Raw genomic sequence first — 71,881 nt, forward strand, 5'->3', positions numbered from 1 at the left:
GTCAAGGAGTTCTCTGGACCACCGCCATCAAGGGAGAGAGAAACTACGCAGCAAACTTGCTAATTTATACTGAATGTGACGTTCATGGCATGAAATAATCCTGTTGTCCAGCCTGGGTCAAGTGCCCAGGCCTTGCTCCTCCTCATCCCTGCACCTGGCAAGGCTCGAAAACACTGAGACCTTGAAACCCACATAGCCTAGCTGGCTGTAAAGTAAATATTTTCACGAATTCAGACACCAGAGTCTTCCAAAAGTGGAGTTTTCCCCAGCATTAGAAAAATTAGTCCTGTGTCGCTCAACCCAGGACACTTGCCAAATCCTCATGGAAGCTTTGTACTCTAACTTTGAAGATAAGCTCCAAATTACCTGAAACAAACAGAAAAAATACCTTTTACTTGTTATGGAAGAGGAAGGTTTCACAAAGCTTTTTTGCAAGGAGCTTTCACGACCCACAAAACTAATTTTCTTCAAGGTGTTGTGTGCATGTCTAGGGAGAACTGATCGCTTTATTTTAACATACTTTACCACTGTTGTACTGGTAGGTTGCTCACCATTATGATTTACCAGAATCCTCTTTTGAAGAGAATGGATTGAGTTTCGCTCTAATATGAGTCTTGGCAGAACTTATTTACCTTTTCTTCATTCAGATAGACTTGAGTACCACAAAGGAGGATGAGAGTTTTGGAGAAGACTTCAAAAAGGTCTTGTTAGTGCTGAAGCTTTTCTGGTACTTTTAATAAATCCGTGGTTTGCTATACTGGTCTTGACCAAAATTTCCCATCTTCCTACTTCCTGTTTGACAGAAGTTGCCTGCTTCTCTCATGCAGATTGTCATCTTCCAAGGTGTGGTTTATAAAGGGAGAGAATCTTCCATTTATGTAATACACTTCATCTAGAAAAACACTGAGTTACGAAACTGTGTTCTACCCTGAGTTGTGTAGAAAGGACAGAAATCTGGAAAAAGGAGACTACAGTCCTGGCCTCTGTCTCATTTGTCATCTTGTTTTGATGGTGGAGCTGTTGCTGTACATAATTCCACAGCTTCATTTTGATGTGTTATGGTACAAGCCTGACTTTGAGAAGTTTTTGTGTGCCATCTATCCATATCCGTGGGTGATACAAATAAAAAATATCACAGACTGTGATATTTTGCAGGCAGGACGGAGGAACAACCACAAAACCATAGATGAAAGGCAAAGAACAAATTTAATCTTGAAACCTCATGGATCAGGAAATCTCTGAAGCAGCACCCAGGCAGAGGCATGCAAGCAGGCACCGCAGAGCAAGAGAGAGTTCTTATTAGGAAGAGAGGCCTCGTTAGCAAGAGAGTGAGAGGGCAAGAGCACACAGACTCCCTGCTCTTGCCAGTATTTCAAGGGGTCGAGCAGGCATAGTTTTCCCACTGTGCTTTGATCTTCTTCAACAACAAGGCAGGATTCTCAAGTGGCTAGATAAGGTGTCCTTGAGTCCATCACAGGCCGGCTTTATCTAAGTGCAGATGTTCTACTAGCAAGCACGTAAGACTGAACAACAATTAGTGTGATATATGTGTTTCCCAGCACCCCAGGTGCGAGTCACTTGAGTGTGTTTACAGTCCTCCTCGCCGATCTTCCATTACTTTCCCACATTCCATCCCCTCACTCAAGAGACTGCTTCTGCTGGGGTTGATAAAGCTGGAGATGTTCATTTAGGCTTGCGGGGTGTAGTACAGAGTAATTTACAGAGGCATGCAATAAACATATACAGAAAAAGGAATAAACATATCTCTACAATAATGCTTTGAATCAGGTGTCCTGTTCCTCCTGTCAGGAAATTAAACCACTCAGCCAGCCAGGCACCACCAGTAGGTTGTTTGATTTGATGCATTCAGTCCTGGAGAATGCTGAATGTTGTGCTCTATGCTGGCTGTTTCATCAGTTACATTGAAGCAACACATTCTTTCAAAGTCAAAGCAGTGTTTCTGGTGACGAGGGAGGAAATAGCCCACTGTCAGTCGATATTGTAATATTCATTGGCATACAGCCGTTACCTACTCAGAAAAGATAGCAATGGGAGACATTAATATCAGTCACCTAGCATAGTATAATTCTATTAATACAGCTGCTGGGGTTGATGTGCCACTGAAACAAGCTGTCAAAAGACCTGCAGTTGAGAGTCTTCCCTTCATATAAAAGGCAGACGAGTTAGTTACAGTAGAGGCTAACCAACTCCAAGTATTTACATGCTGATTTTGCAGAGATGTATTCAGGGCATGTGCTTGCAGTACTAGACTACAAAGCATGATGAGCCAACCTGTGATAGGGGAGGAAAACAGCAGTGTCATCTCCTTCCAGTGATACATATGTGCTGCTCCAGCTCCTTCAGCTAATATTACTCTGGGTTTGATAACCTGATGTGGGGTAATTGCCCACACAGATTGGAGAGCTATAGCTTCCGCTTTTTCAGATTGAACTTCAATTCGATGTTGGGTTTGCAACACCAATAACACCATTCCAGTGCTATCTCCTCTAGATAAGGCACAGGTATTCATCAAAGACACCTGAAATACAAGAACTCGAGAATCTGATATTAACAAAGGATGTAAAGTAAGAGGAGAAGTTGGGTTATGATGTATAGGGGAACCTTGTAATGCCTTGGACCAAAATCCTACAGGTTCTTTCTGATTTTTCATCCCAGTCATCTGCCACAACCCCGAGACTATATCACCTGGAATTGTTACTAATTCAAACGGATATCCTCGCTTAGGAGTGTATAATTGTGCATGCTCAATCAAAGCATTTTTGCAGTCATCAAAGGCTTCTTGTTGTTGCTTGGTCCCCTGCCAAACAACTTTCTTCCTAGTTAATTTCTGCAGAAGGCACATTAATATCACCAAATGTGGGATAAAAGCTCTCCAATACCCTAAAAGTCCCCAAAAGGACTGTAACTGTTTTACTGTGATTGGTACAGGAAGTCTCTGGACTGCTATACCTGATTTGGTATTTCTCTAATCTGTCCATGCCAAACTATTCCCCAAAATTGTACAGTAGCACTAGGGCCCTGTATTTTCTTTGGATTAATTGCCCGGCCTCGGTCCTGCAAATGCGCTTTCAGCAATTTGGCAGCTGCTTCACTTTCTCGTTGTGACTCTGCCATAATCAATAGATCATCAATAGAATGGTAAACAGTAACAGCACCCGACCATACCGCTAAATCAGCTGCTATCATTAGGTGGCAAATGGAGGGACTGTGTTTGTATCCCTGAGGCGATACTTGTAAAGTATATTGCTTTTGTTGCCGGCGGAGGGGGGCCCGGAGTTGGTGGCGGGGCTGGGGGCGGTTGGCTTTTTGGCATAAATGCTAACTTTTGCCATCGGGGAAACATTTCTGATGTTGTGATCCCATCTCTTTCTGATTGTGGGATACCAGCTTGTACAAAATCATTCCGCTTTTGTTTCCTTGTCACCCGTGCTGTAACTCCTTTCTGTTTTGCTGGCTTTCCTTTATTCACCACCCACACGGATGGTCCTGAAATCACAGACTGAGTTTCCCTCAAGGTATTTCCTAGGGCACCTACATTACCCACAGCATTTGTCACTGCTGGTATAATCAAGGGATTTAGTGAGGCAGGCACTCCTCTCAAAAACTGCATTTTGATACTTCTCGTCACTGCTACCCTGTCTGGATTGCATCCTGTAACCAACACATGAGCCATGGGGGTCCAGTGCTTAAGGGAGTCACTGTAGTGGCCTCCCCAGTCCCCAACTTTTTTAGCAGCCATGGCACGGGCGTTCCTAGTCCTGCCGACTATGCCAAATGTGTGAGCCGATGCAGGCAGGACGCAGGAACAACCACAAAACCACAGCTGAAAGGCAAAGAACAAGTTTAATCTTGACACCTTGTGAATTGGGAAATCTCCGGAGCAACACCTGGTCAGAAGCATGCAAGCTCAACTTGGCCACTAACATTAAGGACAACAAAAATTTTTTATAAATACATCAACAAAAAGAGAGCCAGGGAGAATCTCCATCCCTTACTGGATGCCGGGGGGAAAGTCGCAACCAAGGACGAGGAGAAGGCTGAGATACTTAATGCCGCCTTTGCCTCCATCTTCAATAGTCACACCAGCTATCCCCAGGGGGTTCAGCCTCCTGAGCTGGAAGATAAGGATGGAGAGCAGAACAACCCACCCATAATCCAGGAGGAAGTAGTCAGTGATCTGCTTCTGCACCTAGACACACATAAGTCTATGGGGCTCTCTCAGCCCCCTACAGCCATGGGGGAGAATTGGAAGAAAAAGGCAAAACTCTTGGGTTTAGACAAAGGCAATTTAACAGAATAGTAAAGGGAACAGGAAAACAACAACACTGATAGAGGAAGTACTAACAGGATTACTGTACCACCACTCACCAACCGGACCCAGAATGCCCCAGTCCGCTCCCCAGGGTCGACTTCTTGCCCCCTCCCCTGGCCAGCTCCCCCGGTATAGCCTGGGCATGGAGTCACATGGTATGGAATACCTGTATCCCTGCCAGATCCTGGGGAAAATTAACCCCATCTCCGCCAGAATCGGGACAGTGGGTAACATCGCTTCCCCAAAACTTTCAAGCATTTAAAAATATTTTAATAAAAAACTTTTTTTTCATCTTTCCTGATGTTTAGACCTATTAAGCTGTTATCTTTTACCCAAGAAAGTGAGACAAGCAATAGAAGGGGGAGTAGAGACAGAGTTACTAGATCACTGGAATACCAGTGCTAATAACTGTATATCGTCCTATAAATCTGTTCCTACTCCTAAAATAAGGCTGGCAACTGCCCTGTTCCCCTCCATGTGCAGTTTTTTAAAGTAGGTGATATACTAATATATTGCTAGGAGGCATGTCTGAACCACATTTTCTTCTTCTCAACCAGAAGAGAAATAAGTCACTCACATCATTGTTTTAGTTTTCAAAAACTATAAAATTGCATTCTGTTAGGGGGAGCTAGAGGTCCCAGAGCTCAGCACCTCAGCAGGCCAAGCAAAATTAAGGGAGTCATTTTGCCTGTTTCTCTAATTGGCTTGTTAGCAGTGTCTGAACTGCCCCTGGTTGACTGTAAGCAATCCCTGCCCATCACGCTGCTGAAGCATTGATATTCTACAACTCTACATGGGAAATTTGTTGTTTCTCCTTATGCACTTTGTCTACAAAGATTTATTTTTCTGTAATAAAACCATAAAAAAAGCCCTCAAGCAGTCTAGTGCCTTCCTGTTGTGGACTGTCTTAGGTTGCCAGACAATTTAGAAACTTTCTCAGTGGGAACTGCGGTGGTGGTTCCTGGCTATTCTAGAAGTCTTCCTTGTTGTTTCTACCATATCGCTTTTTGAGTCAAAAGTATGCATGCAGGCGTGCGCATTCACAAGGGTCCTTCTTTCCATCCTCTTTGTAATGTCCTCCTTCAGCATTAGGTGAGCCTGCCATTCCTGGTCCCCAGGAGCACAGGATCTGCCCATCTTGAACCTGCCTTACGGCCCTGACCATGGGAGAGGTGGGGAAGTGGATCCAGCAGAACCGGTGCACAAGGAAAGGTATATTTCTTCAAGGTGCATAATGGGGGAGAGGCTGGAGGACTTTTGTGAGGTGGATAGTGTTTCTGACACAGTGTTCACCTCCTGTGAGGCCTTATAATATGCTGATTCAAAAATTGGCTACGCAACATCATCCTCAAGAGAATTGCCAAATCCTGTTCTCTGCCACAGGGGACAGGTCTATACCAGCCCTGTGCCTTTCAGGGCAGGAAATCCAAGCAAGGTGATCTCCTGGGAGCCCCTCCCCGATCAGGTTTATAAAAGTTGCAACAAGAATGTCTCAGTATCATACATAAATTAATGTCTTCCGCATTTACTGGCAGCTAGGGCAGACCAGCATGACGTTAGGGAGAGAGAAAGGTGGCTGCTGATCTCTGCTACGTGGAAGCCCTGAGAAGTGACATAAATCCCTTCTCTACCCAGAAGTTGGATAAAACTCATTTGGTTTTTTAGAGAAGTCTCTCTAGAGTGATATGCTTTGATTGCTGTCCATTTCTTTAGTATATTTGCTTGGGAGGCATTGTTTCAACAGTGTTTTAAGTGAATTGCCATGCGTCACTGTTTTAGTTCTGGATCCAGCACTGATCAGGTCTTGGCAGCAAAGCTACCCTGCTTCTAATAGTCTTCTCTTTCCTTGATGGACTGTGCTTTTTTGGGAGACTATTTGGGGATATTATGGACAATAAACAAAAGAAATAGACCTCACACCATATTGGGCACTTGGGTTATTTTGTTTAATGAGATGATGAGTGTAACCAGGTGACTGGAGTGAAAACAGCTGCTCCCCGGAGCCTTCTCTTCTCCAGGCTGAACCCCAGCTCTCTCAGCCTGTCCTCATAGCAGAGGTGCTCCAGCCCTCTGATTATCCTCGTGGCCCTCTGCTGGACCCGTTCCAACAGGTCCATGTCCTTCTTGTGCTGAGGACTCCAGAGCTGGATGCAGCACTCCAGGTGGGGTCTCACTAGAGCAGAGCAGAGGGGCAGAATCACCTCCCCCGACCTGCTGGCCACGCTTCTTTTGATGCAGCCCAGGATACAGTTGGCTTTCTGGGCTGCAAGTGCGCATTGCCTGCTCATGTTGAGCTTCTCGTCCACCAGCACCTCCAAGTCCTCCTCAGGGCTGCTCTCTAGCCATTCTCCACCCAACCTGTATTTGTGCTTGGGATTGCCATGACCCAGGTACAGGACCTTGCACTTGACCTGGTTGAACTTAATGAGGTTCGCACAGGCCCACCTCTCAAGACTGTCAAGGTCCCTCTGGATGGCATCCCTTCCCTCCAGTGTGTCGACCATGCCACACAGCTTGGTGTTGTCGGCAAACTTGCTGAGGGTGCACTCAATCCCACTGTCCACGTCACCAACAAAGATGTTAAACAGCACTGGTCCCAGTACTGACCCCTGAGAAACGCCACTCGTCACCGGTTTCCACGTGGACATTGAGCCATTGACTGCAACCCTTTGACTGCGGCCATCTAGCCAGTTCCTTATCCACCGAGTGGTCCATCCATCAAATCCATGCTTTTCCAATTTAGAGACCAGGATGTCGTGCGGGACAGTGTCAAACACTTTGCATAAGTCCAGGTAGATGGAGCCCTACACTGGAGCTCTGCCACTATTATCCTGGCTCTCGTTGCCTTCAAGCGAGTTTGTCAAATTGGGCTATGGACACTGCTTGCTTCAGGAGATGGATGTCAAATACAGGGTTTTCCTCAGGAAGTGGAATTTCATTTTAGAGACAGTTGACATCAGGGCTTTAGCACCTGCACTGTCATGTGTCCGAACAGGGTGCTTGTTGACTTGATAACAGTAACAGCACTAGTCATCAGGAGGAGAGACAAGTGACAAGTCCTCAAGCATTCATTCAGGAACACCCACATGTTGACACACTGATAAAATCCTGTGTTGGAGTGGGAACCAAGAGGATGCACCCTGAGCAAGTACATGGGGTGGAAGAGGACAAGCTGCCCAATAATCTGTGAATGGGTGAGGTGGTTTCTGGTAGGAAGGGCAGCAGCAGGGAAAAAAGTTTTGAGGAGGTGGCTGTAGCTAGCCAGGATTTTTAATAGCCAGTTTCACAGGACTGGGCTAACAGCTGCAGCACAGGCTTAATCAGCGTTGCATTTCTCATACCTGCACAGCTCTGAGATGGTGTTTCATCACCTGTAAGTGTGATTCTGTGTTTGAAAAAGCCTAATTTTTGCTCCTGTGAAGCCTGACTTGGTTAAGTGTCCAGGCCTGCTGGGTATACCCATCTTTTCTCCCCCTCTGTGTTTTAGAAGAGGTTGGGTTGATGTGTGGAGGAAAAATAAGTATCTCTTGAGCTTTCCTGACACTTATTGCAGATACCCCGATGCCCCTGGGCTCCATGGTGATTAATAGTGTTTCAAAGCTATGTTGGCTTGGAGGTTCCTCTATGTACACTCTGCCTAATGCAGCAACTCTCGCTGACCTGGAAGATGACACAGACGAGGAAGGTAAGGTCCTGTTAACAGGCTACAAAATGTGCTCTGTCTCATCCCTTTTGCTCTGTTAGGGTAATGTTAGGATATAGCACGTGGATATAGCAACAGAAAAGGTCACTCCAAGTAGATGGGGTTTTCTTTGTCTCCTGGGCTGGATCTACTGTATGTCCTATTAGTCCCCTACAGCCTTGAGAGGTAGACCTGTATGCTGTGAATCCATGGGGATTGTTAATGCTGCCAGTCCCTAGTATTATTTGCATACTCTTTTAACAGCCTGGCAGCCCTCCTGTTCTGCCTTTTCCTTATTTAAATTTTTAACTGAGGCTTCCTCCAGTGGTTCAGCTTCTAAAGTCTTTGTGTGCTGATGGTGTTACATGAACAAAAGATAACAGTTTTTGTCTTGGTAGTGAAAAGACAGCTGGATATGCTCTTTGGAATTGGAAAAATAACTCTGGTAAATACATGTAAGTGTGAGGTGTCACTGGAAAACGTGGGGCAAAAAAGGGATGGTGGGTAGAACAGAAGTAATGGGCTTCAGCTGCAGCAAGGAAGATTCAGGATTCACATGAGGAAAACTTCTAAGTGATAACAATGGATTTGGGTTGACTACCTGGAGATTGTGGCATCTCCAACACTGGAAGATTTTAAGAAAAGATTAGACAAACACCTCTCAGGAGTGACATCTGTAAAGCTGATCCTGCTTTATGCCAGGGAAGGATTAGAGGGCAGCTTGATGTCTTTTTTCAGCCATCTGATTTTGACTCTGTGGTTTGTTTTCCTACTGGAGATTAAATTGTTTTCTCTCTTTTTTTTTTTTAACACAGGGAACTTAACCCTTTCCAAGAAGTATAAATATAATAGTTTGGTTTAGTTCTTCCTCAGCTGTTTTATATCAAATATATTGACTTTTTGCAGCTGAGTCACAGTCAGTTTTCCAAATGTGTTTCATGAAGATTTTTTTCTGTTTTCAGGTAATGGAGACAACCCAGAGAAGCCACACTTTGATTCTCATAGTCTTATCTTTGAATTAGACCCATGCAATGGGACTGGGAAAGTTTGTCTTGTTTATAAGCGTGCTAAACCAGGTAAGACTGAAAAGAGCAAAGTTCGCCATCTCTTGTTGTGAATTGTATCTGGAGGCCACATACGTAGAATCATCTTACATTTCTGATCTTCTTTGCAATTTGTGGATGAACATTTGCTGGGACATCCTATCTCCACTGAAGTCAGGGGCTAAACCTTACAGAGACTTAACTGGAGGTAACATTTTCCCTCCTTTTAATGTTTGAGTCTGAGTTATAACTTATGATTTCTGCATACATAGCATACTTGCATACTAAAACAGGAAAGCATTCACATATGACCTACAGACAATCATGTTGAAATAATGCAGAGAGCTAGAGCTCAGCCACTAACATATCTCTGGTTACTTGCATGTCTCAGAACAATTCCCTTATATTTTGATGAGAAAGGGTGTAACTCTGCTTAGAAGCAAAGGGTAGATGGTAGAAAAGGTCCTTAGCTGATTGAGACAGACTTAGACTGGTTCTTCCACCTTGTGCATGGATGCAGAGCCTCCAGGTGCTAACTAGGTCAAAATTTGGCAGGAAGGGTTGAACAGGAGAGCGAAAGATGTGAGCTGAGCTGTTCCTTCTGACAGACACACAGAAAGCTGTTATCAGTCAGGGATTAAACACCTGAGTCACTTGAAAAGTAGTTGTCATCTGACACAGGGCACAAGTTGCTAGGTGTATGTGTATACATGTATGTTCGCTGTGTGGGGGTGTGCAATTGTGATATACCTGTTCTTAAGAAAACTCTTTGGTTGTTATCTTGTGTCTTTAATTGGGTGTGATTACAACTCCCAAGGCAGAAACTTCTTACTTGTCCTCTTGTCTTTCAGTGTTTCAGCACATACAGTGGATAACCTGGGCAAGGGGAGGGAGCATTGTTTACAGGTGTTGATGTCAGCACAGGGAGCAGTGTGTTTAATTGGCAACGTTCAGCATCTCAATTTCCCAAGTAAAATCACTTCTTTTTATGCTGGTAATCTGATGGTGATTTCTTCAAAGGATGTTGCCACCAGAGAAATATTTGATCATTGTGGAAAGATTTTGCAAAACATGTTTTTGTTGGCAGCACACTCCCTGACTTTCAGACTCTGGACTCTATTCGGTAATCCAGGTGACTGACAATTCAGTTAGTTGCTTTTTACTTTGTGAGGCAGATAAATGTTTGCCATAATTATATTTTGAACTTACTTACACTACAAAGTTGCTGACGTCCAAGCATGTTCCATCAGTCCCAGGTTGGGAAGGAATAGCATGGCATCCATTTCACAGTGGGGAAAGTGAGTATAATGGCTATTGCACAAGTATTTTTAGTAAGGCTGGGAGCAGAACCAAGTCCTTTTCAGTCCCCATGCTCTAACCATTAAACCACATTGCCTCTGGATAATCATCTATGTTAGTTAGGGATGATGTGTTTTAGAAGCTGCAGCCTTTCTGATATGTTGTGTCTCCCACCTGACAATGGCCAGGGGTTGATCTTATCACTGCAAAGCAACAGTGTAATTTGTGTTTGGTTTGTTCTAGTTGTCTCCCCAGACACAGAGATATGGTTCCTGGACAGAGCTCTGTATTGGCATTGTCTCACCAAAACCTTCACAGCCTACTACCGCCTGCTCATTACCCATCTGGGTCTCCCACAGTGGCAGTATGCCTTCACCAGCTATGGGGTAAGCCCCCAGGCCAAGGTAAGACAGCAGGATCCAGCTTGTCAGTATTTTGCATAAATATAGACAGGAAAAACATCTTCCCACCTTTTGACAAGCAGTCTGTAGGCTCAGGTAGGTCTCCCTAGTGAGCCATGGGGCAGCCATGAGCCTTTCCCCTATAGCGTGTTAACAGTCATTTATTTATGTTAGTGAATTCACTAACATTGTGTTAATGCTGCTTTTCTCACCTGAGTTGGGCTTTACATTTGACCTCTGAAAGCAGCTGGTGAAACCCCAATTATTTCTTTGCTTTCTTGACTCTGAAGCCAACCTCCACTTCCATGACTGCTGGCAAGTGAGGAGATGTAAAGCTGTTCATCCCCACAGCTATGTAAGATTTGTCTAGATCAGTTTTCTGGACATAGCACCAAACAAGAGCCTACTGCTTTCAGGGTGGAGAGGGAAGTCCAGGTACACATTAGACAGAAGCCCAGAGGAAGACTATGAACTTGAGCCTTGCCAAGAATATTAATTCCTTTGCATCCTCCTCAGTCACGAAGGGATGCCCCAAAGGGGCAATTTAAATGCCAGCAGTCCTAGAAGTAGTTATAGGAGAACTCCAGGTACAGCCTCGTGGCCATTCCAGCCCCACTGGTTTCAGTGGGTTTTGTATTACTATAATCCCTACAGTTTTATTTCCTGACTTCATCAGTGGAAAACCGATAGGGAAAACACTAAGAGATGAGAAATTGCAGGGTATAACATTGTGGTGGCATCTGGGAACCAAAAAAAAATATCATTGTGGTTACTTCTAGACATAAAATCAGGCTGAAGAGAAACAAACACAAAATCCTTTGTGTAAAGAGTTTAAAAAAAACTGCATCATTGTATATGTGAAAAGAGGGAGGGAGGCTATATTTTGAGAAGTTCAACTAGTTTGGTTCCAATTTATAAGCACTTTTAAATTCCAAGGTTTTTTAATCTTTTTTGCTTCTCTGAATCTAAATAAATGTGATTTAGTTTCATCCCCTCCCTTTGCTTTTCCTCCTGTGGTTTAAATCCGAGGACCATACGGCACGGCCTCACCTCGAGTACTGTGTTCAGTTCTGGGCCCCTCTGTACAAGAGGGACATTGAGGTGCTGGAGCATGTCCAGAGGAGAGCTACCAGGCTGGTGAGGGGTCTGGAGACCAAGTCATATGAGGAGAGGCTGAGGGAGCTGGGCATGTTTAGCTTGGAGAAGAGGAGGCTGAGGGGAGACCTCATTGCCCTCTACAACTCCCTGAAAGGAGGTTGGAGAGAGGTGGGTGTTGGCCTCTCCTCCCAGGTGAATAACAACAGGACCAGAGGAAATGGTCTGAAGTTGCAGCAGGGGAGGTTTAGATTAGATATTAGGGAGAATTACTTTACTGAAAGAGTGGTCAGGCACTGGAACAGCCTGCCCAGGGAGGTGGTTGAGTCACCATCCCTAGAGGTATTTAAGAAGCATCTAGATTTGTCACTTCAGGGCATGCTCTAGTGGCAGAGATTGTAGGGGGGTTTTTTTGGTGGTTTTTTTTTTGGTGGTTTTTTTTTTTGTGTGTGTGTGTATGGTTGGCCTCGATGATCTCAAAGGTCCTTTCCAACCATGAAGATTCTATGATTCTATGATTCTAAGCAGGGGATGCAGGCACTGCAGAAATAGAGTCCTTATTAGCAAGAGAGTGAGAGAGCAAGAGCTCAGACTTGCTGTTCTCACCTGTATTTCAAGGGTTCAAGCAGGCATAGTTTTTCACTGTGCTTTGATCTTCTTCAACAGCAGGGCAGGAGTCTCGGGCATGTCCGATAAGGTGCCCCTGAGTCCATCACAGGCTGGCTTTATCTAAGTGCAGATGTTCTACTTGTTGAGCACATAAGACTGAACAACAATTAGTGTGATAAATATGTTTCCCAGCACCCCAGGTGCGAGTCACTTGAACGTGTTTACAGTCCTCCTCAACAATCTTCCGTTACTTTCTCACAGCCCTCCCCATAATGCCCTTACCAGAGAAACCCACAGCCCCACTGGGGGAGCAGCAATACCTCTTGCCTAGTCCTAATCACAGACTCCAGCAGGGCCCCCACGTAGCAGATGGAGGATTTGAGAATGTCTGTGTGGCTATGTGGAGACCACAACAGAGCATCAGAGCTATGACACATCAACTCATCCATCCTGATGCTGTGTGCTATGCCCGCAGACAAGGGTCAGTCCAAGGTCAAGGAATCCCTCCATACAGGAAGGTCATGGTGAGGAGAAGATCAAGATCTCTACGTATTCCTCCCATGCCCAAGTTATCCACCAAAAGCAGCACAGCAACTCGCGCAGCTTCACAGGATTCAAAGGCAAAGCTGCCAATGCGCAGGCTTTCCTCACAAGACCCCTCCTTGAGTCGGGAGAAAGAGGCCCAGGCAACTCCTTTGTTCTGTACGAGAGGGTCTCTTTTTTGGCAGAAAGTCTAAACTACTACAGGAAGGCTTTCCAATGCTGTAGGGAGACCCAACTTTGTGAACTACTACAGGATCTCAAGAGGATTTCATGAAACATCCTGCAAGGTCCAGACAGCTTCTCTTCCAGCTCTGCCAACAATGAGTGTCCCAACATCCCATCTGCATGTAAGGGCAGGACCACACTGCCTCCTTGCCTTTAGGATTACTGCCAGCAGAAGCTACAGAACAACATGCTTGCCCTCCCAACTTTCTCTCAGAAAGCAGCTCGCAGCATCAGGACCACAACTGAAATGTCTTCCAGATTTCACAAAGCCAAAACGATCCACAACGTCCCCCAAAGCGAGAAGCTGACAACAGGGTTACCAGGGACATGGCACAAGCCAGAAGAGTGCCAGTGACCCCACATGGCTGCAGGTCCCCCAGCCTCAGCTGCTGCTCAAGTGTGACTTACAGCTTCAGTAGGTGCCTGACAATCTGCTCAGAAATGAGGTGTTTCTGGCAGATGGTGCTGGCCTCCCACATCACCACCTCGCAGAAGCTGCCACCCTGGAACCACCACAGCTCTGATTTCTACCCCCAGAAGGTCCAGAAGTCCAGGGCCTGCGAGGGGGTATTGGCCAAGCCAGGCCAGGCCAGAGACACAGGTCACTGCTGGGGCCAGCCAAACTGCTCTCACAACCATCAGCCAGACCCACAGCCATCTGCAACCACAGCACAGCACCAGCTCTGCTCCATCCCACTCGGCACAAGCAGGGCTCCCCTCACCTCGGGGCAATCAGCCTGCGGTCCATTCTCCAGCATGCTGGCAGGAAACTCAGGGACAAACAGGAGCCCAAACATCAGGGGCCCAACATCCTTGTGTTTTGGGAGCTCAGCATCAATTGCCCACTGCGGAAAAATGAGGAACATGAAGCACAAGGATAGATGAGGTTGCTGGAGCAGTGGCTGCTGGGATATCAGGCTGCTAGATGAACCTCCTGCTATGTGCTCTTGTGTGCCCAGAGGAGCATGGACAGGGAAAGCCTCATTTAATAGGTCTCCTCGATGAGAAAACCAGTTGTCTTCACCCTGTCACATTACTGGGCCAGGAATTCTGCTCAGACCAAGCCTCTCAGCTGCACCCCACACCCCAGTGCAGGGCCTCAGGTCCTGTATTCCCCACAAAGGAGACAGGCCTGTCTCCTCCACCAGTGAGCAAAGATCTCCTCCTCGTGCCCAGCAGGGCCACGAGGGACACATGAGACCCCACATGCTGCGAAGGATGCAGTGTCATTGCTGAGCTGTGTAACCTTGGGGATCTGGGGCAAGGAGCAAGCCACAAGCACTGCTCTCCTGGCCAGCCCACAGGCCAGCAGCGAGACGACAAAGGGAAGGGCCACAGCCACATAGTTTCCACCCCAATCCATCAGCTCATTCAGCAGCTGCTTTTTCTTGCAGGCACCCTGCAGCTTGGAGACATGCTTCAGGCTACAGGAGGAGAGAAGCTGGTCACCCACCTCTGCCACCAAATCCTTTCTGAGAGAGAGAGAGATGCTAGACAATGGATAAAGTGGGGAGCAGAGGGTCCTGGCCCAGGACCTTCCAAGAAGAAGCACTGCACTTTGGCATCTCAGGATGCACCACAGGGGATGCTGGTCCTTGGGACAGTCACCATTCCCAAAAGCCAAAGCATTGCTCCCCTCCTCCTGGGAGGCTATCTAGACAGTAAAAGCAAAATGGCCAAATGCAAGAGGCACCAGTGTCTATCTGAGAACTAGCAGGGCCACCTCCCACCAGGCAGGTCCAAATCCAACCCAGTCCAAAGCCAGAAGCAGCCCACTCCTCTCTGAACAGGCTCCCTCAGCATCACCCCACAAGCACAGCAAGACTCACTGGAAGACATGGTCAAAGGCTCTGTCAAGTGGCTTCATGGTCATGAGCAGCACCTGAAAGCTGTCCACTGTCCAGTCATCAAAAATTTCCATGGAACACTTGGCTTCAAACTGGACCTGAGCAAGGAGACAAGACAGAGCAAGAGCATGAATGGGACGGGAGAAGGAAAGCAAATCCCTCCAGCAGTGGTCACCAATCAATGCTCCCCCATTGCTCCCACAGCCACCTGTCGTGGTTTAGCCTCAGACGGCAACAAAGAACCAAGTGCCGCTCGCTCGGGCCTTCCCAATACAGGAAGAATCAGAAGAAAAAGGCAAGACTCTTGGGTTGAGACAAAGGCAGTTTAACAGAACAGCAAAGGGAACAAGCAAACAACAACAATAACACGGATAGAGGCATATACAAACATGATTACGGAACCGCCGCTCCCCCGCCGCTCACCCACCGGACCCTGGATGCCCCAGCCCGCTCCAAGCAGCGACTTCCTGCCCCCTCCCCCGGCAGCTCAGGGTGGGCATGGCTCACATGGCATGCAATACCAGGAAAAATTAACCCTATCCCCGCTGGAACCAGGACATTATCCACCCCTTATTCCATACCATCTATGCCATGCCCAGATCTTACAGGTTCCAATGAATTGCCACCACTCTCCCCTGTCATATATATACACATATATATTCATGCGGATATAATGCCCTTAGTTTATGGGCCATCCCTCCAAAGTGTCCGTTGAGTTCTTGTAATCCATGGCTTTGGGCTCCATCTGTTAGAACAGTCTCTCAGGGCAGGTGAGATGCTGGGTGGTGCTGGTCTGTTGCATGCTGTATTTTTCGGAGCTTGTGACTGGTGCACCCGGTGTGGCTCATGCACACAGTCCGTGGGCTGAAGATGTAGATCTTGAGGAAGTTGCTGGGCGCCAGCTGCTGAGGTCAGTTCTTATCCCATCATCCCTGTGCCTTACTCATAGTACAACTGATAGCAATTATAGCAATGAGGACATACAGTGACAGGGTTACTTAGTAATTAACAACACACAATTTGATTCATTGGCTATTCTCACCCAAAATCAGATCCCCATGAGGTACACATCGGAGTTCCCCATCCTTCCACATCACCCACCAAGTGCACCCAGGTCCTTGGGCAAAAGCAATCCCACGGATGGGTTTGCCTTTGCCTGAGGCAGGACTAACCCAGACTGTCTTCCCTGACATATCCTTCATGTGCACTATGGGGACTTTATCCCCTTCTACAGTACATGGAAGTTTTGATTGACAGGGCCAGCCCGATTGTTAGATCCCCTGGTGTTAACTAGCCAGGTAGCTTTCGCTAGATGTGTATCCCAATGTTTTAAAGTCCCACCACCCATTGCTCTCAGTGTAGTTTTTAACAATCCATTGTATCGTTCTATCTTCCCAGAGGCTGGTGCGTGACAGGGGATGTGATACACCCACTCAATACCATGCTCTTTGGCCCAGGTGTCTATGAGGCTGTTTCGGAAATGAGTCCCGTTGTCCGACTCAATTCTCTCTGGGGTACCATGTCGCCACAGGACTTGCTTTTCAAGGCCCAGGATAGTGTTCCGGGCAGTGGCATGGGGCACAGGGTATGTTTCCAGCCATCCAGTGGTTGCTTCCACCATTGTGAGCACATAGCGCTTGCCTGGACGGGTTTGTGGCAGTGTGATATAATCAATCTGCCAGGCCTCCCCATAGTTATATTTCAGCCATCGTCCTCCATACCAAAGAGGCTTCAAACGCTTGGCTTGCTTGATTGCAGCGCATGTCTCACATTCATGGATGACCTGTGCAATAGTGTCCATGGTCAAGTCCACCCCTCGGTCACGAGCCCATCTATATGTTGCATCTCTTCCTTGATGGCCTGAGGAGTCATGGGCCCATCAAGCTATGAATAGTTCACCCTTATGTTGCCAGTCCAGATCCACCTGAGCCACTTCAATCCTAGCGGCCCGATCCACCTGCTGGTTCTTCTGATGTTCCTCCGTGGCCCGATTCTTCCCTACATGGGCATCTACATGGCGTACTTTCACAACCAGATTCTCTATCCGGGCAGCAATATCTTGCCATAGTTCAGCAGCCCAGATGGGTTTGCCTCTGCGCTGCCAGCTGCCCAGCTTCCACTGCTGTAACCACCCCCACAGAGCATTTCCCACCATCCATGAGTCAGTGTAGAGATAAAGGACTGGCCATTTTTCTCGCTCAGCAATGTCCAAAGCCAGCTGGATGGCTTTCACCTCTGCAAACTGGCTCGATTCACCCTGTCCTTCACTGCCTTCTGCAACTTGTCGTGTAGGACTCCACACAGCAGCCTTCCACTTTCGATGCTTTCCCACAATCCGGCAGGACCCATCAGTGAACAGGGCATATTTCTTCTCATTTCCTGGCAGTTTATAGTATGGTGGGGCCTCTTCTGCATGCATCACCTCCTCCTCTGGGGACATTCCAAAATCCTTGCCTTCTGGCCAGTCCATGATCACTTCCAGAATTCCTGGGCGACTGGGGTTTCCCATTCGAGTTCGCTGCGTGATCAATGCAATCCACTTACTCCATGTAGCATCGGTTGCATGATGTGTGGTGGGGACCCTTTCTTTGAGCATCCAACCCAGCACCGGCAGTCGAGGTGCTAAGAGGAGCTGTGCTTCTGTACCAACTACTTCCGAAGCAGCTCAAACCCCTTCATATGCTGCCAATATCTCTTTTTCTGTTGGAGTGTAGTGGGCTTCGGATCCTCTGTATCCCCGACTCCAAAACCCTAGGGGTCGACCTCGAGTCTCCCCTGGTGCTTTCTGCCAGAGGCTCCAGGTAGGGCTGTTCTCCCCGGCTGCGGTGTACAGCACATTTTTAACATCTTGTCCTGCCCGGACTGGCCCCAGGGCCACTGCATGGACTATTTCCTGTTTGATTTGTTCAAAAGCTTGTCGTTGCTCAGGACCCCATTTAAAATCATTCTTCTTCTGGGTTACTTGATACAGAGGGCTTACAATTATACTGTAATCTGGGATATGCATCCTCCAAAACCCCACAATGCCTAAGAAAGCTTGTGTTTCCTTTTTACTAGTTGGTGGAGACATAGCTGCTATTTTGTTGATCACATCCATTGGGATCTGATGGCGTCCATCTTGCCATTTTATTCCTAAAAACTGGATCTCCTGCGCAGGTCCCTTGACCTTACTTCGCTTTATGGCAAAACCAGCTTTCAGAAGGATTCGGACTATTTTACTCTCCTCCTCAAAAACTTCTTCTGCTGTGTTTCCCCACACAATGATGTCATCAATGTATTATTGCAGATGTTCTGGAGCTTCACCCTGTTCCAGTGCAGTCTGGACCAGTCCATGGCAAATGGTGGGGCTGTGTTTCCACCCCTGGGGCAGTCGATTCCAGGTGTACTGGACGCCCCTCCAGGTGAAAGCAAACTGTGGCCTGCACTCTGCTGCCAAAGGGATTGAGAAGAATGCATTCGCTATATCAATTGTGGCATACCACTTGGCTGCCTTGGACTCCAGTTCGTACTGCAGTTCTAGCATGTCTGGCACAGCAGCGCTCAGCGGTGACATGACTTCATTCAGGCCACAATAGTCTACAGTTAGCCTCCACTCTCCATTAGATTTTTGCACCGTCCGTATGGGACTATTACAGGGTGAGCGAGTCTTGCTAATCACTCCTTGAACCTCTAGTTGACGAATCAGCTTATGGATGGGAATCAGAGAGTCTCGGTTAGTGCGATATTGCCGCCGATGCACCGTTGTGGTAGCAATTGGCACCTGTTGTTCTTCGACCCTCAACAAGCCCACAACAGAAGGGTCCTCCGAGAGACCAGGCAAGGCAGACAACTGTTTAACTTCCTCCGTCTCCAAGGCAGCTATGCCAAAGGCCCACCGGTACCCTTTTGGGTCCTTGAAATACCCTCTCCTGAGGTAATCTATACCAAGGATGCATGGAGCCTCTGGGCCAGTCACAATGGGATGCTTTTGCCACTCATTCCCAGTTAGGCTCACTTCTGCCTCCAGTACAGTCAACTCTTGGGATCCCCCCGTCACCCCAGAAATACAAATGGGTTCTGCCCCTCTATAGCTGGATGGCATTAAGGTACACTGTGCACCCGTGTCCACTAGAGCCTTATACTCCTGTGGGTCTGATGTGCCAGGCCATCGAATCCACACCATCCAATAAACCCGCTTGTCCCTTTCCTCCACCTGGCCGGAGGCAGGGCCCCCCTAATCCTGGTCATAGTATCCATTACTCGCTTCTTGCAGAAATGACTTGGAAGTTCCTTCAAGAGGATCAGAAGCAAGATCAGGCCTTCTGCTTTGTCTGGGGAACTGCCCACTGGAAACACTGGGGCGGCACTTTTCCTGGAGGGATCCCCTTTTGTGGTTGTCCTTCCTTGCAACTCCTGTACCCGTGTCCGCAGGATCCAAGTAGGTTGTCCATCCCACTTCCTCATGTCCTCTCCCTGGTCACGCAGGTAGAACCACAGGGTGCCTCGTGGTGTGTACCCTCTGTACTCTCTCTCTTGAGTGGGGAAATGCCTGCTTCTAATAGCTGAGATGCTGGCCCGTGCAGGTGGGGAGTAGGATATATATTCTCTTCAAGTTGCTGGACCTTCCGGGACAGTTTCTCCACAGCTGAGACAAGGGGGGAAGAGAGACTTTCTTCATATCGCCGGAGCCGGCCAGCCACCTCATCCACCATTGGTCCCGCTTCACCCTTCCATTCCATTACTGCCAGTGAGTTGGCATTTGACGATGGTGCACTCCGTACAAACTTCCGCCACATGGGCCTTGTGCATCGCACCTCATCAGGGTCTGTGGGTAAGTCGGCATTGTCCAAGTCATAATAAATCATCTCCCACACGGATAATTCTCTCAGGTACTGGATACCTCTTTCCATGGTGGTCCACTTGCTTGGCTGACATACAACATCCTCACTGAAGGGGTACCTCTCCCTCACGCCTGACAGGAGTCGTTTCCAGAGGCTGAGGGCTTGGGTCTTCTTCCCAATTGCCTTGTCAATGCCGCCTTCCCTAGACAGGGATCCCAGCTGCCTGGCCTCCCTACCCTCTAATTCCAGGCTACTGGCCCCATTATCCCAGCACCGGAGCAGCCAGGTGACAATGTGATCGCCTGAAATTCGGCTAAAATCTTTTCGCATATCCCGCAGCTCACTCAAGGATAGGGATCGAGTAATTATCTCTGGTTCTGCCTCTTCCTCCTGCTCTCGTGATGACCCTGGTTCATCATCATCTCTTACTAAGCGAACTGATTTCTTTGTGTACTTCTTCTTCTGTATGGGGGCAACTGATACTGGCATGGGTTGGTTCCCTGGTTCAGCGGCAGTGGCTGCCGCAGGGGTCGGAATAACTGCAGTGGCTGCCGCAGGGGTCGGAATAACTGCAGTGGCTGCCGCAGGGGTCGGAGTAGCCACAGTGTCCGCCGCAGGGGTCGGAGTAGCCGCAGTGTCCGCCGGTCTGGTTTCCATCTCTTCCCCCTGAGGGTGCTGCATAATTCTGAGCAGTGCCTGGTAGATACTGGCCAGGGCCCAGCACAGTGCGGTGAGTTGTGCCTCTCTGGAATAGTGTCCTGGTTCCGGTGGGGATAGGGTTAATTTTTCCTGGTATTCCATGCCATGTGAGCCACGCCCACCCTGAGCTGCCGGGGGAGGGGGCAGGAAGTTGCTGCTTAAAAGCGGGCCGGGGCGTCCCGGGTCGCGGGGAGCGGCGGTTCCGTAATCGCGTTTGTATATTCCCCTATCCGTGTTGTTGTTGTTGTTGTTGTTGTTTGCCTGTTCCCTTTGCTGTCCTGTTTAACTGCCTTTGCCTCAACCCAAGAGTCTTGCCTTTTCTTACGATTCTTCCTGTATCAGGAAGGCGTGAGCGAGCGGCACGTGGTTCTTTGTTGCCGTCTGAGGCTAAACCACGACAAATAGCCACAGCATTTTCCCTTCAAATATTCTACCACTTTATCAGGGTCCTGTAATTGTTCAGGGGTGAAGTCCCAGACCATTGGAGGTGAGAAGTTCTCTAGGTACCTGCCCATGTTCTCCCACATGCCATGCCACCCCTGACTATCCAGCCTCGGAGCAGATCTGTGGGTGGTAGTCTTAAATAGCTGTTTAACCTTAAACAGGACCTGGAACACATTCAGCAGACTGTCGTGGTTTAGCCTCAGATGGCAACAAAGAACCACGTGCCGCTCGCACGTGCCTTCCTAATACAGGAAGGATCGTAAGAAAAGGCAAGACTCTTGGGTTGGGACAAAGGCAGTTTAACAGAACAGCAAAGGGAACAGGCAAACAACAACAACAACACGGATAGGGGAATATACAAACGCGATTACGGAACCGCCGCTCCCCGCCGCTCGCCGACCGGCCGGACCCGGGACGCCCCAGCCCGCTTTTAAGCAGCAACTTCCTGCCCCCTCCCCCGGCAGCTCAGGGTGGGCGTGGCTCACATGGCATGGAATACCAGGAAAAGTTAACCCTATCCCCACCGGAACCAGGACATTATCCACCCCTTATTCCATACCATCTATGCCATGCCCAGCAGGTTCCAATGAATTGCCACCACTTTCCCCTGTTATATATATATATATATACACACACATATAATGCCCTTAGTTTATGGGTCATCCCTCCAAAGTGTCCGTTGAGTTCTTTTAATCCACGGCTTTGGGCTCCATTTGTTAGAACAGTCTCTCAGGGCAGGTGAGATGCTGGGTGGTGCTGGTCTGTTGCATGCTGTATTTTTCGGAGCTTGTGACTGGTGCACCCGGTGTGGCTCATGCACGCAGTCCGTGGGCTGAAGATGTAGATCTTGAGGAAACTGCTGGGCGCCAGCTGCTGAGGTCAGTTCTTATCCCATCATCCCTGTGCCTTACTTGTAGTACAACTGATATCAATTATAGCAATGAGGACATACAGTGACAGTGTTACTTATCAATTAACAGCACACAATCTGATTCATTGGCTATTCTCGCCCAAAACCAGATCCCCATGAGGTACACATCGGACTTCCCCATCCTGCCGCATCACCCACCAAGTGCACCCAGGTCCTTGGGCGAAAGCAATCCCACGGATGGGTTTGCCTTTGCCTGAGGCAGGACTAACCCAGACTGTCTTCCCTAGCATATTCTTCATGTGCACTACGGGGACTTTATCCCCTTCTACAGTACGTGGAAGTTTTGACTGGGCAGGGCCAGCCCGATTGTTAGATCCCCTGGTGTTAACTAGCCAGGTAGCTTTTGCTAAATGAGTATCCCAGTGTTTTAAAGTCCCACCACCCATTGCTCTCAGTGTAGTTTTTAACAATCCATTGTATCGTTCTATCTTCCCAGAGGCTGGTGCGTGACAGGGGATGTGATACACCCACTCAATACCATGCTCTTTGGCCCAGGTGTCTATGAGGCTGTTTCGGAAATGAGTCCCGTTGTCCGACTCAATTCTCTCTGGGGTACCATGTCGCCACAGGACTTGCTTTTCAAGGCCCAGGATAGTGTTCCGGGCAGTGGCATGGGGCACAGGGTATGTTTCCAGCCATCCAGTGGTTGCTTCCACCATTGTGAGCACATAGCGCTTGCCTTGACGGGTTTGTGGCAGTGTGATATAATCAATCTGCCAGGCCTCCCCATATTTGTATTTCAGCCATCGCCCTCCATACCAAAGAGGCTTCACACGCTTGGCTTGTTTGATCGCAGCGCATGTCTCACATTCATGGATGACCTGTGCAATAGTGTCCATGGTCAAGTCCACCCCTCGGTCACGAGCCCATCTATATGTCGCATCTCTCCCTTGATGGCCTGAGGAGTCATGGGCCCACCGAGCTATGAATAGTTCACCCTTACGTTGCCAGTCCAGATCCACTTGAGCCACTTCAATCCTAGCGGCCCGATCCACCTGCTGGTTGTTCTGATGTTCCTCCGTGGCCCGATTCTTCGGTACATGGGCATCTACATGGCGTACTTTCACAACCAGATTCTCTATCCGGGCAGCAATATCTTTCCACAGTTCAGCAGCCCAGATGGGTTTGCCTCTGCGCTGCCAGTTGCCCTGCTTCCACTGCTGTAACCACCCCCACAGAGCATTTGCCACCATCCATGAGTCAGTGTAGAGATAAAGGACTGGCCATTTTTCTCGCTCAGCAATGTCCAAAGCCAGCTGAATAGCCTTCACCTCTGCAAACTGGCTCGATTCACCCTGTCCCTCACTGGCTTCTGCAACCCGTCGTGTAGGACTCCACACAGCAGCCTTCCACTTTCGATACTTTCCCACAATACGGCAGGACCCATCAGTGAACAGGGCATATTTCTTCTCATTTTCTGGCAGTTTATTATATGGTGGGGCCTCTTCTGCACGCGTCACCTCCTCCTCTGGGGACATTCCGAAATCCTTGCCTTCTGGCCAGTCCATGATCACTTCCAGAATTCCTGGGCGACTGGGGTTTCCCATTCGAGTTCGCTGCGTGATCAATGCAATCCACTTACTCCATGTAGCATCGGTTGCATGATGTGTGGTGGGGACCCTTTCTTTGAGCATCCAACCCAGCACCGGCAGTCGAGGTGCTAAGAGGAGCTGTGCTTCTGTACCAACTACTTCCGAAGCAGCTCGAACCCCTTCATATGCTGCCAATATCTCTTTTTCTGTTGGAGTGTAGCGGGCTTCGGATCCTCTGTATCCCCGACTCCAAAACCCTAGGGGTCGACCTCGAGTCTCCCCTGGTGCTTTCTGCCAGAGGCTCCAGGTAGGGCCATTCTCCCCGGCTGCGGTATAGAGCACATTTTTAACATCTTGTCCTGCCCGGACTGGCCCCAGGGCCACTGCATGGACTATTTCCTGTTTGATTTGTTCAAAAGCTTGTCGTTGCTCAGGACCCCATTTAAAATCATTCTTCTTCCGGGTTACTTGATACAGAGGGCTTACAATTTGACTGTAATCTGGGATATGCATTCTCCAAAAACCCACAATACCTAAGAAAGCCTGTGTTTCCTTTTTACTAGTTGGTGGAGACATAGCTGCTATTTTGTTGATCACATCCATTGGGATCTGACGGCGTCCATCTTGCCATTTTATTCCTAAAAACTGGATCTCCTGCGCAGGTCCCTTGACCTTACTTCGTTTTATGGCAAAACCAGCGTTCAGAAGGATTTGGACTATTTTACTCCCTTTCTCAAAAACTTCTTCTGCTGTGTTTCCCCATACAATGATGTCATCAATGTACTGCAGATGTTCTGGAGCTTCACCCTGTTCCAGTGCAGTCTGGATCAGTCCATGGCAAATGGTGGGGCTGTGTTTCCACCCCTGGGGCAGTCGATTCCAGGTGTATTGGACGCCCCTCCAAGTGGAAGCAAACTGTGGCCTGCACTCTGCTGCCAAAGGGATTCAGAAGAATGCATTCGCTATATCAATCGTGGCATACCACTTGGCTGCCTTGGACTCCAGTTCGTACTGGAGTTCTAGCATGTCCGGCACGGCAGCACTCAGCGGTGGCGTGACTTCATTCAGACCACGATAGTCTACAGTTAGCCTCCACTCTCCATTAGATTTTCGCACCGGCCATATGGGACTGTTAAAGGGTGAGCGAGTCTTGCTGATCACTCCTTGAACCTCTAGTTGACGAATCAGCTCATGGATGGGAATCAGAGAGTCTCGGTTAGTGCGATACAGCCGCCGATGCACCGTTGTGGTAGCAATCGGCACCTGTTGTTCTTTGACCCTCAACAACCCCACAACAGAAGAATCCTCCGAGAGACCAGGCAAGGCAGACAACTGTTTAACTTCCTCTGTCTCCAAAGCAGCTATGCCAAAGGCCCAGCGGTACCCTTTTGGGTCCTTAAAATACCCTCTCCTGAGGTAATCTATACCAAGGATGCATGGAGCCTCTGGGCCAGTCACAATGGGATGCTTTTGCCACTCATTCCCAGTTAGGCTCACTTCCGCCTCCAGTACAGTCAACTCTTGGGATCCCCCTGTCACCCCAGAAATACAAATGGGTTCTGCCCCTCTATAGCTTGATGGTATTAAAGTACACTGCGCACCCATGTCCACTAGAGCCTTATACTCCTGTGGGTCTGATGTGCCAGGCCATCGAATCCACACCGTCCAATAAACCCGGTTGTCCCTTTCCTCCACCTGGCCGGAGGCAGGGCCCCCCTAATACTCGTCATAGTATCCATTACTCACTTCTTGCAGAAATGACTTGGAAGTTCCTTCAAGGGGATCAGAAGCAAGATCAGGCCTTCTGCTTTGTCTGGGGAACGGCCCACTGGAAACACTGGGGCGGCACTTTTCCTGGAGGGATCCCCTTTTGTGGTTGTCCTTCCTTGCAACTCCTGTACCCGTGTCCGCAGGATCGAAGTAGGTCGTCCATCCCACTTCCTCATGTCCTCTCCGTGGTCCCGCAGGTAGAACCACAGGGTGCCTCGTGGTGTGTACCCTCTGTACTCTCTCTCTTGAGTGGGGAAATGCCTGCTTCTAATAGCTGAGATGCTGGCCCGTGCAGGTGGGGAGTAGGACATATTCTCTTCAAGTTGCTGGACCTTCCGCGACAGTTTCTCCACAGCTGAGACAAGGGGGGAAGAGAGACTTTCTTCATATCGCTGGAGCCGGCCAGCTACCTCATCCACCATTGGTCCCTCTTCACCTTTCCATTCCATTACTGCCAGGGAGTTGGCATATGACGATGGTGCGCTCCGTACAAACTTCCGCCACATGGGCCTTGTGCATCGCACCTCATCAGGGTCTGTGGGTAAGTCGGCATTGTCCAAGTCATAATAAATCATCTCCCGCACGGCTAATTCTCTCAGGTACTGGATACCTCTTTCCATGGTAGTCCACTTGCTTGGCTGACATACAACATCCTCACTGAAGGGGTACCTCTCCCTCACGCCTAACAGGAGTCGTTTCCAGAGGCTGAGGGCTTGGGTCTTTTTCCCAATCGCCTTGTCAATGCCGCCTTCCCTAGACAGGGATCCCAGCTGCCTGGCCTCCCTACCCTCTAATTCCAGGCTACTGGCCCCATTATCCCAGCACCGGAGCAGCCAGGTGACAATGTGCTCGCCTGAAAGTCGGCTGAAATCTTTTCGCATATCCCGCAGCTCACTCAAGGATAGGGATCGAGTAATTATCTCTGGTTCTGCCTCTTCCTCCTGCTCTCGTGATGGCCCTGGTTCATCATCATCTCTTACTAAGCGAACTGATTTCTTTGTGTACTTCTTCTTCTGTATGGGGGCAACTGATACCGGCACGGGTTGGTTCTCTGGTTCAGTGGCAGTGTCTGCCGCAGGGGTTGCAGTAGCCGCAGGGGCCGCCGCAGGGGTTGCAGTAGCCGCAGGGGCCGCCGCAGGGGCTGCAGCAGCCGCAGGGGCCGCCGGTCTGGTTTCCATCTCTTCCCCTTGAGGGTGCTGCATAATTCTGAGCAGTGCCTGGTAGATACTGGCCAGGGCCCAGCACAGCGCGGTGAGTTGTGCCTCTCTAGAATAGCCACAACATTTTCCCTTCAAATATTCTACCACTTTATCAGGGTCCTGTAATTGTTCAGGGGTGAAGTCCCAGACCATTGGAGGCGAGTAGTTCTCTAGGTACCTGCCCATGCTCTCCCACATGCCATGCCACCCCTGACTATCCAGCCTCGGAGCAGATCTCCGGGTGGTAGTCTTAAATAGTCGCTTAACCCTAAACAAGACCTGGAACGTATTCAGGAGACATAGCACTAGGAACACACTAATTTGAGTATCCCAAGGATATTCAAGATTCTCAAAAGCTGTCATACCTGACCCGAAGGAGAAAAGGGAGGCAAAAGGGCTGGGGAAACTATTAACAAATTCTGAGAGACGGTGTCCAATGTACGGACAGGACAACAAAACCACATAAACACCCCAAAATAACCATCTCAACAGTGATGTTATCATATCATAAACAGATATCGCACAGGACAGCAGAATGATAATCCTCATCCCTCTTCCAGACATGGTAAACAGCATCGCAGGGAGTACATAAGCCATATAGGAATTTATGTAACACAGCCATGAGAACAAACCAAGCAACATGATGACCAGTGACTACTTACCTAATAAAATAAATGCATACAAGAAAAAAAAAACCAAAACCGTTTTTTCCACGTTCTAGTTGGATTCTGTCGTTATGTCAACCCTTCAAGCCCCACGTTGGGCGCCAAAAAGGACTGTCGTGGTTTAGCCTCAGATGGCAACAAAGAACCACGTGCCGCTCGCACGTGCCTTCCTAATACAGGAAGGATCGTAAGAAAAGGCAAGACTCTTGGGTTGGGACAAAGGCAGTTTAACAGAACAGCAAAGGGAACAGGCAAACAACAACAACAACACGGATAGGGGAATATACAAACGCGATTACGGAACCGCCGCTCCCCGCCACCCGGGACGCCCCAGCCCGCTTTTAAGCAGCAACTTCCTGCCCCCTCCCCGGCAGCTCAGGGTGGGCGTGGCTCACATGGCATGGAATACCAGGAAAAGTTAACCCTATCCCCACCGGAACCAGGACACAGACATAACAATAGGACCAGGCTGGTTTGAGTATCCCAAGGATATTCAAAATTCTCAAAAGCTGTCCTACCTGACCCGAAGGAGAAAAGGGAGGCAAAAGAGCTGGGGAAAGTGTCCCCCCCGTTTCCCCCACAGACTGGGTGTAATTATTAATAAATTCTGGGAGACGGTGCCCAAGGTATGGACAGGACAGCAACACCACATAAACACCCCAAAATACCTGTCTGAACAGTGATGTTATCATATCATAAACAGATATCGCACAGGACAGCAGAATGATAATCCTCATCCCTCTTCCAGACATGGTAAACAGCATCGCAGGGAGTACATAAGCCATATAGGAATTCACATAACACAGCCATGAGAACAAACCAAGCAACATGATGACCAGCGACTATTTACCTAATACAATAAATGTATACAAAGAAATTCGTTTTTCCACGTTCTAGTTGGATTCTGTCGTTATCTCAACCCTTCGAGCCCCACATTGGGCGCCAAAAAGGACTGTCGTGGTTTAGCCTCAGACGGCAACAAAGAGCCACATGCCGCTCGCTCGGGCCTTCCCAATACAGGAAGAATCAGAAGAAAAGGCAAGACTCTTGGGTTGAGACAAAGGCAGTTTAACAGAACAGCAAAGGGAACAAGCAAACAACAACAATAACGTGAATAGAGGAATATACAAACACGATTACGTAACCGCTGCTCCCCCGCCGCTCACCCACCGGACCCTGGACGCCCCAGCCCGCTCCAAGCGGCAACTTCCTGCCCCCTCCCCCGGCAGCTCAGGGTGGGCATGGCTCACATGGCATAGAATACCAGGAAAAATTAACCCTATCCGTGCCGGAACCAGGACACCACCCCAGCTCCATGGTCACCAGCAGACCCTGATCCCAGACAGCCGCTGTCCTCAGGTAACCAATAGCTGTTGCTGCTGGCCAGACAGTCTCTCCTTGATATCCCTGCCATCAAGGTGGTTTTTTCCTGCTCCAAACCAGTTATTTCTGCTAAACAGCTGCTTAGCTTCACCCAAAGGTGCCCACAAAGGAAAACAACTTTCCTCCATTATTCAAGCAAGACAGGTAAGGCAGCACTACATCCAAGTCTTAAAACTCACTTCTAAGCTTCAGAGCTGAAGATTGATGTTAAAAGCTTAAAAAGCAACACTGAACCCCCTCCCCATGTCCAAAGTCCTCCTCCAAGACATCTAACCACCCTCTGCCTGCCTCAGCTCGCTCCTAAGACAGCATCTCAGGATGCCATCACAACCTGCCCAGTACCTGGTGGTATTTGCTGGCAGTCATATCAGCGCAGAGGTTCATCAGCCCAGAGGGATCCACAAAGACCACTTCAAACACCTGGTGGAAATAGTTCAGGACAGGCTGGAAAAGCAAACACGGTCCTTAGTGCAACAGCACAGCACAGACACCAGGGCACATCACCTTCCCATGTCCCTATAACAGGCACATCCCTGCCCAGGGAGCACTGACAGCACAGCCAGATGCAGGCACAAGCCCCCCCCAGAGGGTTGCTTACCAGGGAGACATCCACATCCTTCACTAGGCTAATCCCTGTCACACTCAGGTCAGTGGTGGCTGTGAGCAGACAGGAAGCAACAAGTCACACCGCTGTCCACATCTACCCCACCGGTGAGGGTGGTACATGGTCTCGCAACATTAACAGTGCTACAATGCAATGCTGGCCTCCACCCTGTGATGGGACCTACCCACCCCTCTGCAAGCTGCTCCATCCAGCCCTGCTCTGCTGCCTCATCCCCTTCTGTCCATCCCACCCACAGGGTCTCAGCATCAGAGAGATAAAAGCCACAATTCCCCCTTCCCCTACTGTGTTCAGGCTTTGTGCAGAGACTCTGCTGACACCAGCCTTTCCCTGCCCAGAGAGGCCCCTGGAAACTCACCCAGGAACTGTAGGGTACTCCTCGGCACCTGGTACCCACTCATCATCTTGATGATCTTACATCAGCAGGTAGGCAACTAGCATGGAGACCAAGAAGCTGCTGAAGCACCCCAAGCCCTGTGAAAACAGAGAGCTGAGTCAACAAGAGCTCCATGAGGCACCACGAGCCCCAGAGCCCACCCCACATGACTGCTTCTGGCCTCCGTCATCTCCAGCAGGGCAGCCCCTAAGCCTCAACCCCACCAGGAAGACATTGAGGCAAAGCCCTGTACAATGAGCAGAGATATGCAGGAAGGCAACACCTCAAAGTTCTTTGGGAAATGGGATGAATTCCCCCCAAAAAAACAACCCCAAAACCCACTACATCATTCCAGGGATCTCAAAGAAGCACGACTGTCCGGTTCACACAGACTCATTACAACCCACAGGGTAGGATGGAGCTCCTTGAAACCTAACACAGCTCAAATCAGTCACAAGCCCACCGCCCTACCCACCAGGACCAGGAAGGGAGAACAGGCCAAAGGCAGGTTAACCAGGCAAGCAGTCTTCCCTGTCCCCTGTCACAGGACATACCTTGCTGAGCTGCCGCTGGTTCAGCCAAACTTTGAGAAGGGCCAGGCCATACTTAATGCCCAGGAAGTCAGTGGCTGCACTAGACAAGAAGTGCAAGTGGGAGAGCAGCACCGTGTCGCAGAGGATGGAGCTGTTGTAGTGCGGGGTTGGGGGCTCAGTGGCTCCTGTGTGGGGAGACAACAGCACATTGGACCCAACTACAAACCTCCTGTTCACAGAAAAGGGCTGCAGCAAACCCACCTCCCAGCACTGGGTGCAGTCTCTGGCTGAACCGAGCAGCCTCATGTTCCCCCAGCCCCAGGCCCTACCTTCTTTGGGGGTGCTCTGCTCCATGAGCCAGGCTGTCTAGACATTGTTCTTGCTGGGATAAAGCAGCTAGGTTTGAAGAGACCTGGGGCAGGACATGCATGGAGTTGGATGGTGACAATCTTCTCATCCTTGCCTGTAAGCACCAGGGGACAGATGTGCAGGAGGAAGAGATGTCAGAGACCCAGAGACTAACTTGAGAAAACAGGAAGCATCCCCAGCTTGGGGAAAGGAAGAAGTTCCTTCCCAACAAAGCTCAGCAGCAGTGGACATCATTTCAGAGCAGAGTGACCACATCCCAGAGCCAACAATAACCCAGAGGTCTCACTGCTCATGTCCAAGCCCCGTCTTCATCCCCGCTGGCCAGTCTGGTACCCCAGCACCCTCCTGTCCACCCTGGCCTTGCAATGCCACTGCCTGTCACAGATCCAAACCCACTATCGCCTTGGGTCTGCAGAAACAAGCAGCATCCAGCAGCCCATGCATCCCACGTCATCTCAGAGAAGAGCCAGACTGTGCACAGCTGCCTGGGGAAGGCAAGAGGATGGCAGGGAGCAGGGGCGGGGAGAATGGGAAGGACAGTGCTAGACTTAGCCATGTTTTTGTAGGGTCTGCTTTACTCCCCAAAGTACCCACAGGGTGGGCCAGCCAGCAAGGCCAAGGCTGGTGAGCCCAGTCAAGCTGCAGAGGCAGGTCGGGAGGGGAAGAGACTTTGAGGACTAGGGTGTGCATGGACGGAGAGGACAACTGGGAGCATCGAAGCTCCAAAATTTATCACCAATTGCAACAATAGCCCCAAACTGACCCCTCTCCTAAGGGCCTGTTACATGGTATGAGACCACCACCATTCGCCAGTACCCACTCATGCACCCCACCAGAGCAAGGCTCAAGTCCTACCTTGTGGCCTCAGGAGCATGATGGGCTTGAGATTCGCACAAGAGGGTGACACAGCCAGCCCAGCTGAAGTGCCTCTACGTGAATGCACGCAGCTTGGGCAATAAACAGGATGAGTTAAGGGCCACTACGCTGCTGGAAAGCCATGACATAGTGGCTATTACTGAAACTTGGTGGGATGATTCCCATGACTGGAATGTAGGGATAGACAGATACAAGCTCTTTAGGAAGGACAGGCAGGGTAGGAGGGGAGGAGGTGTTGCCCTCTGCATCAGTGACTGGCTAGAATCGATGGAGTTCCACATGGGGAAGGATGAGGAGCTGGTTGAGAGCGTATGGGTTAAGATTAAAGGGAAGATAGGGGAAGGTGATGTTACAGAAGGGGTCTGCTACAGGCCACCTGACCAGCAGAGCCAAGCAGATGAGGCCCTCTATAGGCAGATAGAAGTGGCTTCGCGTTCACAGGCCCTGGTCCTCATGGGGGATTTCAACCACCCTGACATCTGCTGGAGGGACAACACAGCAAGGCACCAGCAATCCAGGATGTTCCTGGAATGCATAGATGACAACTTTCTCCTCCAAATGGCAGAGGAACCAACAAGAAAAGGTGCTATGCTGGACCTCGTTCTCACCAACAGGGAAGGGCTGGTGACCAATGTGAGGCTCAGGGCTAACCTTGGCTGCAGTGACCATGAAGCGATAGAATTTAAGATCCTCAGGGCAACTAGGAGGATGTATTCCAAGCTTACGACCCTGGACATTAGGCATGCAGACTTTGATCGCTTCAGGGATCTGCTGGCCAAAGTGCCATGGGACAAAGCTCTAGAGGGAAGGGGGGCCCAGGACAGCTGGTCAGTATTCAAGGATCACCTTCTCCGTGTCCAGGAGCAAACTATACCGACAAAGAGGAAGGCAGGAAAGAATGCTAGGAGACCTGCCTGGATGAACAGGGAGCTCCTGGACACACTGTCACACAAAAAGAAACTTTATAAGAAGTGGAAGAAAGGACAGCTAGAATGGGGGGCATATAAGGAAGCTGTCCGAACAGCAAGAGACCTGGTGAGAAAAGCTAAAGCTCAGTTAGAATTAAATCTAGCCAAGGAGATCAAGGGAAACAGCAAAAATTTCTATAGGTACATTAATGGTAAGACGACGACTAGGGAGGGTGTGGGCCCCCTCAGAAAGGAAACGGGAGAACTGGTGACAAGTGATATGGAGAAGGCTGAGGTTCTCAACGACTTCTTTTCCTCAGTCTTCACTGGCAAGGGCTCCAGCCACACTCCCGGAGTCACAAAAGACAATGGCAGGGGTTGGAAAGAACTGTCCATTGTAAGTGAAGATCAGGTTTGTGATCATCTGATGAACCTGAAAGTGAACAAGTCCATGGGACCTGATGGGATACACCCACGGGTACTGAGGGAACTGTTGGATGAGGTTGCTAAACCATTCTCTATTATATTCCAAAAGTCCTGGCAGTCTGGTGAAGTCCCCACTGACTGGAAAAGGGGAAACATAATCCCCATTTTCAAAAAGGGAAAGAAGGAGGAACCAGGGAACTATAGGCCTGTCAGTCTCACCTCCGTGCCTGGTAAGATCCTGGAGGCGCTGCTGAGGCAGAAGAATAACGAAGAGGTGTTTGGGTACAATCAACACGGCTTCACCAAGGGCAAATCATGCCTGACAAACCTGGTGGCCTTCTATGAGAAGGTTACAACATCAATAGACAAGGGGAGAGCAACAGACGTCATTTACCTGGACCTGAGCAAAGCCTTTGACACTGTCCCGCATGACATCCTGGTCTCCAAGCTGATAAAATATGGCTTTGATGGACTGACAATTCAGTGAATAAAGAACTGGCTTGACAGCCGCACCCAAAGGGTGGCTGTCAATGGGTCCATGTCCAAGTGGAGGCCAGTGACAAGTGGAGTCCCTCAAGGATCAGTACTGGGACCAGTCTTGTTTAACATCTTTGTCAGCGACATGGACAGTGGCATAGAGTGCACCCTCAGCAAGTTTGCTGACGACACCAAGCTGTGTGGGGCGTCTGACACACTGGAGGGAAGAGATGCCATCCAGAGGGACCTTGACAGGCTGGAGAGGTGGGCCCATGCCAACCTCATGAAGTTCAACAAGACCAAGTGCAAGGTCCTCCATCTGGGACGGGGCAATCTCAAGCACCGATATAGGCTGGGCAGTGACTGGCTTGAGAGCAGCCCTGAAGAAAAGGACTTGGGGGTGCTGGTGGATGAGAGGCTCAACATGAGTAGGCAGCGTGCACTAGCAGCCCAGAAAGCCAATCGTATCCTGGGCTGCATCAGAAGTGTGGCCAGCAGGTCGAGGGAGGTGATTCTCCCCCTCTACTCTGCTCTGGTGAGACCCCACCTGGAGTACTGCATCCAATTCTGGAGCCCCTACTACAAGAAAGATATGGACATGCTGGAACGTGTCCAGAGAAGGGCCACGAAGATGATCAGAGGGCTGGAGCACCTCTCCTATGAGGACAGACTGAGAGAGTTGGGGTTGTTCAGTCTGGAGAAAAGAAGGCTCCGGGGAGACCTTATGGTGGCCTACCAGTATCTTAAGGGGGCCTACAAGAAAGCTGGTGAGGGACTTTTTAGGATGTCGGGTAATGGCAGGACTAGAGGGAATGGATTAAAACTAGAGATGGGTCGATTCAGACTGGACGTTAGGAAGTTGTTCTTTACAATGAGGGTGGTGAGACACTGGAACAGGTTGCCCAGAGAGGTGGTGGAAGCCCCACCCCTGGAAGTTTTTAAGGCCAGGCTGGATGGGGCTTTGAGCAACCTGGTCTAGTGGGAGGTGTCCCTGCCCATGGCAGGGAGGTTGGAACTAGATGATCTTTAAGGTCCCTTCCAACCCTAACAATTCTATGATTCTATGAGATGGTTGCTGTTCATGTAGGCAAACTTCACACTACCAAAGAGCTTCTCCTTGGAGAAGTGCTGAGCAACGTGGGCCAGGTACAGAGCTCTCTTCCAGTGGTAGCGCTAGTTCAGGTTGTCTTTGTCCTGGAAGATTTCCTGGGAAGAGAGGGATGGGGCAATCCCACATCACCTGCCTGCAGAGCCCAGTTCAGCCCGAGACACTACGCCACCCACCGCTCTCCCCAGTCCCACAGACAGCCCTATCTCAAACATGCAGCTACAGCCCCAAGGAGCTCCAAGTCAGTCAGGAGCGCTGCCTTGCTGCTGGCTCACCAGGCTCTAGGATCACAGGCCACAGAGCAGAGCCATGCAGCCAAACAGGGCGTCACTTCGTCTCAAATCCCCTTAGAGTAAGTCTGGGCAGCAAGGAGATGGAGCTCTAGAGGGGTAACAACCTGCAAACATCACCCTCCCTGTAACATAGACTTGGGTGTCAAGGCAGAAGTGCAATGGGGTACAAAGCCAGACAGCATCCTGTATCCCTAGCAATGTGGAAGAGGTTCAGCTCAGGCATAGAGAAGGAAGATCCTCATGAGGAACTAAAATCAAAGCAGCTGAAAGCTCTGATAGAGCGAGGGGTGAGACCACACTCCCCAGCTCTTTGTGGGAGTCAACACACTGCATGTCCAGATGCCACAACCTCAATCAGAAATGGAAAGGACAGGGCAGGGGCCACAGGGGACAAGAGGGGATGAAGCTCAGCCAGGCCCCAGGCCACTTTGGAGCAGGCATGGCCAAACTCACCCATGGCATGGTCACCGCCACATCCATGTTGATCTCCAGCTTAATGCAGGTGCCCATCACCTTCAGCTCAGTCGAAGGCAAGAAGCGGAACCATCCCTTCATGCTGAACAGCACCTGCAAGAACAGGACCTTCACACCCTTGGGGAGCCGGGCCTGGTCGGTGAGCTGGGAACAGACGGGACACGCAAAACGCTCTAAGCATCACCAACAGCAGATGTGCAGAGACCAGGATCCCTCTCCCCACACATCTGCAGGCACCTGCACCCAGGGCTTAAAGATGGAGCATCCCCCTCTCCCCTTCAACATAAAATAAGGTAATTTTTTTTCAATCCCTAAAGGAGATACTCCATGAGGACCTTTGCCTGTACAGCAACAGCAGAGCCTGCTACATACAGGGGCCTTGCTGCCTCCTCCATCCCTCTGGAATGTACTTCAGTTTCTGTGGTCTCTGGGATGGCACTCAGCAGGCCGTTAATTTCATGGAGGAAGACAACAATCTTCTTAGTCTCCTTCAATGTCACCTCCTTCAGAAGCTCTTCGATCTGTAGGGGAAAAGGGGACCATGAAAGGCAGCTGCAACACTGGAATTGCTCCTGCCCTTTACCTTGTCCTCCAGCACCAACCACGAGCCTGGTGAAACAGACAGCAGGTGAGCTGGGGAACACACCTGAGCCTCTCCACAAACCCTGCCTGGAGCTGGGAGTCCAGTTAGCCCATGGACAGAAGGATAACGCAGCTCCTGCCATCCCCTGTGAAGTGCTGGATGGCAATCAACTCCATCCCACCGGCTTCTGTGCAAGGTCCAGGCACAAAAAAACTGGCATAATTCATGTAGACATAGCTCTCAGAAAGGTTTTTTATATGACAGAGTATCAGCTGCAGGAAACAACCCTGCAGGTTCACACCACAAACCAGGCTCTAGAGATCCTGCCACCAGGCAGGTAGCCAGGAGATCAAAGCCACTCCTCATAAAATCACGCACGTTACAACCACAAGGAGCTATCTAGTCACCAGCCTGACCTCCCCCTAACACAGACAACTTGCTTTCCCAGGACATAAATAAAGTCTCCTGTCCCATCCAGAAGCTGATCAAAGACAGGAGCAGGGTGCACCTGATGATGTTACTTCCTCACCCCAGTAAGGAATAAATCACAAGCAGCAAGGGATGCAATGGTTGTGCTTCTGCTGTACTGCAGTTATGTGCTGGAGGGGTTCAATTTTAGTGGCGTAAAAGAAGCAAAGAGCCTGGTGTGGGACGGTAATAAGAATTACGGTGGAAATATCAGTAATATACTGGCTGCCTTGTAAAGCCTGTGCCTTCTGTCCCTGCCCCCATGCCCAGGTTTACCGGGTCAGGAGGGCTCAGGGGCCTGCAAGCGGTCCGGGGTCTCCTCTCCTCGCCCCGCCCCGCGCCCCCGGCGGGGGGCTCCCGGCCCTGCGCCGCCGCCTCCGGAGAGCCCTGAGAGTAGAACACAGCACGGCTCGCCCCAGATTCCCGCGGGCCCCGCCGCACGGGCCCTCGGGGCGCCGATCCCCCCTCCCCCTGAAGCCCCCGCCGCCTCGCCGCCATGGCCACCGCCACACTCGCACGCGCGTAGACACTGTCACCATACACAAAGCCACACACCCTGCTGGCCGCCGAGCGCTGCTCCCCACCCCCCCCTTTCCGCCCCGCCCACGGAGCCGAGCTCGCTTGAGCAGGCGGGGGGTGGGGTGTCTTTCCTCGCTGTGTATGTAGGGGAAGGGCCTTCCAGGTCTGATGTACTTTCAGGTAAACTGGTAGGGGTGGCTGGTCCTTCCAGCCAATCACAACAGACCATGTGACCAGAAGAGGGAAGTGACTTCCTAGGCAAATAGCCCATGAGGCTGCTGGGAGTGGGGTGGGTTTTTTTGCTAGGAGCAGGTTACCTGTTACTTCTTATCTTGTATAGCAGTGGTACCTATGCTACTTAAAGTGTTTAGACTGCCACATAATTACAGAAGGAAGATGGCCTCAAACTCTCTGGATAATTTCCATGCCTCTTTTTCTATAACAGTCCTGCCTCCACATAAATATGCCTCCCAAACCCCTAGCCCTCTTAGATTCCCCTTCAAATATGAAGGTTTCCACTATCTATTCCCCTCCTTGTCTCGCCAAATCTTGTACCTCCAGCAAGCATGGACCTGGCTTCTTCCACCCTCCCCAGATTTTGTTTCCAGCAAGGACTTCCTTTCCCCTCTCAGTGCTTTGCTGAGTGCCTGTCCCCAGAGCAGAGCCGCTCCAGGGACTACCAAGACTTTCCCATCCCTCTCCCAGGCCTCATGCACATCTCTACACCACTGAGATATTACCCCTGACACGTGCACTCTGCTGACCGAGTCTTAATGCTGATGTGCCCTCAGAGGGAGCCTGTCAACATTATTGATCCCATGCTATCTATTTCTCTCATTTGGCACCATGAGGGGGGAAAGGAGAAGATAACGAGTAGGAGAGGATGCAGCCCCTCTCCTACCATTTCTCCCCATTCTTCTCCAATCCACAAAGCATGGCCCTGCAGCCTGCCATCTTGCCCTCATGGGCTCAGAACGAAGGCGAGTCTCCTCTTGGAGCTGATAGAGAGGAGGCCACCACTCCAGGGGTGAGCAGGCATGATGAGGAATGAACGATACAGACACAGGCCAGATTTTTCTGTTCCTGCTCCCAACTTTCAAAAATACTTATGTAACATTTCAGTGTATTCATACCACAGTGAGCCTTTCTGCAAAACAGCTCTGGGTTTTTTTCAATCAAACTAGACATTTTATGTTAAGTGCTTTCTGTTGTGTTTATATTTGCAGACAGTACAATTTTAAACCCACTGCAATGCAATGTGTTGTAAGTAGCTTATTTCCATTCTGCTTATTTTAGAGTAAGGATTTGCCAATATTTTGCATGTGATTATTTTTATGCCCCAGATAAAAGCTAGTCCAGGCATGACAGATCATTTAAATGATTATTTACCTATTAAACAGTTGTTATTCTTTTCTGATAAAGACATAGAAGGTATCACATGAAATAGTTGGGCATTCAGGAAGGAGGTTTTACTCATAAAACAGTCCCCAATCTCTTTATGCAGTGTGGTGGATTGACCCAGACCAGCAACTAAGCAACCACCAAGCCATTTGCTCACTCTCCGTGCCAGGGGGATGGGAGAGGATTGGAAGGGAAAAGCAAGAAAAGACTCATGGTTTGAGATAAAGACAGTTTAATAATTGAAGTAAAAACAAAAAGGGGGGGGGGGGAAAGCAATGCAAAGGCAATCAGTCACCACCTCCTGCAGCAAATCAATGCCCAGACAGTCTCCAAACAATGGCTACCTTGGCAAGACTCCCCCCTGATTTTTATTGTTGATCTTGACAATATATGGCATGTGATATCTCTTTGGTCAATTTGGGTCAGCTGTGCCAACTGTATCCCATCCCAACCTCTTGCCCACCCCCTAGACTAACAACTGGGAAAGCAGAGCGAGAAACAGAGAAGGCCTTGAAGCTGTACAAGCACTGTTCAGCAATAGATAAAACATTGGTGTGTTATCAACACTGTTTTAGTCACAAATCTAAAACACAGCACTATACTGGTTGTGGAGCACCATAGTCTATCACAACCAAACCTAGTACATGCAGTACAAATTATCACAACTGGAAGACTCCCTGTTTTGATACAACCAGAACTGCCTGCAACTGCAAACATGGAAAAACCTGTTTTAAAAGTATCTAAATTCTTTTCAGAGGAATGTGCACAAGAAGTGAGGCAGAGGGATGCCAGCTGTCAGCCAACATAAACATAAAATTGTCTCCTCACTCCTTCAACTAAAAACAAAACACAGTAAAACCTGACAGCTCTTTTCATCCATTTGCATTAAAAGCCAGAGAGATACTTGCTTATGATTTTTACCATCTGCTACATACTACTTAGATTCACCTGTCTTGCTCCCTGCCTCTCCAGCATTATGATGTTTTGAGCTCAGTGTATCAAATTAGCACAGTCTGAATGCGTATCTGGCTAGCCCACGCATACAAACAGGGAAAAATTCGGCAGGGGGAAAGGGCAGGGGAGAGAGGCGTTATTTTTGCTCAAATAAAAATTTCTTATGCCACACAATAAATTAGAGATAGGGGTTCCCATGACTATTCCCAAGATGATTGCTAAAAGGAGCAGAAAATTAAACTAGAGAAAGCAGCCCATACTAACTTCTTGAAGGGCAAGTTGTGCTGGGAACGATGCGTTTTGCAGCAGTTGCGGGTGCTTGACGGCAGCACGGCTCCCTTCCCGCATGGCGGTGGGGAGGGGCTTCTGCTGGGGCGGGAGTTGCTGTCTCTTGGGCCTGTCACAGGGCATGGCCACAGGTGCATGGCCGCAGGTGTCCCTTCCAGCCCCAAGCCCCGCAGATCTCCAGTTGGGCCCCCAAGCCCCTCGGGCCTCCCCCTCCCATAACTGGGACGGAACCCAGAGCTGCCCCCACCAGCTTCCCTTGGCCAGACGGGCTGTAACTCAAATTTGCAACCTTTAACCCCCAAAACGCAGTTCTCGGGGCAGCCCGGTGTGGTTTCGCGTTCAGGCTGGCCGTGCACATCATGTTCAAAAGGGACCTTAAAATAATTGGGGAGGAGGAGATGAAGTATATTGGGGTTTAAGAAACATACCGGACTCCAGTTTTCAGTCTGGTGTGACTTTGTACTCTAGGCACAGGGAAAATTTGGGGCTGTTTGGGTGTAGGGGTCAGGTGGGTAACCAGCGCATCAGCTGGACTCAGAGCAGCTGATGCTGAAGTCGTTATCTGCCAGCTGTAAATAAACACATAGCAAAATAAGCTGTAGTTTGCATAATACACACAATTCTGTGAAACAGCTGAACCAGGTCTGGAAAGTCATCCCTCTCCAGCTTTGAACCTCAGGTGGCTCAGCAGTAGAGCTGCATGTGCCTTCTGGCACCCCATGCGTGTCCCTGAATGGGAGGTCACAAATTTTAGACTCAGATAATTTTAGTTCTGTTTCCAGCTCTTCAATTGGCTTTTGCATAACTGTAGACAGTTTAATTCATTTCTCCGTGGTGTGCCATGCACCACTGTGAAGCAGGGATGTTGTGACTCCAGTGGGACTGACCTTCTTCAGAAGGACTCTGCTCTGGGATAGCATCCCAGCCTGGAGTGTGTCATCTCCACGTCAGGTACAAATTCTTCTCCCTGAACCCCGGCCACCCTCAGTTCAGGTTTTTTCCTGCACTGTAGGAACACTATAAGCAGGATCTGTTCAAGAGCAAATGTGTAGGCATGTTAAGACAGAGGGTAGAAAAGTACGTATCCATCCTGAAAGTAAATGTAGGTGTCCGGAGAACTCCCCAGTGAATTGGGCCGATCTCCGTCCCCAACGCAGGACCCCTAAGCCAAATCAGCCCACTCTGCTTGTGGGCTATGCTCACAGGAAACACAAGCAAATTGGGGAAAAATAAGCAGGTTGTATGTTGGAGGGAAAAAACCCAAGCTGGGTGTTCAGAAGATGTTTGCAACCAATTTTCTGTCTGCCCTGCAGGTCTTTGCTGCATCTGGCTTGTGACAGAGCGGGGCAGGCTCTTACCCTTACCTCTGCTAGGGAAAGCAGAGCCGGTGCCCGTGGCTGCTTAGCTTTCACCCTGCAGAGCTCATTTCCACACACTGCCACTGTGCAGCATCTCTGCCTGGGAAATCCTGATGCCAAGCTCCTGCTTGGGGACAGACATCGTTTCCATTCCCAAAAAAGGCTGGCATCACCCTGTGTGTTGCTTGTCCTTTCCCATGGGACGCAAGGAGAGCCAGCGGTGATGTTGAACCACTAGTGGGGATCTCTGGTGTCCCAAAAAAGGGGAGTTGCAGAGGAAAAAGGGGGTTGCTGCTCCCCACCATCCCTTTATGCTTGGCAAAACAAAAAGCCTGCTGGTTATTTGCAGACATGCTTCCTGTATTTTTTTTTTCGAGGGGACCCAAGTGCCTTCAGCCTGCCAAAGCCATTTGCAAACAGCATGCTAGAGTCAGTGGCTCTGGCAGCTTTATCTCAAAACTGTGGTGACATGAATTACACAAAGAGAACTAATGGGAAGTTGATATGCTTCGTAACGTGCTGGTAGTGTTTTGCCTCCTTTTAAATCACCAATTTGTTTTTTGCATAGATTGTTTTGTGCCCTCGTTTTTATTTTCCAGTTGCTTTTTTTTGTTTTCTGCGACAGGCTAGAGAGCAAATTTATCTGATTTCCTGACTGTTGCTGTGGGCTTTACACATAGCAACAAGGAGGAGAAACCCTTTTCTTTTTTTTTTTTCTGATAATAAGAAACAACCTGCAGCCTCCAAAAATCACACTTGAGACATTGAGGGAGGGGAAAAGCTCTGCCCCCTTTCCTCTTGCAGTCGTGCCATGTTTTATCAGTGATGGTTGGTTTGCCTTGTCTGTCCCACCAAAGCAGCCCTTGGCAATCTCCCTGCAGCAGAGTAGTGCTCTGTTTTCCCCTCCAAAAAATAAAAATTCAATCTCCAGGGCAGCTCCTGAGACTAGATGGAGTGGAGAGAGCCAGGAACAAATGCGGCATTTATTCATGGCTTAAACCTCTGAGTGCCAAACTGCCTGGCAGTGTGAGTACCCTCTGTTTCAGCCAAACCCAACCCGCGTGGCACTGGGCAAATGTCAGCAGAGGTGACGATGATGATGATGAACTGATTAATTGAAATCTTCAAGCACACCTGGCTCAGATTTAACAGCTCTGGCCCTTTTTTCTTTGTCCCAGTCCCCACATCCTAATGACTCTTCAAGACAGGTATGGTCCATCCTTGTTCACCTGATGGGGAAACTGAGGCAGGGCAGTGGCAGGGTTTTCTGGGGTGCAGGAAAGATGACTCAGAGCTAACATGGGCATTTGGGAAACTCCCTCACAGTTCTCCACTTTGCTCTCGATTCCCACGGAAACAGAGATTATGCATTTGTGTTGTCTGTCTCTCTGCCAGATCCCTCTTCATTTGTGGTTTTGAACCCAGGGGGGTAGCTTCACCCCCAGATGTGGGTGTTTCAGAGATTTTTTGAGGAATTAGGCAGCTCAGCTGGAATCAAAGAAAGATCAAAGTCTTCCTCCACTGGGAGGAAGATAGTGTGGCACACTGCACCGCATTACTAGCCACCCGAGACTCCACATGAGAGGGTGCTACCAGAAACCAGCTTCAAAGCTCTGCTGCTCCAGGAATGAGGAGAAATAACTGGACTCCAGACGATCCAATGTGAATCAACAGAAGCCGTTTATTAAGCACAGATCATCATCTTTTACACCCTGTGTTGTAGCCGTACACGCGACTCGCTTATTTCTGATTAGCTGGTTACACTGTCCACGTGCTGTCCATGCAGTTCATTCACACATCAGATTGGTTACAAGAATTCACATAGTAAATTGCTTAGTCATTAGCACAACATGTTTTCTACCTTCTCAGTTCCCGTTTTTCCCATGTACTAATTCCATCTTCTACCACCTGTTTTGCCCTTAATCTAATCTCTCATAGTAGGGAGGCTGGCTCACGTGACCATTTTCTCTCAGATACATTCCTACAATACCCCCTTTTTCTTCTTGAGCCAGCCAGACCTTATGCATGGCATTTTCTATCATGTCAGTCACTTTGCGGAGAACACACGAGGCTACCATAATCAATAATAATATAACCAAGAATAGCATGAGCCCTTGTTTTAGGAAGTCTGATAACTATCCCGTTATACCCCATGAGCTTAACCAATCATCGAAACCATTTTTGACCACTTTTAATTTGGACATGTTATCCTCCAGATCCCATAACTGCTTATGAATGGATGATGAGTGGTCGGAAAGGTTCATACAACACATACCTTCAAAATCTTCACATCCATGACCCTGAGCTAACAGCAAAAAATCAATACCCGCTCGATTTTGCAACATAGCATGCTGAATGCTATCAGCATCAGTAAGCAAGCTAGATATGATTTCAGTTGTAAGGTTTATCTGTTTACTTGCCCAACACCCTATCTTATTCAACATATTTAATGCCGTTGCTGTTCCTAGCGAAGGAAGAATACTTAGCCCTATTCTTTGTCCGAGATTCGAAAATGTTATATGGTCGTCACAGGATGGAGTGAAGGTATGAACTGTTCTCTTGGCTTTGTGTTTCCTGTGTGCTCTGCTCACTGTCTTTGGCCGTACGCAGGCCTCTGCTCGTAGATCTGCCACATCTCCCTCTTTTTTGTTTAACACCAGACCATTTATTAACAAGGTCGCCATGACTTGTGCTTCTACTCGTTGTGACGCTCTTAGCAGGTTATATACTAAACACAATTAAAAACAGAATCAAAAAGAACCCTGCTAAGGCAATAAATACCCAGATTCCTAAATTTAGCCCAGAAAGCCAATTTCTTTGGATTTACCCACGAGAAATCCTTTTGTAATATTTCAAATACTTTGTGGTTCATTAAGTCTTGAATCTTTAGTATTTGAGCTTTTAGCTGATCATGTAAAGGACAAATATTTTGTTGCAACGACATGTCAAAAGCACCTTGGAGATGGTGTTTAACCATTTCCCAGCCATGTAGCAACGTATTCCAGGGGAGAGATGTAACACAAAGTCTTTGAGAGTTGTACTCCCAATCCCAATACAGAGAAAGACGTGTTTTTAATGCATTTTGCCAATCCCCTATCCATGTTACTGCTGTTTTATACCTTACTCGTGTTACATTTACACAATAAGATTGATTACATTCTTGTATACTTGCATTTTGAGCCGAAGCAAACATATGGATGAGAAGTACAAATCATTACAGAATTTTCTTGCTCACAACTTCTATTTGTTGCAGTATTATCTGTGGTTAGCATGCACCCCGATTTAAGGTGCTTCTAATACACCTTCGGTTGTTCAGGCCATTCAACAGTTCTTACGAAATGTCGCTCTGCTGCTGTGGATGACAAAGAAGACATGTTTAGAAAATTTAAAACATGAGTTGCTTTATACAATCACTCTTGAGGGGTCATACCTACGGGATTCCCCCTTTTTTGTTTAGCAAGCATGGTTTTTAAAGTATGATGCATACGCTCCACAATTGATTGCCCAGTCGGGGAATGAGGAATACTGGTGACATGTTTAATACCCCATGTCTGTAAAAAAAAAAGGCCTGTACTTTAGCGGACACATAAGCTGGTCCGTTATCAGTTTTTATAGTTTTCGGTACTCCCATGACTGCAATGCATTGCAACCAATGTCGAATAACATCACAAGCCTTCTCTCCTGTATGAGCAGGAGCTACAACAAAGTGAGAAAACAAATCAACTGAAACATGTCCAAATTCCATAATGCGCGTAACATCGGATTTCCAAAGTTCATCAGGTGTAAGCCCTCGCAGGTTAACCCCCGCAAATGATGGCAGAGGAGCCAGCTGCTGACAATCGGCACAAGTTTGCACAATATCCTGTGCTTGTTGTTGTGTTAAAGAAAATTGCTTCCTCAATGCCTTCGCATTTTGATGAAAAAAAAATCATGCGACATTTTAGCTTGCTGCATAATGTTCGGAGTTGTTACCAACAGTGTGATAATCCGCAACTGTGTTTCCCTCAGTTAAAGGACCAAGTAAACAGCTATGAGAGTGTATGTGGATGATAAAATAACGAAACTGTCTTTTTCATAAAAGCATCATTAATTGCAGTAAGAGACTAAATAACAATTGGTTCTCTACTTGTTTTATAGATGCTCCTTCAAGTCTTTGAACAATACCAGTAACATATTGAGATTCTGCCTACATTTAACAGTTCCTGTTGAAATAAGTCAAAAGCCTTTACTGTGTCCCTGAACCATCTACAAACACCGAACAGGTGCCATCAAGAGGCTTTGGTGCTAGCAGGATGCGCGGCCGTAAAGGAATTTGTGAAAGTGACTGTAATAGTCTGTGCCAGGGGAAAGAATAATTTATTATTTGCCCAATATAATGTACTAAGGAGGTTAAGACTTTGTGATAACCAAGGGTCAAGGTCATCCTTTTTGATGGGGACATGTATGTGGCTTGGATCCATTCCAGAAAGCTGCTGACTGCACAAACGACCCTGGGAAAACAATCGTGGTAACATTTCAATCATCATAGTTCTGTTTTTGAAAAGGTATGTGGCAAAAATACCCACTCTAATGCAGTCAGGCTCTTTGCGAGTGCATCATCCCACTGTCCTATCAGGGCATAAAGCTGAAATTCTTGTAGGAAGGTGTTCAATGCGTCTTGCAGCAGTAGTAGACTATATCTTATCTTGCAACATGCTGTAATACCTTCTGAGCTGTTGGGGTTAATGAACATAGAACTTATGGGGGGAGGGGGGGGCAGACACAGTGCTTCAGGGCATCCCCTGTATCTTCAAAGTGCGCTCATGTCTCTCTCCCCCTCTCTGACCCGAGACAGCCCCCCTATATCCTGCACTGGATTGAGTGGAGAAGTACAGGCTAGAGTCGCTGCACACGTGGCCAGCGTATGCAGCGAGTCTCACCAAATTCATGATCCAGCTTTGCTAACAGCAGCTGTCTGATACATGACTACATTGTTGTAATCCCTTCTTGTTATCTTCTTCTGTGAAGGTCAGGTTCTCATGGATACACACATAGTTTTTAGAGCAACATATTCTACAACTCATACAAGGGTACGATGCAAAGCGGCATTTACAGCTGATCGTATAATGCTTATTAAACACGGCAAACAGCATACTCAACATAACAGACAAATTCCTTCCACACAGGCGATGAGTATAATTTGCTTCAACCAACCCCACCCCCAAGTCCATCCAGCAAAGAGATTTCACCCAGTGGTCTCCACAAGTTGCCGGTTCGGTCGGTGCAGTTCCTGCAACTGGACATGGATGGATTTGGAGTGGTCACTTAGATTCATACAATACAGTCCTTTAAAATCTTGACAACCATGTCTGTGAGCTGAAAGCAAAAAATCAGTAGCAGCTCTGTTTTGCAACATCACATCTCAAATACTATCTACATCTAGCAATAACTCAGAAATAGCTGTACTAGTAGCATTACTAAACTTATCCTTGGCAGCAAGAGAGTCCTTGTTATCACGAATCCTTGGCAGCAAAAGAGTCCTTGTTAGCTAGAGCGCATGCGGACTCCCTGTTCTTGCTGGTACTGTGCTTTGATCTTCTTCCACAACAGGCCAAGATTCTCAAGCAGCTAGATAAGGTGTCTGTGAGTCCATTACAGGCTTATGTCATCCAAATGTTTTTCTTGCCAGCACCCGAGACTGAATAACAACTGGTGTGATATATGTGTTTTCCAGCACCCAGGTGCGAGTCCCTTGAGTGTATTTACAATCCTCCTCGCCGATCTTCCGTTGCTTTCCCATATTCCACCCCCTTGCTCAAGAGACCACTTCTGCTGGGGTTCATTTTTGTCTCGCAGGGTAAAACACAGAGCAATCTACTAAGGCATGCAATAACATATACACATATAGGAAAAAACCAAAACCATATCTCTATGGTACTGCTTTGAATCAGGTGTCCTATTTCTCTTTTTCTGCCGCTTTCTCGTAGCGCGTATGGCATACTTTTGTGCTAACGTGGCACATTTCCCATCTAATTGCTCCTGTTCGGTTTCCACTTTTTTTTTTCTTTTTTTTTCTTTCTTTTTCTTTTTTTCTTTTTTTTCTTTTTTTCTCTTTTTTCTTCTTTTTTTTTTTTTCCCCCATCACTTACGACTGACATAAAAGTCTGCCTTTGCAACAAGAGCTCAGTTTCTCATTTTCCTACAGAGCATCCTATAGATTTTGGCTCAACTCCTTTTCCCAATCAACCATGATCTTATAGGCAAACAACAAACAACCAGCCATACGCCCTGCACGGGCAAGCCATTCCCGAGAGCGTAAACGTGTCGGCTCGTGAAAACTCCCCCAATATTTCAGGACTTCCATCGGTTCTACAGCCCATCCTGGTGTATCTACCTGGGGCGTGCTTGCCTTACGTCTAAACATTGTGTATATACCAACTTCTTCACTTGACGGAGTGTCAGCCCTAGTTGCATACGAGAACAGTACCACACCGGGCAGAACACCTGCTCAAGTGGAGTCACCTAACAACACTGCACACAACAAAAAAGCAAACAGTAGCACACATGCTGATCAGCAGGTATAAGCTGGTGCCCACACACACTTACACAGCAGACATACAAAAACCAGCACTTCTATCTCAGGGAGACGACTGGGGAGGGGAGGGGGCGAGGCGGGCAATGGCAGGAGCAAACAGCTCCGGCTCTGTCCTTCTCTGCTGACATTCTGCCTCCTCCATCGGCCTCAGGTGGAGCAGAGGGGATCAGCAGGGGATTGTCCCAAACCTTCGGACCTGGCCTGTTCGAACCCCCTCCCGTGGGTTGTAATGCTGCAAAAGCCCCGGCTGCCGTGGCTCACTCCGCCTTCATATCTTGTAAGGTCGATAACACCAACCGTTATGTCGTCGCCAACAGTGATGCCTCTTTGTCTCCTTTACTTATCACTTCCCACAGTTTTTTGTTTTGTTTTTTTTCCCAACAGCCTCCCATATTTCTGGTTTAAAAGCTGTCTGGGGCTCTGGTGCGAATCCATTCTCTCTGCACCAGATTAACAACCTTCGGAGCATACACTCATCGTATTTCACCCCTCTCTTAGAGAGGATATGCAGGAGAAGTCTTAATATAGCCCCTTCTTCTTTTGTTACTTGTTGCCCCATCTCCTGCCCCGGCTGCTCACCTCTCTCTGGGTGTCCGTGGCCACATCGTCTGTTTATTCCGGATTGCCGCCCGATCCGCCCAGTCTCAGTCCAGCTGAGCCGTCCTCCAGCCGGTGGATCTCCTTCTGGGTCTTCTGCCCCTCGCATTCCGTTGCTCAAGCCAAGCGCCGATCGGGATCACGTCGGGGTCACCATCTGAGGAGAAATAACTGGACTCCAGACGATCCAATGTGAATCAACAGAAGCCATTTATTAAGCACAGATCATCATCTTTTATACCCTGTGTTGTAGCCGTACACGCGACTCGCTTATTTCTGATTAGCTAGTTACACTGTGTTGCGTGAAAAGGGGCAAAGCGGTTTTGGCAGAAAATAAACCCCCTTGCGTTCTAACACTCCTCACCGAGGTGGGAGGCTAGGTGCGGCTAGGTTTAAATTCTGAGTGATGCCCAATTCAGCATTATCAGTCCAGTCGCGTTTAATATGTATTAAACTATTACGCTTTGGATACACTAATAGTGGACTGCACCTTCAGTCTAGTCGTGCTCATGAACTAGCACGGCCACTCTCGAGTCTTTGGTCGCGTTCAGTGAGAAACCAAAACGACTAGCTACTTAAAAAAGTGCAGTTTATTTAAACAACAGATATATAGGTTCTTAGGATTGCCGGTGATAAATACACTGTCTGCAAAGCACGTGCAAATGAAAGTATTGTTACATATACAAAACACGCGACAAAGTTATAAACGATACAGCCTGGCTCTAAATGTAGAAAAGGGAGTCTCTAGAGAAATTTCTGAGTTTCCCGAGGAAGCACTCGGTATAGTCTAAGTCTTACCCAAAGGCGTCCCTATGAGGGGGAAGAGAGGCTCAGCCCGTCGACTGCTCCCAGAAGTCAGTGATGTAATTCTTTATGATGGTGTCTTCCCTGGGTATCCCCCCTCTCTCGGGCTATTTTTATACTATGTGTTATCTTCAAGGTGGAGTTTGAGTGACTTTAGTCATACATACTTTTATCATGATTGGTGTAAATTTCTCTCGCTTCACAATTAAAGGTATAGTTTACGAGAAATTCAGGGCGCAGACTCAAGGAGGAGTGGTCACACCTTGGAGGTGGGTAGCCTTCGGGATGGAGGTGTGTTTTGGTATTATAATGACATTATAATGAGCAAAGTTTGCACAAGGGACAGCATTTCATCAAAATTTGACAAAATGTTGGCTCCAGGTATCGAGCGGGCAGCTAATTGGCAGCTTATCATCTGTTTCATGGTATCATCCCATTCCCATATCCACTATACATCATAAGGTAAAGCCGCGGAATAATTGCATCCCGTCCAGTACCTCATGTAGCTTATCAGGGAACCACAGGTGTTGTGTCCTTCATGCCAGCTGTGGCTATTTTCTACCTCAGAAGCCTCTTGATTTTATACTTTTCCTTAATGTGTGAACAATGCTGTACTTTTGTATTTTTTAGCTAATTTAGTATTTATTCCACATAATCCACCCCGTGACTACAGTCACTCAAGCTCCACGATACTCAATACTGATAGGAAAGATCACATGTGTTCTTGTGGTGAGGGATATCAAGTGCAAATACATCTCGTGGAGTGATCAAACGATTTAAACTTTTCATCATAATCCAAAGTCTAACATACAAAACAATTGTCAAAGCGAAGCACAAAACAATGAATATTAGTAAAACAACAACAGGATGGAGCATCTTGTTATAAAGTCCTGTAAGTGTCGGCGACCATCCAAAAAGAGTATCTCCCCATCCATGTCCTCCGTCTCTCTTGACTCTTTCCAGCACTTGGTGTATTTCTTCAACATCATGATGGACGGTAATCAAAGTTCTCTGTCCATTTTCTTGGGCCTCTTTCAACAGTCGCTTCAATTCATCGTGTTGTAGCAGCTTCTTCACCAGTGAGAGATTCATTCCGATAGGGGTAGGCAACAAATCTCGAATCAATGTATAATTAGATTGTAGCAATTGAAAAGACGTAACAGGAGCTGAATAACTGAAGTCACATCCGATAATGTTAGTAAAGATACAAACACAAAGATTTGAGTGATTACTTATATCAACTACTATGTCATCTATGAATACAAGACCTCATGCAAACGCACCCTTTCCCAATATATACAAGCACAGTCTCTGGGGTTTCATCGGGATGTATCTCAAAGTGACAAACATTCTGGTTGGTGTCAAGACAAATGTCTTGTGCTTTGAGGGTATTACTCTCACAAATGAATCCTTGTTGGTCTCGTGAAACGCATGCGTCAACATCAACAGTTTGCCATTTATTCTCATTTTGTTGTGCCCACACTCTGTGCTCTATTGGATAGAGTATAGCTCCTTGGTGATTCAACCCCAGCGCAATGATTGGGTATATGGTGTATACCGAAGCATTGCGTATTGTTAAGACAAAAGCTGTGGCCTTGCTCTCAATGGGATCATAGGTGAAATTAAGCAGATACCACCAGGACTGAAATTTTTTCTCAAATTCAATTGCGTTATCCCATATTACTTTTTGAATTTCGGTGGGCAAGGTGCCTTCCTCACCTTCCCTTATGATTGCGGCTGTCATAGATTGCATCCACAATTGGGCTTGGATACAACTAAGAGCCAAGGAAACATTGTTTTGGGTTGTACCAAGTGCATCTGTGATCAGCTGATGGTCTTTTTCACCCGTTTCTTCCCACTGAGGCAATATATTCGATAAAAGCCATTGGTGGCTTCCCAATGCTAGTAGAGAGGACTGTAGGGGATGTCTTAATTTGTCCAGATCAGTAGTGGTTGTGACTAGTTTGTTGGCAAGTATCTCAGCATCTATACTATTTAAGACTCCCAGGCCTGTTCCTAAGATACCAGTTACATCTCTCTTCAACCGTTGTGAGGGGGTAATAGTTCGTCTGTCCACGTACAGTTCATCTAAGGTTCCTGTAAGACACAAAGGAAAAGGAAATCTGCTCGGTCTTATTTGACCGACGGGGTTAGAAAGAGGGTGAGATCCACCAGGTATAGTTGTTAAAAACACTCTTGGTTCCCAAGAGTCTCCTGCTTCTTCCTCACTCAACATAATTCTATCTCCTCCTTCAGAAGAAACTCGCCACACATACTCAACAGCTCATTCTTCTGGCCGCCTCGAATGTTTTTCCCTTATTTTCGCTAACTCTGTTGGTGTCCACGGAATAGTACGCACAGTGTTGCAGACTTCATCATCATCCTCATCAACTGTGGTTTCAGTTTTAATCAGAGGTCGTAAAGGAAAGACTCGAGATTTCACAGTAAAAGCCCTTCCCTCCTCATCTTCTTCCTCATCTTCACTATTAGACCAAAAATCTCCGGTCTGGGTTCCAGAATTTGGATAACACATTAATTTACGAATTTGTTGGACTTGGGTCAAGGGCTGCATTTTATCTAAGAGCCCAGTCACCCTTTCCAATAACATTTTAAGTTGGTGATTTTCACCTTTAAGTTGGAGATTTTCACTCCCAAGTTGAGCATTCCGGTTTCCTAAACATTCATTCTTACTCACAAGCTTATCAACTTGAGTTCTTAATTTTTCTCCTGTCTCCTTTTGAAAGGCTAGTGATGTCTTCAACACCTCATTCTCCGATTTCAGGGTTGCATATTCTACAGCTGAAATCAGATTAGGAGCAGGGGTTTCCCTAGCTTCTTGTTGTGCACAAGATAAACAGGCGCCTAACACCGCACAAATCACACCTTTGCCTTTCCCCGCTCTGAGCTTCTGTGAAGCCCGACACTCTTCAATACATTCCACCACTTTCTCTTCATCCTTCCAAAATTTATGGGCCCACTCCTTCCTGGCCTGGGAAGGGGCACAATCATATTTTTGCAGCAGTTTATCCATGGCCATCCTGCCGACTACGCCAAAATTCTGTTGCATGAAAAGGGGCCAAGCGGTTTTGGCAGAAAATAAACCCCCTTGTGTTCTAACACTCCTCACCGAGGTGGGAGGCTAGGTGCGGCTAGGTTTAAATTCTGAGTGATGCCCAATTCAGCATTATCAGTCCAATCGCATTTAATATGTATTAAACTATTACGCTTTGGATACACTAATAGTGGACTGCACCTTCAGTCTAGTCGTGCTCATGAACTAGCACGGCCACTCTCGAGTCTTTGGTCGCGTTCAGTGAGAAACCAAAACGACTAGCTACTTAAAAAAGTGCAGTTTATTTAAACAACAGATATATAGGTTCTTAGGATTGCCGGTGATAAATACACTGTCTGCAAAGCACGTGCAAATGAAAGTATTGTTACATATACAAAACGCACGACAAAGTTATAAACGATACAGCCTGGCTCTAAATGTAGAAAAGGGAGTCTCTAGAGAAATTTCTAAGTTTCCCGAGGAAGCACTCGGTATAATCTAAGTCTTACCCAAAGGCGTCCCTATGGCGGGGGGGAAAGAGAGGCTCAGCCCGTCGACTGCTCCCAGAAGTCAGTGATGGAATTCTTTGCGATGGTGTCTTCCCTGGGTATCCCCCCTCTCTCGGGCTATTTTTATGCTATTTGTTATCTTCAAGGTGGAGTTTGAGTGACTTTAGTCATACATACTTTTATCATGATTGGTGTAAATTTCTCTCGCTTCACAATTAAAGGTATAGTTTACGAGAAATTCAGGGCGCAGACTCAAGAAGGAGTGGTCACACCTTGGAGGTGGGTAGCCTTCGGGATGGAGGTGTGTTTTGGTATTATAATGACATTATAATGAGCAAAGTTTGCACAAGGGACAGCATTTCATCAAAATTTGACAAAATGTTGGCTCTGAGTATTGAGCGGGCAGCTAATTGGCAGCTTATCATCTGTTTCATGGTATCATCCCATTCCCATATCCGCTATACATCTTAAGGTAAAGCCGCGGAATAATTGCATCCCATCCAGTACCTCATGTAGCTTATCAGGGAACCACAGGTGTTGTGTCCTTCATGCCAGCTGCGGCTATTTTCTACCTCAGAAGCCTCTTGATTTTATACTTTTCCTTAATGTGTGAACAATGCTGTACTTTTGTATTTTTTAGCCAATTTAGTATTTATTCCACACACTGTCCACGCGCCGTCTACGCAGTTCATTCACACATCAGATTGGTTACAAGAATTCGCATAGTAAATTGCTTAGTCATTAGCACAACATGTTTTCTACCTTCTCAGTTCCCGTTTTTCCCATGTACTAATTCCATCTTCTACCACCTGTTTTGCCCTTATCTCATATAATCTCTCATAGTAGGGAGGCTGGCTCACATGGCCATTTTCTCTCAGATACATTCCTACACAGGAACATCTTGCAAAAGTCTTACCCTGTGGGTCTGGGCCTCCTTCTCCACAGGGATGAGTCCCAAGCGTGTGGCTTCACACCATAGGGTGCTTTGGGGCTGGAAGGACAGAGAGGAGCACCCTGGCTTTGGGCTGGGATGAACCCCTCTTCTCTGGCCCCTACAGCCCCTGCAAGGCTGCTCTGTGAGCCGGAGCTGTTGTCTGCTGAGGTCAGAGATGGCTTCCCCATCAGGGTGTACATAGAATCATAGAATGATAGGGTTGGAAGGGACCTCTGGAGATCATCTAGTCCAACCCCCCTGCCAGAGCAGGGTCACCTAGAGCAGGTTGCACAGGAACGCGTCCAGGCGGGTTTTGAATGTCTCCAGAGACGGAGACTCCACCACCTCTCTGGGCAGCCTGTTCCAGTGCTCTGCCACCCTCAGGGTAAAGAAGTTCCTCCTCATGTTTAGGTGGAACTTCCTATGTTCAAGTTTGTGCCCATTACCTCTTGTCCTGTCCCCGGGTCCCTACATGAGGGTCCTTACACCAAAACAAAAGCTGTGCACCATCTTTGGGGAATCTGGGCAAATCTGTGTCATGGATTGGGCTGGGCTGGCCACTGAAATGAATGACAGATGCTCTTTTTGACTTCTCTCCCCTTCAGAGAAGGGAGAGCATTTCCCTTCAGAAAGAGAAGGATGAGAGAGAGAGATTTATGAGTTTAAAAGAAAACTAAACTACTTTAATAAAATATTAATAATAAAAAGAAAATATAATAATATCAAAAAAAGAAAGTAATGAAATATATACAATATATACAAAACCAGTATCAAGCTCCCAGGATGACGATTGCGTCACCAGCAGGCACTGGGAAAGTCCCAGACTGGAGTCAGCGACGGATAGGAACTGGATTACGGATCTGGATTCAGGAATGCATGGATTGGGATCAAAGGCAGATGAACAGACAGGGTCCTCCTCAGATATTGGCCATTGAAGAAAAGAGACTGACCCCTTTGATCCCTCAGCTTTTATACTGAGCATGGGGCAGATGGGATGGAATACCCCTGTTGGTCAGTTTTGGGTCACCTGTCCTGTCCGCTCCTCCCTGCAGGTGCGACCCCTCTATGCAATTCTGCTTCCCACCCTCCAATGGGGCAAATAACGAAATTAGCTGGCCTTGGCTGTTATAGTAATAAGTATAAGCAAGAACCTCTCTGCGTACCGTTCCTTGGCATAAATTATAAACAATCAGGTCTTATCACTACTGACTACTGTCTGACAAATATGACGTTAATTTCAGAGAGTTCAGTTAGTTAGAAGAGGCTTAGCTGAAAAGTAAAATTGCTGAAAAGTAAAATTACTGAAAAGAAAATTGGTTCTGTTTTACCTCAAATCAGGATAATCTGCTTTGCCGCCCTTTAGCCTGGTTTGACCTCGAAGGGTATGAGTTACCTGCCCTTGCTTAGACACCCAGGAGAGACATGTCCTGAGATGAGTCGGGGAACATGGGGTGAGGCCAGCTGCCTCCTGAAGGCACTGAAGGCTGCAGAGGGAGCTGAGGGCTTTGTGCTGTCTAACTTCCAGGTGAATCTGAAAATCCCAAATCCCCAGACCCAGGGGTGACAGGCACGCTTGAAACTCCCAGCTGGATGCTCTCAATTGGATACTTCATTCTGCCCTGCTGTGGGTTACTAAGCCATGAAGAGAAGGCTTCCTTGCCCTTTGGGTGATGAGCCTATGTCCTGAAACAGGCTGGTTACTGCACCCAAGTTTTATGCTGGAGAGGAATGACTGCTGTAATTTGGGGTTTCCTTTGCCTTCCCTGTGCCTGGTGTAGGAGGAGACACAAAGAGACAGATCCCCCAGGCAGCAGGTCTTGCAGTCTGGATGAGGACAGCAGCAGCACCCAGGGGAGAAAATATGTGCACGGGACAATATGAAGTCACCTGGGAGATGGTGGCCATCTCGCTTTGGGGCATTTTCCTTTGATTTGTCTTTTAAATAATCTGGGGGGGTGTACCCAAGACTCATGGTGCTTATTATGAAAGGGATAGAGACAAAAGAGAAACCATCTTTGGGTGATCATAACACCATAAGGTCTCTGTGTCCATAGGAGGAACAGCTGCACAGGCTGGGACTCTTCTGACCCCAAAAGACATCTGCAGGAAAGGTTATGGTAGAGCCTGTAAAATTACAAGGGGCAGAGTGTGATAGAAAAGGACCACTCATCATCTTCTCCGTGGTGAGGATGAGGGCATCAAAAAAACAAGCAGGTGACAGGATCAAAAAAGCCCAAAGGAAATGATTCTGCACCCAAACAGGTCATTAGATTGGGCAGCTGTTTGCCACAGGATGTTGCAAACACTTAAAATTTACCTGGCTTAAAAAAATAACTAAACAAATTAATGGAAGAAAAATCTACTGAAGACTATTAAATACAAGGACACCTCTTACTCAGGGAGTCTGAGTCACAAAAAAAATGTCGGAGGTCAAGGAAATATTCTGGGGAAGTATCACTTGTCCTTACACCCTTCCAAGGGTGGACTTCCACAAGGTACTGGGCTAGACAGGCCATTGGGGGCCATTTCTATATTTAAGAATATAGAAATGCCCAGAGCTGAAACACGGCGTCAGTTATGATTTGTTATCCATCTGCATGAATTTGCCCCAAGATCTTGCTGCTGTGCTGTGCAAAGCATCTCCTTGTAGGCATGAGGTCCAGGGTGAGTCATGTGGCACCCAGCAGGTGGAGAAAAGAGATAACACCCAGCAGGACCATGCAGGCAGGACCCTGGAGATAGGGCGACGTCGCAGGAATCACTCAGTGCAGCACTTTGATGGAGCACCAGCTGCTGGCTCTCAAGCCGAGAAACTGAGCCTGAAGGCCATAAGATAAGGTGAGGGCAGAAGGAAACCAGCCCGTGACCTGGTGGTGAGAATTTCCAAATTTTCTTTTTTGTTCCTGTGACACAGGAAAACAAGATCAAAAAGGAAAATGTTCAGAGAAATTAATACATACCCCAAGCAGGCACAGTCCAGCCTGGCTACCCCAAACCCAGCTGCAGGGTTGGCTCCGAAGGGGTGAGCAGGGCATGGCATGTGCAATATCTTCATGATCTTCATGACCAAGATGCCCTGAAAGTTGGATGGTGAAAGCACCAGTAGGAGCTGGATTCAGAGTCATCCTGGTGGACGGTAGCACCTTTCCATCTTTTGGGCTGCTCTCATGTCTGTGTCTATAAAAGAGACAAGTCCATTGCCTCCAAAACAGCCTCCAAGTCTTCAAGCCCTCCATTACCCCCATGTTGGTGTACAACCACCGAATGGAAAGAATACCATCTTCACACCAAGGGCTTTGCAAAGCGTTACCATCCCTCTCTCTGTGTGCAAAGTATCTCTTGCGAAGCTAGTGTCGGCACCGTCAGAGAGTCTCGAAGTCTTGGGTCTCGGTCTGCAGCCACCTCCAATGTCAATAAAATGTTGCTGTCCACATTGCCAACCTGATGCCCAAGAAACACAATCTGGGACAGGATGCTATTCAGAGGGACCTGGACAAGCTCAAGAAGTGGGCTCATGTGAACTTCATGAGGTTCAACAAGGCCAAGTGCAAGGCTTTGCACCTGGCGTGGGGCAACCTCCAGTATCACTACAGGCTGGGGGATGAAGGATTGAGAGCAGCCCTGCAGAGAAGGACTTGGGTATACTGGTGGAGGAAAAACTGCATGTTGTCCTAGTTTGAGGTAAAACAGAACCAACTTTCTGTTCAGTAATTTTATTTCTTAGCTAGGCCTCTTTAACTCTATGAAATTAACAGCATATTGTGCAGAAAACTATTCATTCTCAGAGTGATAAGACCAATGTTTATAGTTCATGCCGAGGAATGGTATGCAGAGAGGCTCTTGCTTATACTTATTGCTATAACAACCAAGGTCAGCTAATTTTGTTATTTGCCCCATTGGAGGGTTGGAAGTGGAAAAGCGTAGAGGGGTCACACCTGTGGGGAGGAGCAGATGGGTGACCCAAAACTGACCAACAGGGGTATTACATCCCATCTGCCCCATGCTTAATATAAAAAGCTGAAGGATCAAAGGGTCAGCCTTCTTTTCTTCAATGGCTGATGTCCGAGGAGGACCCTGTCTGTCTGCCTTTGATCTCGATCCATGTGCTCCTGACTCCAGATCTGGAATCCAGTTCCCATCCATCACTGAGTCGAGTCTGGGACTTCCCCAGTGCCTGCCAGTGACGTCATCCTGGGAGCTTAATACAGTTTTGTATGTATTGTATCTATTACATTATTTTCTTTTTATTTTATTGTTAATATTTCATTAAAGTAGTTTAGTTCCTTCTAAACTCATAAATCTCTTTATCTCTCCTCCTCTCCTTGGAGCGAGAGGTGGGGGAGAGCATCTGTCACCCGTCATTGACTGATCCGGCCTAAACCACGACAGATTTATTGGCACCCAACATGGGGCTTGAATGGAGCTCAACCAGAGCTCTGATAGATTGCCTGAATAGTTTGAATTCCAGCTTGCTCAGGGAGAAGAGACAGCTCACATCATGTCGTTCTTACGCAAAATGTTATATCATGCCTTTAGAGAGCTTTGAATGAAGTTAATTGATGCAGTGGTGTTTAACTGGTCGAATATATTGCATGGTTTATTTGTTCTTTGTGTTTGTATGCTGTGGTCTAAGTGTGCTGTTTTGGTGTGGATTGGCCTTCAGATATATAAAATGATTACTTGGATAACAGTTCTACCTACATATCTCGACCATCACTGATGGATTCTTTTATTAATTACACTTTCGGTTTTACCTGGGGAAAGTTTACTTTGCCCTTTAATGATTATTCCAAAGTGACACCATCAGAACTAGGGGATGGAAAACCTTTGGGCTGTTTAGAAAATTAATGTTACTTTCATAAGATCGTGATTTTGTTCTCGATTTTCCTGAATGTGTTGCAGGGGTGGTTTTTTGTTAAATATCACTGCAGGAGTGAGTATTATGTGACATGTGATGCTGTTACTCAAACCCCACAGGCCAACTCACAGATAGCACAGATGCAAACCACTGCCCAAGCCACGCCGGTCCCAGCGGCACCAGCTGCTGCCCCCACACCGGCACCGGCCAGGCCCACACCTTCTCCTGTACGGCAGAAGCCAGGGCACAGGCACCGGCACTGGCCAGGCCCACGCCTCTGCCCGTACCGTCAGAAGACATGCCCCTGGCTATACCGACACAAGCCCCAGCTATGCCCATGCCCCCGCCCCCACCCGTACCAGCAGAAGCCACTGCACCGACCCCAGCACCTGCAGATGCCATGCCCCAGCCCATCTTGACACCAGTCACTCAGCAGCGTGCGGTAAAGGTTACTCTGCCACCTGCACCCTTCACAACTGTATCACAAGCCCCTCCCCTGCCCGTATCAGCACTAGCTGCTCCAGCCTCAAAAATGAGCACTGTCACTACTCCAGCTGCTTCGAAAACGAGTATTGTTGCTACTCAAATTCCATCAGAACCAGTACAAGTTGCCCCAGTGACCAGGAAGCAGAAAAGTAAGGACTCAGATGCAGAGATAATCATTAAATCCTTCTCTATGAAGGATTTGCAAAATATGAGGAAGGCTTTTAGTCATCAAGAAGGGGAGACACTTGTCTCCTGGTTGCTCTGATGCTGGGACAATGGGACTGATTCCATAGACTTAGAAGGTAGAGAGGCTAATCAGCTGGGAAACATGGCCAAAGATGGAGGGATTGATAAAGCAATTGGGAGAAAGACAAGCACTCTCAGTCTCTGGAGGTGACTGCTATCAGCTGTGAAGGGCAGGTATCCCTTTAAGGATGATATCGAATGCCATCCAAGCAAATGGACCAGCATGGAAAAAGTACCTGAGAGAACTGGCTGTGTGAGAGGTGATTTATGGTGACTGGCAAGTGAACATAGACCCTGATGAAATGCCATGCAAACAATCTTTGTTGAGAAAGTTTGTGCAGAGTGCACCATCAAATTATTCCCACACTTTGTCAACAATGGTCCGGGGAGGATCTGGTACTGATACACCAACTGTAAATGAGGTGGCTAACAGAGTACATCAGTATGAAGACAGTCTCTCTCGTTCCCTCACTGTGGCAGCCGTGGAGAAAATGGCTGAGCAAACCAAGACAATGGCTGAGACAACAGAGAAAAAGACCAAGACAATAGCTGAGCAAAATGAGAAAAATGATACATTTTTTCATGAGCTGCTTGAAAAACTGTCCGAGATGGGGAAAGGATCCCACTCTTCACCTGAATGGACACACATCGCAGTCATTAAGAAAAAACGCCCCCCTACGAGACCAACTCAAGGGAAACAGGACCTGCTCCAAGATTTCCTGTGGCTTTGCCTCTGCAACTATGGACAGGACATGAGCAAGTGGAATAAAAAAACCTACTCCGGCCCTACAGGAACGGGTGCTTGAGTTGCAAGGCAAAGCAGATGGAAGGAAGAATTTCTGCAGGAGGGTGGCTGCTCCAGTCCATGGTAAGCAGTTCTCCTGTCCGTGTAGGAACTCATCTGCTAATTGTAGATGTTGTCCTCAACATTAGAGGGGCCCTGCCGCCAGCCAGGAGGAGGAGAGGGATAACCGAGTTTATTGGACTGTGTGGATTTGATGGCCTGGCACATTAGAGCCACAAAAGTATAGAGCCCAGGTGGACACTGGTGCACAGTGTACCCTATTGCCATTGAATCATAAAGGGGCAGAATCTGTCACTGTTTCTGGAGTGATGGGCGGGTCTCAAGAACTGACTGTATTAGAGGCTGAAGTGGGCCTGAATGGGAATAAATGGGAGAAGCACCCCATTGTGACTGGCCCAGATGCTCCACGCATCCTTGGCATAGACTACCTCAAGAGAGGGTATTTCAAAGACCCAAAAGGGTATTGGTAGGCTTTTGGTATAGCAGCTGTAGAGACTGAGGACATTACACAGCTGTCTGCCTTACCTGGCCTTTCAGATGACCCTTCTGTGGTGGGACTGCTGAGAGTTAAAAACAGCAGGTGCCAATTGCTATTGCCATGGTGCATTGATGACAGCATCGCACTGAGACTCCCTGATTCCCATCCAGAACCTGGTTCGTCAGCTAGAGACCCAAGGAGTGATCAGCAAGACTCGCTCACCCTTTAACAGCCCTATATGGCCAGTGCAAAAGTCTGATGGAGAGTGGAGGCTAACAGTAGACCATTATGGCCTGAATGAGGTCACACCACCACTGAGTGCTGCTGTGCCAGACATGCTAGAACTGCAGTATGAACTGGAGTCCAAGGCAGCCCAGTGGTATGCTACAACTGACATTGCTAATGCATTCTTCTCTATTCCTTTAGCAGCAGAGTGCAGGCCACAGTTTGCTTTCACCTGGAGAGGTGTCCAGTACACCTGGAATGGACTGCCCCAGGGGTGGGAACACAGCCCCACCATTTGCCATGGGTTCATCCAGACTGCACTGAAGAAGGGCGGAGCTCCAGAACACCTGCAATACATTGATGGCATCATTGTGTGGGGTAATACAGCAGAAGAGGTTTTCAAGAAAGGTCAGAAAATAATCAAGATTCTTTTGGAAGCGGGTTTTGCTGTCAAAAGAGGTAAGGTCAAGGGACCTGCATGAGACATCCAGTTCTTGGGAATTAAGTGGCAAGATGGGCATCGTCAGATCCCAATGGATGTGATTAACAAAATAACAGCTGTGTCCCCACCTACTAACAGAAAGGAAACACAAGCCTTTTGAGGTGTTGTGGGTTTGTGGAGACTGCATATTCCAGGTTATAGTCAGATTGTGAAACCTCTCTATGAAGTGACTCGAAAGAAAAATGAGTTTACGTGGGGTCCTGAGCACCGACAGGCCTTTGAGCAAATGAAACAAGAGATTGTGCATGCAGTAGCCCTTGGGCAAGTCCAAACAGGACAGGACATTGAAAATGTGCTCTATACTGCAGCCAGGGACAATATCCCTACCTGGAGCCTCTGGCAGAAAGCACCAGGGGAGACTTGAGGTTGACCCCTAGGATTCTGGAGTTGAGGATACAAAAGCTCCGAGGCCAACTATACCCCAACTGAGAAAGAAATCTTGGCAGCCTATGAAGGAGTTAGAGCTGCTTCAGAGGTAATTGGTACTGAAGCACAGCTCCTCCTGGTGCCCCCATTACCAGTGCTGGGCTGGATGTTCAAGGGTAAAGTTCCTTCTACTCATCATGCCACCGATGCTACCTGGAGTAAGTGGGTTGCCTTAATCACTCAGTGAGCTCGAATAGGAACCCCAAATCGTCTAGGAATCGTAGAAGTGTTCACAAACTGGCCCAAAGGCAAAGACTTCACAATGCCACCTGAGGAGGCAGTGACGTGTGCTGAGGAGGCCCCACCATATAATGAACTCTCAGCTAATGAGAAACAGTGTGCCTTGTTCACTCGTGGGTCTTGTCATATTGTAGGGAAACACAGAAAGTGGAAAGCTGCTGTATGGAGTCCTACACGACGAGTTGCAGAAGCAACTGAAGGAGAAGGTGAATCGAGTCAATTTGCAGAGGTGAAAGCCATCCAGCTGGCCTTAGGCATTGCTGAAGGAGAAAAGTGGCCAATGCTCTATCTCTATACTGACTCATGGATGGTGGCCAATGCTCTGTGGGGGTGGTTAAAGCAGTGGAAGAAGAGCAACTGGCAGCGCAGAGGGAAATCCATCTGGGCTGCTGAATTATGCCAAGATATTGCTTAGGAAACTATTCATTAAGGTACGCCATGTAGATGCTCACATACTCAAGAATCGGGCCACTGAGGAACATCAAAACAATCAGCAAGTGGACCAGGCAGCTAAGATTTTCCAGATAGATTTGGACTGTGTGTGAGCCGATGCAGGCAGGATGCAGGAATAACCACAAAACCACAGATGAAAAGCAAAGAACAAGTTTATTCTCGATACCTCACAGACCGGGGAATCTCTGAAGCAACACCCAGGTATAGACACGCAGGCACGGACCGCGGGCACCATGGAGTGAGAGAAAGTCCTTGTTAGCAAGGGTCCTTGTCAGCAAGAGAGTCCTTGTTAGCAAGAGCACGCGCAGACTCCCTGTTCTCGCTGGTATTTAAAGGGTTCAAACAGGCATAGTTTTCCCACTGTGCTTTGATCTTCTTCAACATCAGGCCAGGATTCTCAAGTGGCTAGATAAGGTGTCTCTGAGTCCATCGCAGACTTAAGTTATCTAAGTGCAAATGTTTTACTAGCAAGCACGTAAGACTGAACAACAATTAGTGTGATATATGTGTTTCCCAGCACCCCAGGTGCAAGTCCCTTCATCGTATTTACAATCCTCCTCGCCGATCTTCCATTACTTTCCTACAGACTGGGAACATAAAGGTGAACTATTTTTAGCATGGTGGGTCCATGACATCAAGGAAGGGATGCAACATATAAATGGGCTCATGATCGAGGGGTGGATTTAACCATGGACACTATTGCGCAGGTTATCCACAGTTGTGAAACATGCGCCAAAATCAAGCAAGCTAAAAGGTTAAAACCTTTGTAGTATGGGGGACGATGGTTAAAATATAAGTATGGGGAGGCTTGGCAGATTGACTTCATCACACTCCCTCACACTCCCCAGTATCAGTACAGGCTGGGGGATGAAGGATTGAGAGCAGCCCTGAGGAGAAGGACTTGGGGATACTGATGGGTAAAAAACTGCAGATGAGACAGCAATGTGCAGGAGAAAACAAGAGGCTTCTCACTTATTGAATCATAGAATCATAGAATGGTTTGGGTTGGAAGGGACCTTTAAAGGTGTCTAGTCCAAACCCCCTGTAATGAGCAGGGACATCTTCAACCAGATCAGGTTGCTCAAAGCCCCATCCAACCTGGCCTTGAATGTTTCCAGGGATGGGGCATCTACAACCTCTCTGGGCAACCTGTTCCAATGTTTCACCACCCTCATTGTAAAAAATTTCTTCCTTATATCTAGTCTGAATCTACCCTCTTTTAGTTTAAAACCATTACCCCTTGTCCTATTGCTACAGGCCCTATTAAAAAGTCTGTCCCCATCTTTCTTATAAGCCCCCTTTAAGTATTGAAAGGCTGCAATACGGTTTCCCCTGGAGCCTTCTCTTATCAAAGCTGAAGAACCCCAACTCTCTCAGCCTTTCCTCATAGGAGAGGTGTTCCAACCCTTTCATCATTTTTGTGCCCCTCCTCTGGACCCGTTCCAACAGGTCCACGTCTTTCTTGTACTGAGGACTGAGCTGGACGCATTACTCCAGGTGGGGTCTCACAAGAGCGGAGTAGAGGGGCAGAATCACCTCCCTCGACCTGCTGGCCACGCTTCTTTTGATGCAGCCCAGGATGCGGTTGGCTTTCTGGGCTGTGAGCTCACATTGCCTGCTCATGTTGAGCTTCTCATCCACCAACACCCCCAAGTCCTTCTCCTCAGGGCTGCTCTCAAGCCATTCTCCACCCAGCCTGTATTTGTGCTTGGGATTGCCTTGACCCAGGTGCAGGACCTTGCACTTGGCCTAGTTGAACTTCATGAGGTTCGCACAGGCCCACCTCTCCAGCCTGTCCAGGTCCCTCTGGATGGCATCCCTTCCCTCCAGCGTGTTGACCACTCCACACAGCTTGGTGTCATCAGCAAACTTGCTGAGGATGCACTCAATTTAATACTGAGCTCAAGGTTACAAGCAGGTATCTGAATGAGGCTGACTCAGAGCCTGAAATCCTGTACATGACCACCTTTACCACATATTTGATTCAGATGGCTGTCCTATTTTCCTCAAAAAAGCTAAAATTGGGACATCTTATTCAGTCAGCTGGTACTAGGGCATTTGGCCCAAAGGCACTTTAACTTGCATCCTCCACTTTCTGGGTGGATGCCCTACCCTAAAGGGCATTAAACACAGCTCTCTTCAGCTTTCCCCTTGGCATCAGGCCACTGCCCACACAGCTTGGTGTCATCATCAAACTTGCTGAGGGTACACTCAATACCACTGTCCATGTCACTAACAAAGATGTTAAACAGCGCCAGTCCCAGTACCGACCCCTGAGGAATGCCACTCGTCACTGGTTTCCACTTGGACATCGAGCCATTGACCACAACTCTTTGAGTGCGGCCATCCAGCCAATTCCTTATCCACCAAGTGGTCCATCCGTCAAATCCATGTCTCTCCAATTTAGATACAAGGATGTTGTGCGGGACAGTGTCAAATGCTTTGTACAAGTCCAGGTAGATGATGTCTGTTGTTCTTCCCTTATCCACCAATGCTGTAATGCTGTCGTAGGCGGCCACCAAATTTGTCAGGCACGATTTGCCCTTGGTGAAGCCATGTTGGCTGTCACCAATCACCTCCTTATTTTCCATGTGCCTTAGCAGAGTTTACAGGAGGATCTGCTCCATGACCTTGCCAGGCACAGAGGTGAGACTGACCAGCCTGTAGTTCCCTGGGTCTTCCTTTTTTCCCTGTTTGAAAATGGGGGTTGTTTTCCCTTTTCCAGTCAGCAGGAACTTCACCAGACTGCCACGACTTCTCAAATATAATGGATAGTGGCTTAGCAACTTCATCCTCCAGTTCTCTCAGAACCCACGGATATATCTCATCAGATCCCATAGACTTGTGTACCTTCAGGTTCCTTAGATGGTCTTGTACTTGATCTTCTCCTCCAGTGGGCGGTTCTTCATTCTCACAGCCCCTGCCTTTGCATTCTGCAACTTCGGCAGTGTGGCTAGAACACTTGCTGGTGAAGACTGAGGCAAAAAAGTCGTTGCATACCTTAGCCCTCTCCATATCCCAGGTGACCAGGTCTCCCATTTCCTTCCATAGAGGGACCACATTTTCCCTAGTCTTCCTTTTATCACTGACATACCTATAGAAGCTTTTCTTGTTGGCCTTGATGTCCTTGGCCAGATTTAACTCTATCTGGGCTTTGGCTTTCCTAACCTGATCCCTGGCTGCTTAGACAATTTCTCTGTATTCCTTCCAGGCTTCCTGTCCTTGTTTCCACCCTCTGTAGGCTTCCTTTTTGAGTTTGAGTTTCTCCAGGAGCTCCTTGTTCATCCACACAGGCCTCCTGGCATTTTTGCCTGACTTCCTCTTCGTTGGGATGCATCGCTCCTGAGCTTGGAGGAGGTGGTCCTTGAACATTAGCCAGCTTTCTTGGGCCCCTCTTCCCTCCAGGGATTTATCCCACAAGCAGATCCTTGAAGAAGCCAAAGTCTGCTCTCCTAAAGTCCAGGGTAGCAAGCTTACTGTGCACCCTCCTCGCCGCCCCAAGGATCTTGAACTCCACCATCTCATGGTCACTGCAGCCAAGGCTGCCCTTGAGCTTGACATTCCCCACCAGCCCCTCCTTGTTGGTGAGAACAAGGTCCAGCATGGCACGTCTCCTCTACCACTTGGAGAAGGAAGTTATCATCAATGCATTCCAGGAACCTCCTGGATTGCTTGTGCCCTGCTGTGTTGTCCCTCCAACAGATATCCTCCATAAGGACCAGGGCTTGTGAAGGTGAGGCTGCTCCTATCTGGAGTGCAAGGGTGCAAGGGAGTTGGTGGGGGCCAAGGAGCAGACGTTCAACCTCCAGCTATTGCCTCCTGTCCCTGCAAGGTGGTGTTGAGGCTCCCATCCCTCCACGGGCCTCCCTTCTCCAGGACAATATGTGAGCAGTGTTCTCCCACACAGACAGCGATGGAGAGTTTTGGCCTTGTGAGACCAGACCAGTGGTTTTCTGGTTGTTTTTTCCCAGACCTTTTAGTAGCTCTTCCCAAATTTCCACAGGACAGCAAGCCCCAGGGTGGAGATGACTGTGCTGCTCAGCGCATTCAGGCCAGGCAGTGTGGCTTCTACAGACTTGTTTGCCTGTCTGGGAAATTTGCATTAATTACCCTCCTGGTGATTCAGGCTCCAGCAGGAACGTTCAGCCTCCTCCTCACCACACACAGGCACACAGAGCAGTTTGCAGGGACAGTGCAACAGTCTTCCCCTTCCCAGCACTGCTGAGCAGGGCTTCACACCCACCACAGAGCTCATAGCCTACCTGTGAATACAGAGGAGTGAGACATTGCATCTGCCACATGAGCTCATTTTTATAGGAAGCTGGAGGCTCTAAGGGAACATCTCCTGCCCCAACCCCTATCTGGACCTTCTTGCCTAAGGGAGCCTCTCTACCGTTCAGCCACCCAAGCCTGTTGCCCGTGCCTGGGGCTTGGCACTTACACTTCAGTTTGGTTTCCTTCCTCTGAATCTGTTCATATTTGTTGTGGGAAGGGTCATGAAAAGGCCAAATTCAGCCTCAGCAAAACAAGGTCCAGCTCAACTCACTTGGCCTTCCCTCTGTTTCCTAATGGAAACTCTTCTTTGTGGTCAGTTTTCAAGGCCCTGGGCAGGACCTGAGCTGTGCATCTTCAGCTAAGCCTAGCTGGCCATTCATTTTAATGGAGCTACTGGCAGAAGATGACTGCATTGCTGCTGGAAACCAGCCCACAGAGACCACCGGAGGTATTGCAGCAAGAGCGCTCATAAGCTCAACCGATACTGGCCGATAACGTGCTGGAAGTGAAAGGTCTCAGCCCAGCACGGATCATGGTGTTGATATGCACCCAGCCCCTGATCCAGGAGTGATGTGAGACCCAGAAGAGCTTCCTTCTCTCTCTTGCTTGCTTTCTGCAAAATGCTGTCCCTTCGCACCGTGGCTTCTCCCCAAATGCAAGGAGCTGGCTGCTCTGAAGGTAAAACTGGGGTCTGACGAACCCACTCAGGAGTCCACCAAGCAGCTGCTCCGTGGGCTACAGCTCCTTCACCCCTCTGCCAGTGCCTGCCTAACCCAGAGGGCTCATCCCCAGCAATGGTGACAGCTGGAGTCCCTGCTTGATGGTCATCCACTCTCAAGGGAAGGACCTACAGAGCTGACACTGCAGCAGAGGTGAAGGTAAAGCACCAGAGACGTTGGCTTAGGCTGGTGCTTCTCCCAGAGCACACCCAGGGTCCAACACCAACTCATGCCAGTGATGCTGATGGCCGTGCCATCTCAGCTACACCGCAATGCTTGAGACGGGGATGTTTTGTGCAGCAAAAATAACCTAAACCACCAGTCCTCAACACAGAAACTATTGCTGGGACCGAACCATATGGATATCCCAGTAAATAGATATCCCAGTAAATGGATATCCCAGTGTCGTGGTTTAGCCTCAGACAGCAACAAAGAGCCACGTGCCGCTCGCTCGGACCTTCCCAATACAGGAAGAATCAGAAGAAAAAGGCAAGACTCTTGGGTTGAGACAAAGGCAGTTTAACAGAACAGCAAAGGGAACAGGCAAACAACAACAATAACACGGACAGAGGCATATACAAACACGATTACGGAACCGCCGCTCCCCGCCGCTCACCCACCGGACCCTGGACGCCCCAGCCCGCTCCAAGCAGCGACTTCCTGCCCCCTCCCCCGGCAGCTCAGGGTGGGCATGGCTCACGTGGCATGGAATACCAGGAAAAATTAACCCTATCCCCGCTGGAACCAGGACATTATCCACCCCTTATTCCATACCATCTATGCCATGCCCAGATCTTACAGGTTCCAATGAATTGCCACCACTCTCCCCTGTCATATATACATATACATATATATTCATGCAGATATAATGCCCTTAGTTTATGGGCCATCCCTCCAAAAGTGTCCGTTGAGTTCTTGTAATCCATGGCTTTGGGCTCCATCTGTTAGAACAGTCTCTCAGGGCAGGTGAGATGCTGGGTGGTGCTGGTCTGTTGCATGCTGTATTTTTCGGAGCTTGTGACTGGTGCACCCGGTGTGGCTCATGCACACAGTCCGTGGGCTGAAGATGTAGATCTTGAGGAAACTGCTGGGCGCCAGCTGCTGAGGTCAGTTCTTATCCCATCATCCCTGTGCCTTACTCGTAGTACAACTGATAGCAATTATACCATTGAGGACATACAGTGACAGTGTTACTTAGTAATTAACAACACACAATTTGATTCATTGGCTATTCTCGCCCAAAATCAGATCCCCATGAGGTACACATCGGACTTCCCCATCCTTCCGCATCACCCACCAAGTGCACCCAGGTCCTTGGGCAAAAGCAATCCCACGGATGGGTTTGCCTTTGCCTGAGGCAGGACTAACCCAGACTGTCTTCCCTAGCATATTCTTCATGTGCACTACAGGGACTTTATCCCCTTCTACAGTACGTGGAAGTTCTGATTGGGCAGGGCCAGCCCGATTGTTAGATCCCCTGGTGTTAACTAGCCAGGTAGCTTTTGCTAAATGTGTATCCCAGTGTTTTAAAGTCCCACCACCCATTGCTCTCAGTGTAGTTTTTAACACTCCATTGTATCGTTCTATCTTCCCAGAGGCTGGTGCGTGACAGGGGATGTGATATACCCACTCGATACCATGCTCTTTGGCCCAGGTGTCTATGAGGCTGTTTCGGAAATGAGTCCCGTTGTCCGACTCAATTCTCTCTGGGGTACCATGTCGCCACAGGGCTTGCTTTTCAAGGCCCAGGATAGTGTTCCGGGCAGCGGCATGGGGCACAGGGTACGTTTCCAGCCATCCGGTGGTTGCTTCCACAGTTGTGAGCACATAGCGCTTGCCTTGACGGGTTTGTGGCAGTGTGATATAATCAATCTGCCAGGCCTCCCCATGTTTATATTTCAGCCATCGCCCTCCATACCAAAGAGGCATCAAACGCTTGGCTTGCTTGATTGCAGCGCATGTCTCACATTCATGGATGACCTGTGCAATAGTGTCCATGGTCAAGTCCACCCCTTGGTCACGAGCCCATCTATATGTCGCATCTCTTCCTTGATGGCCTGAGGAGTCATGGGCCCACCGAGCTATGAATAGTTCACCCTTATGTTGCCAGTCCAGATCCACCTGAGCCACTTCAATCCTAGCGGCCCGATCCACCTGCTGGTTGTTCTGATGTTCCTCCGTGGCCCGATTCTTTGGTATATGGGCATCTACGTGGCGTACTTTCACAACCAGATTCTCTATCCGGGCAGCAATATCTTGCCATAGGTCAGCAGCCCAGATGGGTTTGCCTCTGCGCTGCCAGTTGCCCTGCTTCCACTGCTGTAACCACCCCCAGAGAGCATTTCCTACCATCCATGAGTCAGTGTAGAGATAAAGGACTGGCCATTTTTCTCACTCAGCAATGTCCAAAGCCAGCTGGATGGCTTTCACCTCTGCAAACTGGCTCGATTCACCCTGTCCTTCACTGCCTTCTGCAACTTGTCGTGTAGGACTCCACACAGCAGCCTTCCACTTTCGATGCTTTCCCACAATCCGGCAGGACCCATCAGTGAACAGGGCATATTTCTTCTCATTTGCTGGCAGTTTATAGTATGGTGGGGCCTCTTCTGCATGCATCACCTCCTCCTCTGGGGACATTCCAAAATCCTTGCCTTCTGTCCAGTCCATGATCACTTCCAGAATTCCTGGGCGACTGGGGTTTCCCATTCGAGTTCGCTGTGTGATCAGTGCAATCCACTTACTCCATGTAGCATCAGTTGCATGATGTGTGGTGGGGACCCTTTCTTTGAACATCTAGCCCAGCACCGGCAGTCGAGGTGCTAAGAGGAGCTGGGCTTCCGTACCAACCACTTCCGAAGCAGCTCAAACCCCTTCATATGCTGCCAATATCTCTTTTTCTGTTGGAGTGTAGCGGGCTTCGGATCCTCTGTATCCCCGAATCCAGGATCCTAGGGGTCGACCTGGAGTCTCCCCTGGTGCTTTCTGCCAGGTAGGCAGGCAGAGGTAGGGCCGTTCTCCCCGGCTGCGGTGTAGAGCATATTTTTAACATCTTGTCCTGCCCGGACTGGCCCCAGGGCCACTGCATGGACTATTTCCTCTTTGATTTGTTCAAAAGCTTGTCGTTGCTCAGGACCCCATTTAAAGTCATTCTTCTTCTGGGTTCCTTGACACAGAGGGCTTACAATTAGACTGTAATCTGGGATATGCATCCTCCAAAACCCCACAATGCCTAAGAAAGCTTGTGTTTCCTTTTTACTAGTTGGTGGAGACATAGCTGCTATTTTGTTGATCACATCCATTGGGATCTGATGGCGTCCATCTTGCCATTTTATTCCTAAAAACTGGATCTCCTGCGCAGGTCCCTTGACCTTACTTCATTTTATAGCAAAACCAGCTTTCAGAAGGATTCGGACTATTTTACTCCCTTTCTCAAAAACTTCTTCTGCTGTGTTTCCCCATACAATGATGTCATCAATGTATTGCAGATGTTCTGGAGCTTCACCCTGTTCCAGTGCAGTCTGGACCAGTCCATGGCAAATGGTGGGGCTGTGTTTCCACCCCTGGGGCAGTCGATTCCAGGTGTACTGGACGCCCCTCCAAGTGAAATCAAACTGTGGCCTGCACTCCACTGCCAAAGGGATTGAGAAGAATGCATTTGCTATATCAATTGTGGCATACCACTTGGCTGCCTTGGACTCCAGTTCGTACTGCAGTTCTAGCATGTCCGGCACGGCAGCACTCAGTGGTGGTGTGACTTCATTCAGGCCACGATAGTCTACAGTTAGCCTCCACTCTCCATTAGATTTTTGCACCGTCCGTATGGGACTGTTAAAGGGTGAGCGAGTCTTGCTGATCACTCCTTGAACCTCTAGTTGATGAATCAGCTTATGGATGGGAATCAGAGAGTCTCGGTTAGTGCGATATTGCCGCCGATGCACCGTTGTGGTAGCAATCAGCACCTGCTGTTCTTCGACCCTTGACAACCCCACAACAGAAGGGTCCTCCGAGAGACCAGGCAAGGTAGACAACTGTTTAACTTCCTCTGTCTCCAAGGCAGCTATGCCAAAGGCCCAGCGGTACCCTTTTGGGTCCTTAAAATACCCTCTCCTGAGGTAATCTATGCCAAGGATGCATGGAGCCTCTGGGCCAGTCACAATGGGATGCTTTTGCCACTCATTCCCAGTTAGGCTCACTTCCGCCTCCAGTACAGTCAACTCTTGGGATCCCCCTGTCACCCCAGAAATACAAATGGGTTCTGCCCCTCTATAGCTTGATGGCATTAGGGTGCCCTGTGCACCTGTGTCCACTAGAGCCTTATACTCCTGTGGGTCTGATGTGCCAGGCCATCGAATCCACACCGTCCAATAAACCCGGTTGTCCCTTTCCTCCACCTGGCCGGAGGCAGGGCCCCTCTAATACTGGTCATAGTATCCATTACTCACTTCTTGCATAAATGACTTGGAAGTTCCTTCAAGAGGATCAGAAGCAAGATCAGGCCTTCTGCTCTGTCTGGGGAACTGCCCACTGGAAACACTGGGGCGGCACTTTTCCTGGAGGGATCCCCTTTTGTGGTTGTCCTTCCTTGCAACTCCTGTACCCGTGTCCGCAGGGTCGAAGTAGGTTGTCCATCCCACTTCCTCATGTCCTCCCCATGGTCACGCAGGTAGAACCACAGGGTGCCTCGTGGTGTGTACCCTCTGTAGTCTCTCTCTTGAGTGGGGAAATGCCTGCTCCTAATAGCTGAGATGCTGTCCCGTACAGGTGGGGAGTAGGACATTTTCTCCTCAAGTTGCTGGACCTTCCGGGACAGTTTCTCCACAGCTGAGACAAGGGGGGAAGAGAGACTTTCTTCATATCGCCGGAGCCGGCCAGCTACCTCATCCACCGTTGGTCCCTCTTCACCTTTCCATTCCATTACTGCCAGTGAGTTGGCATATGACGATGGTGCACTCCGTACAAACTTCCGCCACATGGGCCTTGTGCACTGCACCTCATCAGGGTCTGTGGGTAAGTCTGCATTGTCCAAGTCATAATAAATCATCTCCCACACGGCTAATTCTCTCAGGTACTGGATACCTCTTTCCATGGTGGTCCACTTGCTTGGGTGACATACAACATCTTCACTGAAGGGGTACCTCTCCCTCA

At 48.4% G+C, this 71,881-nt stretch overlaps 1 protein-coding gene and 1 pseudogene across 1 annotated transcript; one reads left to right on the top strand and one right to left on the bottom strand.

The window, feature by feature from the left end:
• Positions 1–5,351: 5,351 nt before the first annotated feature.
• On the top strand, positions 5,352–11,507 carry LOC141735486 (tubulin polyglutamylase complex subunit 2-like). Its single transcript, XM_074568352.1, has 4 exons — positions 5,352–5,545; positions 7,887–8,018; positions 8,978–9,091; positions 10,601–11,507. The coding sequence occupies exons 1-4, from the start codon at positions 5,497–5,499 to the stop codon at positions 10,798–10,800; spliced, it is 495 nt and encodes a 164-aa protein (XP_074424453.1). The 5' UTR covers positions 5,352–5,496; the 3' UTR covers positions 10,801–11,507.
• Positions 11,508–13,913: 2,406 nt separating this feature from the next.
• Positions 13,914–31,294, bottom strand: LOC141735665 (nucleolar protein 6-like; annotated as a pseudogene).
• Between the last annotated feature and the right edge of the window lie 40,587 nt (positions 31,295–71,881).

The sequence above is a fragment of the Larus michahellis genome, chromosome W (assembly GCF_964199755.1).
Source record: "Larus michahellis chromosome W, bLarMic1.1, whole genome shotgun sequence".
NCBI classification, from domain to species: domain Eukaryota; kingdom Metazoa; phylum Chordata; class Aves; order Charadriiformes; family Laridae; genus Larus; species Larus michahellis.

What these genes read in the sequence shown, in the direction of transcription:
- LOC141735486 (XM_074568352.1), top strand. Translation starts at nt 5,497, where the DNA reads ATGGGAGAGGTGGGGAAGTGGATCCAGCAGAACCGGTGCACAAGGAAA. An exon ending in GAACCGGTGCACAAGGAAAG is followed by an intron (nt 5,546 to 7,886) that starts GTATATTTCTTC and finishes CACTTATTGCAG; the next exon opens with ATACCCCGATGCCCCTGGGC. An exon ending in TTATAAGCGTGCTAAACCAG is followed by an intron (nt 9,092 to 10,600) that starts GTAAGACTGAAA and finishes GGTTTGTTCTAG; the next exon opens with TTGTCTCCCCAGACACAGAG.